This window comes from Arachis stenosperma, chromosome 8 (genome assembly GCF_014773155.1).
Source record: "Arachis stenosperma cultivar V10309 chromosome 8, arast.V10309.gnm1.PFL2, whole genome shotgun sequence".
Taxonomy (NCBI): Eukaryota; Viridiplantae; Streptophyta; class Magnoliopsida; order Fabales; family Fabaceae; genus Arachis; species Arachis stenosperma.
In genome coordinates, this window is record NC_080384.1 from 5,565,279 (window position 1) to 5,637,367 (window position 72,089).

General features: G+C 35.4%; 6 protein-coding genes across 10 annotated transcripts; 2 read left to right on the top strand and 4 right to left on the bottom strand.

The window, feature by feature from the left end:
* The first annotated feature begins 15,978 nt into the window (after positions 1-15,978).
* Positions 15,979-17,025, top strand: LOC130945278 (uncharacterized). The gene has a single exon (XM_057874010.1). The coding sequence runs from the start codon at positions 15,979-15,981 to the stop codon at positions 17,023-17,025; it is 1,047 nt and encodes a 348-aa protein (XP_057729993.1).
* Positions 17,026-23,035: 6,010 nt separating this feature from the next.
* On the bottom strand, positions 23,036-26,526 carry LOC130946376 (probable serine/threonine-protein kinase PBL21). The gene is made up of 6 exons (XM_057875103.1): positions 26,128-26,526; positions 26,004-26,036; positions 25,665-25,858; positions 25,333-25,522; positions 23,989-24,380; positions 23,036-23,650 (listed from the first exon to the last, which is right to left on the bottom strand). The coding sequence occupies exons 1-6, from the start codon at positions 26,210-26,212 to the stop codon at positions 23,402-23,404; spliced, it is 1,143 nt and encodes a 380-aa protein (XP_057731086.1). The 5' UTR covers positions 26,213-26,526; the 3' UTR covers positions 23,036-23,401.
* Positions 26,527-29,412: 2,886 nt separating this feature from the next.
* LOC130944775 (uncharacterized) lies at positions 29,413-34,708 on the bottom strand. Of its 4 annotated transcripts, XM_057873299.1 has the most exons (9): positions 34,255-34,708; positions 33,458-33,585; positions 32,730-33,007; positions 32,447-32,538; positions 31,553-31,640; positions 30,839-30,924; positions 30,690-30,752; positions 30,542-30,607; positions 29,413-30,373 (listed from the first exon to the last, which is right to left on the bottom strand). In XM_057873299.1, the coding sequence occupies exons 3-9, from the start codon at positions 32,827-32,829 to the stop codon at positions 29,432-29,434; spliced, it is 1,437 nt and encodes a 478-aa protein (XP_057729282.1). In that variant the 5' UTR covers positions 32,830-33,007; positions 33,458-33,585; positions 34,255-34,708; the 3' UTR covers positions 29,413-29,431. The 4 variants fall into 4 exon arrangements, with proteins under 4 accessions (XP_057729282.1, XP_057729280.1, XP_057729279.1 ...); XM_057873297.1 differs by lacking the exon at positions 33,458-33,585; XM_057873296.1 differs by having other exon boundaries at positions 32,730-33,585.
* Positions 34,709-37,328: 2,620 nt separating this feature from the next.
* LOC130945279 (glycosyltransferase family 92 protein Os08g0121900) lies at positions 37,329-39,123 on the top strand. The gene has a single exon (XM_057874011.1). The coding sequence runs from the start codon at positions 37,329-37,331 to the stop codon at positions 39,093-39,095; it is 1,767 nt and encodes a 588-aa protein (XP_057729994.1). The 3' UTR covers positions 39,096-39,123.
* Positions 39,124-42,632: 3,509 nt separating this feature from the next.
* LOC130946277 (uncharacterized) lies at positions 42,633-47,289 on the bottom strand. Of its 2 annotated transcripts, XM_057874954.1 has the most exons (10): positions 46,868-47,289; positions 46,134-46,170; positions 45,935-46,013; positions 45,769-45,814; positions 45,571-45,669; positions 44,712-44,780; positions 44,289-44,628; positions 44,046-44,194; positions 43,691-43,919; positions 43,426-43,611 (listed from the first exon to the last, which is right to left on the bottom strand). In XM_057874954.1, the coding sequence occupies exons 1-10, from the start codon at positions 47,228-47,230 to the stop codon at positions 43,604-43,606; spliced, it is 1,419 nt and encodes a 472-aa protein (XP_057730937.1). In that variant the 5' UTR covers positions 47,231-47,289; the 3' UTR covers positions 43,426-43,603. The 2 variants fall into 2 exon arrangements, with proteins under 2 accessions (XP_057730936.1, XP_057730937.1); XM_057874953.1 differs by having other exon boundaries at positions 42,633-43,919.
* A 4,867-nt stretch (positions 47,290-52,156) lies between these two features.
* On the bottom strand, positions 52,157-54,789 carry LOC130945280 (uncharacterized). The gene is made up of 3 exons (XM_057874012.1): positions 53,413-54,789; positions 52,358-52,372; positions 52,157-52,273 (listed from the first exon to the last, which is right to left on the bottom strand). Exons 1-3 carry the CDS (start codon positions 54,787-54,789, stop codon positions 52,157-52,159), a joined length of 1,509 nt encoding a protein of 502 aa, XP_057729995.1.
* Positions 54,790-72,089: the final 17,300 nt, after the last annotated feature.

Sequence of the window (72,089 nt, forward strand, 5' to 3'; positions counted from 1 at the left end):
ATGGCAGTGCCATAGGATCCTTTGTGCTTCGTCTCTGGGTACACATCTGCGGATCATTCCGTCTGCAATCTCTTAAAGAGATATGGCTCATCCCATAGGTAGTACTTGGCATCTGAAATTAATTTCTTTCTTTGCACTCTGCTGTACTCCTGGGGTATGAACCTTACAGCTTTATAGTTTGCAATATCTGCAAACCATGGAGCTTCCTGAATGGCAAAGAGTTGCTCATCTGGGAAAGTCTCAGAGATCTCAGTAGAAGGGAGGGACGCCCCAGCTACTGGTTCTATTCGGGACAGATGATCAGCTACCTGGTTCTCTGTCCCTTTTCTGTCTCTTATTTCTATATCAAACTCTTGCAGAAGCAACACCGATCTTATTAGCCTGGGTTTTGAATCCTGCTTTGTGAGTAAGTATTTAAGAGCAGCATGGTCAGTGTACACAACCACTTTGGATCCCACTAGATAGGATCTAAACTTGTCAATGGCATAGACCACTGCAAGTAACTCTTTTTCTGTGGTTGTGTAATTCTTCTGTGCATCATTTAGAACACGGCTAGCATAATAAATGACGTGCAGAAGCTTGTTATGCCTCTGTCCCAACACTGCACCAATGACATGGTCACTGACATCACACATTAGTTCAAATGGCAATGTCCAATCTGGTGCAGAGATGACTGATGCTGTGACCAGCTTAGCTTTCAGGGTCTCAAATGCCTGCAGACACTGTGTGTCAAACACAAATGGTGTGTCAGCAGCTAGCAGGTTACTCAAAGGTTTTGCAATTTTCAAAAAATCCTTTATAAACCTTCTGTAGAATCCTGCATGCCCCAGAAAGCTTCTGATTGCCTTAACATTGGCAGGTGGTGGTAATTTTTCGATTACCTCTACCTTTGCCTTATCCACCTCTATTCCCCTGCTTGAAATTTTGTGTCCAAGGACAATTCCTTCAGTCACCATAAAGTGACATTTCTCCCAGTTTAAAACCAGGTTAGTCTCTTGGCACCTTTTCAGGACAAGTGATAGGTGGTTAAGACAGGAGCTGAATGAGTCTCCATATACTGAGAAGTCATCCATGAAGACTTCAAGAAATTTCTCCACCATATCAGAGAAGATGGATAGCATGCATCTCTGAAAGGTTGCAGGAGCATTACACAGACCAAAAGGCATCCTTCTGTAGGCAAACACGCCAGAAGGGCAAGTAAATGCTGTTTTCTCTTGGTCCTGAGGATCTACTGCAATTTGGTTGTAACCTGAATAGCCATCCAAAAAGCAGTAATAGTCATGACCAGCTAGTCTTTCTAGTATTTGGTCTATGAATGGTAAAGGAAAATGATCCTTTCTAGTGGCTGTATTGAGCCTTCTGTAGTCAATACACATACGCCACCCTGTGACTGTTCTTGTAGGAACCAGTTCATTTTTTTCATTATGAACCACTGTCATGCCTCCTTTTTTGGGGACAACTTGGACAGGGCTCACCCAGGGGCTATCAGAAATGGGATAAATGATCCCAGCCTCTAGTAATTTAGTGACCTCTTTCTGCACCACCTCCTTCATGGCTGGATTTAGCCTCCTTTGTGGTTGGACCACTGGTTTGGCATTATCCTCCAACAGGATCTTGTGCATGCATCTAGCTGGGCTAATGCCCTTAAGATCACTTATGGACCACCCAAGAGCTGTCTTGTGTGTCCTTAGCACTTGAATCAGTGCTTCCTCTTCCTGTGGATTTAAAGCAGAGCTTATAATCACTGGAAAAGTGTCACCCTCTCCCAGAAATGCATACTTCAGGGATGGTGGCAGTGGTTTGAGTTCAGGTTTGGGAGGCTTATCCTCCTCCTGAGGAATTTTCGAAAATTCCTTTGTTTCCTCTGGCCCTGCTTGATCAGGTTGAGCATCTTTGAAGATGTCCTCAAGCTCTGATTCTAGGCTTTCAGTCATATTGATCTCTTCTACCAGAGAGTCAATAATGTCAGCGCCCATGCAGTCATTTGTTGTGTCTGGATGCTGCATAGCTTTTACAGCATTCAACTTGAACTCATCCTCATTGACTCTCAGGGTTACTTCCCCTTTTTGTACATCAATGAGAGTTCGTCCAGTTGCTAGGAAAGGTCTTCCTAGAATGAGAGTTGCACTCTTGTGCTCCTCCATTTCCAGCACCACAAAGTCAGTTGGAAAGGCGAATGGCCCAACCTTGACAATCATATCCTCTATTATGCCTGATGGATATTTAATGGAGCCATCAGCAAGTTGGAGGCATATCCGGGTTGGTTTGACTTCTCCAGTCAACCCAAGCTTTCTGATCGTGGATGCAGGTATTAGATTGATGCTTGCTCCAAGATCACATAGGGCTGTCTTGGTGCAAGCACCTTCTAATGTGCATGGTATCATAAAGCTCCCTGGATCTTGAAGCTTTTCTGGTAAGCTTTTCAGAATGATTGCACTATATTCTTCAGTGAGAAACACTTTTTCAGTTTCTCTCCAATCCTTCTTATGACTTAAGATCTCTTTCATGAACTTAGCATAAGAGGGTATTTGCTCAAGTGCCTCTGCAAACGGAATCTTTATTTCAAGAGTCCTTAGATAATCTGCAAAGCGGGCAAATTGCTTATCCTGCTCCGCTTGGCGGAGTTTCTGAGGATAAGGCATCTTGGCTTTATATTCTTCAACCTTAGTTGCTGCAGGCTTATTCCTTACAGAAGTGGTTGAAGAAGCCTTTTTAGAGGGATTACTGTCAGCACTCTCAGGTGTCTGATCCTCCCTTGGCGTCTGAACGCCAGGAATGGGTGAAGATTGGGCGTTAAACGCCAACTTCTCTCCCTTTTCTGGCGTTTGAACGCCAGAACTGGTCAAGGAATGGGCGTTTAACGCCAGCTTTCCTTCCCTTTCTGGCGTTTGAACGCCAGAAGTATTCCTCTCTGGGCTCTTACTGTCCTCAGAGGGATTTTGGGTAGTGGCTTGGTTATCCTCTGTCAATTGTTCCTTATTTGACTTTTTGCTCTTTTGAGTGGTGTTGTTCAGTGTCTTCCCACTCCTCAGTTGAACTGCTTGACACTCTTCTGTTATCTGTTTAGATATCTGCTGTTTTGCTTGATTCAACTGCAGTTCTATGCTCTTGTTAGCAACTTTAGTTTCATGGAGCATCTCTTTAAATTCTGCTAACTGTTCTGTCATCAGGAGCAATTGTTGATTAAGCTCGATCATCTGTTCTTGAGGATTAGGATCAGTGACTACTGCCATGACTTCCTCTTTTGGAGAGAACTCATTGCTAGAGTACAAGTATTGGTTTCTAGCAACAGTATCTATAAGCTCTTGAGCCTCTTCAATTGTCTTCCTCATGTGTATAGATCCACCAGCCGAGTGGTCTAAAGACATCTGAGCTTTTTCTGTAAGCCCATAGTAGAAGATGTCTAACTGTACCCACTCTGAAAATATTTCAGAGGGGCATTTTCTTAGCATACCTCTATACCTCTCCCATGCATTATAAAGGGATTCATTATCCTCTTGTTTAAAGCCTTGGATGTCCAGCCTTAGCTGTGTGATCCTCTTTGGAGGGTAAAAATGATTCAAGAATTTGTCTGATAACTGTTTCCATGTCTTTATGCTTGCTGTAGGTTGGTTATTCAACCACCTTTTAGCTTGATCTTTTATAGCAAATGGAAACTGTAATAGTCTGTAGACATCCTGATCCACCTCTTTATCATGTACTGTGTCAGCAATTTGTAAGAACTGTGCCAGAAACTCAGTAGGTTCTTCCTGTGGAAGACCGGAATACTGGCAATTTTGCTGCACTATGATAATGAGTTGAGGATTTAGCTCAAAGCTGCTTGCTTTGATGGGAGGTGTACAAATGCTACTCCCATATGCAGCTGTAATGGGGTTAGCATATGACCCCAGAGTCCTTCTGGACTGATCAATCCCACTTAGGTCCATAGTGGATAAAAGGAACTGATATGGATTGCAAATAGATAATTTTTGTTTTTTTTTTTGTTTTGAATTAACCGAAAAATAAAATAAAAACAAAAGGAAAATAAAATAAAATAAAATAAAAAAATTCGAAAATTAAAAGAAAATAAGATCAAAGCAAATTGAAAACTGAATCAATTAGTTAATTAAAAAGATTTTGAGATTAGCAATTAGAAAGATATGATTGAAAATTTTTTATGAAAAAGATTTGATTTTTGAAAAGAGGAAAGAGAAAAACAACAAAATGACACCAAACTTAAAATTTTTAGAAAATCAAACACTAATTTTCGAAAATTTTTAAGGGAAAAACACAAAGAGGACACCAAACTTAGAATTTTTACGGATCAAAAAGGGACTAAGGACATGCAAAATCGAAAATTAAAAGAAAAGCAAAAGCATGCAATTGACACTAAACTTAAAATATGAAACTAGACTCAACCAAAAGACTCTAAACCAACAAAAATAAAACAGTCCTAATCTAAGCAACAAGATAAGCCGTCAGTTGTCCAAACTCGAACAATCCCCGGCAACGGCGCCAAAAACTTGGTGCACAAAATTGCAATCACACTTTTGCAATTCCGCACAACTAACCAGCAAGTGCACTGGGTCGTCCAAGTAATACCTTACGTGAGTAAGGGTCGATCCCACGGAGATTGTCGGCTTGAAGCAAGCTATGGTTATCTTGTAAATCTTAGTCAGGATATCAATAATTATCAGGGTTGATTGTGAAAAGTAAAAGAACATGAAATAAGTACTTGTTTTGCAGTAATGGGGAACAGGTTGAGGTTTTGGAGATGCTCTGTCTTCTGAACCTCTGCTTTCCTACTGTCTTCTTCTTCACGCACGCAAGGCTCCTTCCATGGCAAGCTGTATGCAAGGGTTTCACCGTTGTCAGTGGCTACCTCCCATCCTCTCAGTGGAAATGTTCAACGCACCCTGTCACGGCACGGCTATCCATCTGTCGGTTCTCAATCAGGCCGGAATAGAATCCAGTGATTCTTTTGCGTCTGTCACTAACGCCCCGCCTTCAGGAGTTTGAAGCTCGTCACAGTCATTCAATCATTGAATCCTACTCAGAATACCACAGACAAGGTTTAGACCTTCCGTATTCTCTTGAATGCCGCCATCAGTTCTAGCTTATACCACAAAGATTCTGATTAAGGAATCCAAGAGATATCTACTCAATCTAAAGTAGAACGGAGGTGGTTGTCAGGCACGCGTTCATAGTTGAGAATATGATGAGTGTCACGGGTCATCACATTCATCCGGGTTAAGAACAAGTGATATCTTAGAACGGAAGCAAGCATGATTGAATAAGAAACAGTAGTAATTGCATTAATCCATCAAGACACAGCAGAGCTCCTCACCCCCAACCATGGGGTTTAGAGACTCATGCCGTGGAAGGTACACAAAGAAACGTGTAAAGTGTCATGAGGTACAGATACAATGTCAAAATATCCTATTAATAGTGAACTAGTAACCTAGGGTATACAGAAATGAGTAAATGACGTAAAAATCCACTTCTGGGTCCACTTAGTGTGTGCTTGGGCTGAGCATTGAAGCTTTTATGTGTAGAGACCTTTTCTGGAGTTAAACGCCAGCTTTCATGCCAGTTTGGGCGTTTAACTCCAATTTTTATGCCAGTTCCAGCGTTAAACGCTGGAAATTCTGAGGCTGATTTGCAACGCCGGTTTGGGCCATCAAATCTCGGGCAAAGTATGGACTATTATACATTGCTGGAAAGCCCAGGATGTCTACTTTCCAATGCCGTTGAGAGGTCAGAATCCAACAGCATTTGCAGTCCTTTTCAGTCTCTGAATCAGATTTTTGCTCAGGACCCTCAATTTCAGCCAGAAAATACCTGAAATCACAGAAAAACACACAAACTCATAGTAAAGTCCAGAAAGGTGAATTTTAATTAAAAACTAATAAAAATATACTAAAAACTAACTAAATCATACTAAAAACATACTAAAAACAATGCCAAAAAGTGTATAAATTATCCGCTCATCACTTACAATCGATATAACCCGTATCTTCTAAAAGAAAAAGAGTATATTTTCGTTGGCATAAGGAGATGCCGTGGTACGATCTCGCCAACTCCAAACCCAAGAAAATTTGAGGTCACCCAAGATCTTTAACTTGAAGATAGCTTGAAGACTGTCCTTCACAACATTCATGGATGCTTGTGTTGGCCCAGCTATGATGATATCATCAATATACACAATTAAAAATGTAGTTGAATCACCACTACCAATAGAAAAAAGGGAGTAGTCTTGTTTACATTGCTTGAGGTCGTGATCAGTCAGGGTTGTACAAAATTTCGTAAACTATTTTCTCGAAGCCTATCTTAAACCATAGAGGGACCTAGTTAGTTTGCAAACCAAACTTTGATTGCGCTGTGGATGGCTGAGAGGCAAGTCCATATATACCTCCTCATTCAATTCCCCATTGAGAAATGCATTATTAATGTCCAACTGAAGGATGCTCCAACTCTTTACGGTAGCAATGGTAAGTAGAACTCTTACTATTGTTATTTTGGCCACGGGATTGAAATTATCTCTGAAATCTACCCCAACTTGTTGGGTATACCCCTTTGCAACCAACCGTGCCTTGTACCTCTCAAGAGAGCCATCAGCTTTCATTTTAGCCTTGTAAACCTATCAACAACCAATTGCACATTTACCTTCAGGTAATGGTAGCAGTTCCCAGGTGTTGTTAGCCTCAAATGTATCTAATTCATCTTGCATAGCTCGTCTCCATTCGAGAAAGTGTACTGCCCAATGATAAAATTATGGTTCGGATATGGTATTAGCTCGGGTAAGAAAGTGGTGATAATTTGAACTAAGTCTATGGTTGCTGATATAGTTGGAAAGAGGATAGGGTGTGTTGGTAAAGCATACATAGACAGTGAGGTATGGTGGAGGGTGATGGGTTCTGGAGGATTTTCGAAGCAGCGGTGGGGTTGAAGGAATGTTAGAAGTAGTAGCTAGTGTTATAGAAGGTTGGGTAGGCATTGGAATTGGAGAGGAATCTTTGGGTTTAGGATCTTATGCTAGGGTAGGTAAGACAAAATCTGCAAACAAGTCTTTATGGAGTTGGAGGTGTGGGGAATTGCTGAAGGGCATGACATGTTCATGAAAAATCACATCTTTGGAGACAAAAAATTGTTTGGTCTCAAGGTTGTATAGTTTGTAACCCTTGTATCCAAGGGGATAGCCAAGGAAGACTGATGGAACTGCCCTGGGACAGAACTTGGTTCTGGAACTCAAATTAGTTGCTGCATAGGCTAAATAGCCAAAATATCTTAAACCATCATAGTTGAGAACTTTGTTGAATAGTAGTTTGAATGGAGACTTTAGGTTTAGTAAGGGACTTGGGGTTCTATTGATGAGAAAGGCAGCAGTGGTGATGCACTCTCCCCAAAAAGACACAGGCATTTTAGCTTGAAAGTAGAGAGCTCGAGCCACATTAAGAAGGTGTTGGTGTTTCTGTTCTACCATGGCATTTTGTTGTGGTCTGTATGGACAAGAGAATTAGTGGAGAGCTCCCTTTTGTTGCAAAAAATCTGTGAGTGCAAGTTCTTTTGCGTTGTCTGACCTAGAACACTTAATCTTAATGCTAAATTGAGTTTCTATTATGGAATAGAAATTCTTTAAACAAGGTGTAGCATCTGATTTATTAGTCAGTAGATAAATCCAACAAAATATCGTGCCATCATCAACAATAGTCAAGAAAAATCTCTTTCCATTATAAGTTGAAACTTGGTAAGGTCCTCATACATCACAATGAACAAGGTCAAAGGAATTTGAAGACAAATTATTGCGGGAATCAAAAGAAAGTTTTCGAAATTTTGCAAGTGAACATATCTCACAACCATTGCAATCAGCTTTATTTTGTAAATGAAGAGTATTATATAAATGATGCAGAATTTTAGATGAAACATGACCTAAACAAGTGTGCCACAATTGTGAGTTGCACAAATTTATTGAAACAAGATTAGAATCAGAAGATTTGGTGATATCGGCGGCTTTGAGCAATCGGTTGGGGATGATGCCTTTAGTATGTATAGTCCTTGATGCAAATCACCCTTCCTAATCCTTTTCTATGTAGAGTTGTCCTGAATAGCGAAGTATATTGAGCCAATAGTTACAGTGAGAGTAGTGTTGGATAAGAAAGCAGAAACTGACAGTAAATTTATACAAAAGGTTGGTACATATAGAACATTATGGAGAGAAATGTACTGGTTTAGAACAATTGTCCCTATGAAATTTGGAAAGAAATGTTCACCAGTTGGTAAAGAGACGAAAAATCTTCTAGAAGTGTGAATTGAAGAAAAAAGTGACAGGTCACATGCAATGTGAATGGTTGCTCTACTGTCTAAAATCCAAGAATTTTTGAATAAATTTGACATTGACATTGAGGTGTTAAGAACAATACCTGATGGAGTCTTGATCTCTGTAGAGGCATTTAATGGAATATCTTGAATATTCGGATTATTCAACAAACTAAGGAGTTGTTGGATTTGTGTAGGAGAAAGTTGTGTAGCTGAATTGATATCTTGATCTTGATTCTGAGGTGTTGAAACATGATGGACAGAGGGTTTCACTCTTCTTCTTTTGCCATAGTTCGGTGAAAATCCATAAATTTTATAACATTTATCCACTAAATACCCATAAAGGTCACAATGAGAGAAAAGAGGTTTATCTTTTCATATTAAACTCCTGCTTCCACCTTGAGTTTGAGGAGGTTGTGGGTTTCTGGCAAAGAAAGCTACCTGATTTTGAGAGGAAGAAGCCCCAATAGCCCAATGATTTTTTTTTTCTTGAGACACCAAGGACAGAACCTTGTGATTTGTAGGTAGAGGATCCATGAGAAAGATCTGGCCACGAATTTGAGAGTAGGATTTATCTAATCTTATAAAAAAACAGTGCAAATACTCAGGTTGGAGGAACTCTTGCATGGCACGAGCATCTATCTCCGTAGTTACACTGGACAGGTCGATATGAGTTCAGTTCTTCTCAAAGAACTTTAATCTTGGTGAAGTATTGAGAAATTGACAACGCTCCTTGACGAACATTCATTAATTCGCGCTTCAACTCAAACACACGTGGGTCATTGCCATGTTGAAAGCGATCTTTGAGGTCATTCCACAGTTATTGAGCAGAATCTGTGTAAACTAGAGATATAGCAATCTTTTTGGAAACTGAATTGAGGATCCATGTGCTTATCACGTCGTTGACACATTGCCAATTCTCAAACTTCTCTGGCTCAGCATCTGGACCTGGTTGCGGGATCGAGCTGGTGATAAAACTAAGTTTTCACTTGGCGTTTGAGCCTTTCGCATTGCACGACTCCACGAATGGTAATTGTCTTCAGCAAGTTGCTGAGTGACGAGTATCAAACCAGGTTGATCAGAGAAAGAGAGGAAAAATGGATCTGAAATTGTGAAAGAGGCGGATGAAGAAACTAAGTTTGCCATGGATCGTTGAAGCCGAAAAACGATTTTGGACAGCTTCTCAAAGCTTGTGATCGGAATCGCTTGCTTCTAATGAGAACAAAGGAGAAGAACTAAGAACGAAATTGCGGAAGAGAACTATGAAAAAATAAAGACAGAGACGGGGAAAAATTGTGAAAGGTGCCAGAAGAGAGAGAAAATATCTTCTAATACTATGTTAGATGAACACAAAATAATCTAAAAAATAATTCTAATTTCTAAAAGATGGTAATTATAAAGTCATATATAAATTAATTGACTAATTTAACTTAGTTAATCTGTCACTTATACATAATGCCTAATAAAAATTTTACTTCAATATAAACCGTTTATATATATATATATATATATATATATATATATATATATATGAAATAAATAAAGATTAAAAAAAAAGAAATCCAAAAAAGGTGCACCATAATGTCAAATATAATAGTGAAGTGATATATACATATATACAAGAGTTTTGGTATTATTAAAGCTAAAATTTGTATTAGTATAATAAAAAAGCAGTATTATATATTCATCTATATATCATCGTGGTTCATGGATCCGATCATTGAATATCTCAACATGTAAAGCAATAAAGGATTAGGTCAATTAGATTATTGACCTCTATATAAATAAAATTAAAATACCAGACCAACAGCAGAATTAAATCCAGCAGCTGCTTAAATAATCTACTTAAATTCTATCCACATTGTTTATTTATTTTTGAAATCTTATTTCCCCCTATTCTAAACTAGCTAGTTCAATTCTCATATAATCGTTTATATAACAATGTGAAGGTACTACTCAACTTTCTCTCTCAATTATATAAGAGATCATTCCTAATACTATGAATATAATGCTATTTTTCTAATAACGTATAATAGTCTTACTAAACATTATTCTTATATGTTAAACATGTATCATGCATTTTTTTCCCGTGACTTTGAATCATCTACTAACTAGCATTCAATTTTAGATACAAGTTGCTACAAATATAATTATTTATGTTGGTGTTTTTTGATCGTTCTATCAACTTAAATGTTTTTAAAAAATAATTTTATAATATATATAATATCAAAGTTTTTATCATATAAAAGTTTAGAATTCAAATTTTGTTGATTACAATTTTTTTTTAATATAAGACATAAAAAATGTGTTAAAAATATATAACCTTTCACATGTGCTTCCACATTTAAGAAAAGTGATTTCATAATACAAGTGTTATAAATTAAATTAAATAATGAAACACTATATATGTACAAATAGATGATTCTAAGCCATAAATAAACAGACAATATGAATTCTCTTAAATATTATAAGCTGGATACCGGAAAAATATTAAAAATAAATAAAAATTGTGAGCTGTTAAAATTTTTTAATTCCTTACAAAATAAATATAAACAAATAATATATCTCATGCTATATATATTAAAGTAACTGATATCCGGAAATGTAAACGAATGAAATCATGCCACATATATATAAGTAGGGTTGTATTGAGAAAATAAAAAAGTTAATAATAATCAATAAAAAATAAATTACATATAAAAGTTAAAATATACATTCAAAATTTAAAAATATTTATATTAATCAATTATCAGTTATTATTTTATTATTTGTTCGTATTTTTTTCTTATACATGAACATCATATGATATCTATGAAAGAAATAGAAAAATTAAAGCAAACGTCATATATATGATTTTGTCATCATCACGTGTGAGTGCGCGCAGCATGTGGCGGGTTTAAGAAGACATTGATGGAAATTTTGACTAACTAAATATAAACTCAACCTTGCAACGAATTTGGGTCTTGACCCCACCCACATTCATACCAAGCTGATCACCGGTATTATATTTTATAACTTCTAGATATACAATTAGGTAAATTTTAGTATGATTATTGGTCTATATATGTTGTTTTTTTATCAGTTTAATTTGTTGGAATAAGTAATTTTATGATATATTATTAGAATTTTATGTCTGAAAAGTTTAAAATTTTATTTTTAGAAAATTTCAAAAGTATAAAAAATAGCATAAAGTAAATAAAAAAAATCTATACAAAAATCAAGTAAATTTAAGAAGAGAATTTTATTTAAAAAAGAGTGTTAGAGATATAACTATTTATATTATTTTTTTCTATTAATTTAAATTTTTGAGATGAATAATAATTTTATAATAATTATACTATAATGGTTATAGTGATTATGCAAATATTATTAAAATTAAAGTTATATTTTTTATATTTTGATAATATTCTTTTTAATTAACACTTTTTAAAAAATAAAAAATATTACTTTAATTTTAACCATATTTTTTAAAATATTATAATTATAATAGTTACCATAATATAGTCATAATAAAATGATGCATATAATTAATTATATATTTTTTGTTTACTTAAATCTTTGGAATGTATCATTTAGTTTATAATTTGTACATGATATTAAATGTTTTACGAAAACAATTTAGCATAATAAGACAAACTAAAAAAAATCTTAGCATATAAAATCGAATGTCTTTGAGATTCATAGAATTATTTAATTTGATTCTTGAAATTTTAATTTTACCATAATAATCTTTAGATTGAACTCCCAACATCATAATAATTTCTGAATATCTTTTTTATGATGACTAAATTGTTTTAGTACTAACGTAATCAATGACAAATCCAAAAATTTTAAGTCATGAGGATAAATATATGGCACATAAAAATAACAAAAAAAATTTATATAAATATATTGAAGTATATAAAAATAAATAATATAAAAATATTAAATATTAAATAATTTTTTATTTATGAGTAAAGTATTGTTTTGTTCCAACGTTTGGAGTAAGTTCTATTTGTGTCCTTAACATTTAAATTGTCTTATTTGTATCCCTAACGTTTATAAAAGTGATTCAATGTTATCCTACTATCAATTATACTAACAAATCAGATTATATTTTTCAATTATTCTCACTTGGATGTATTTATTCTCAATTAGGTCTCACTTGGATGTGTTCGATTTTAATATTATACCTACTATTTGTGTTTAGATTCAATTATGTCCCTAAAAAGGTAAATTATGTAAATGTTGTAGAAATTAGTTTCAACTTTTGATGAGTTATTTTTCGGAGTGGATCATCGATTCTATCCTAGATATTTATATTCTAACTTCAAGAAGAGATTTTTAAAACTCAAACTAAAGCATTCATGATGTGTAATTGATAGCAGGATAACATTGAATCACTTTTACAAACGTTAAGGATACAAATAAGACGATTTAAACGTTAGGGACACAAATAAAATTTATCCTAAACGTTGAGGACAAAAATGATACTTACTCTTTATTTATTCATTATGAATATTGATATTAATAAATAATAGTTATTAATTCAACTTTTTATGAATTATGTATGTATGTATGTATGTATGTATGTATGTATGTATATAATAATAATACAAAAAAATTGAATAAAAAACCTCAAGGATATAAACTTTGACTAAATAAATTTATTAATTTATAATGCTACAGTAGTGTTTTGTTTTTTTATTAAATTGATTTAATATATATTTTTATCTTGTATTTTTAGATATAGATTAGAGTTTAATATTAATGTATTAACGGTGTCAATTATTCAATTATGTATGTTCTTTTGAAAGATCATTCACACAATCAATGTAAAAGGTAGATCTTTTATGACATGACATTACATAATCAGATATATGTGTAAATTTATTTTACACTGATAATATATCAAAATTTAATTCTAAAAATTAAAAAATATATATATAATAAAGGAGTTAGCTAACTTATATCCTAAGAGAACATATTAAAAGTACAAAAATTTTTAAATTTTTAATATATTTAATATGTTAAAAAAATAAAAAAAATCTATAATTTTTGATAAAAAAAAATTTATGGTATTTTTAAAATGTGCCCTTATGGTATAGGTTAGCAAAATCTTTAAAATATTTTGACACAATTTAATACGTAATTTTTTTAATGTGGGGCAAATATAATTTTTTAATGGGCACATATATATATATATTTGTACATATACTTTCATATGTTTTTTTAGAATGTTAATAGGGGCACTTATCCTTGTAACCTACAAGGTAGACCCGTCTCTGGACGTGGCTATCCTATGCCATATTAAAGTGTGCAACGACTAGCTTAGCTGGCAAGATTACAATTTAGACCCAATTTGATCCTTCGCTTTCTATTTAACACTAACATTCTTTGGTCCCTCTCGAATCTTATGAACGTTACCCATTTCTATATCAACGATTAATATTATATTTGATTCTCTAATCTCAACCAGCCACCTTTGTCTCTAGTTTTTTCTACCTTACAAATATTCGACAAACCACCTTTTAGTATTATTTTATCATTAAGCAGTGCTAATTTTCATAATTAGCATCAAGCATATACAACACAATTATTAGCCATCAAACAAAAAATATAATAATTAGCAGAGATGCATCTCCATTTATTTTTTGTCATCACCATCACCAATCTTACCACTGAAAAGAGTTGGTGTCTCCGTCAAATTTCTCTACTATTATTATTGTTGCGAGTAAAATCAAAGACTCATTGAAGTGACACAGTTTTTGAAAGATTTTAAGAATAGAATTCACCCAAGTTCTGTGATTCTCGGCTCCTGCTTAAGTTCATGGGACTTCATCTCGACCCGTGCGATAATCTCTTCACTCAGAAATTCACATGCGGCTTCAAGTGCAACTCCAACATTTCCAAATTCAGCTGAGTCACCAAACTCGCTCTTGACTAGGTCGGCTACTCCAACTTGGAATCTTCTTCCCTACCTTCAAACTCTGAATCTCTCCAACAACTTTTTCTTTGGCAACATTCCCAATTCCCTATCCAACTTGACTCGTTTGTACCGATTCACCTTCTTTGGTAACTCCTTCTCTGATGCCATACTACCTTCCTCCATTGGCTCACTCTCCACTCTCGAAGAGCTTCGCTTCAATCACAACCACTTCATCGAAGCTATCCATCCACCTTCAACGGCCTCAAGAACTTGAAGAGGTTGGAGCTTCAATCCAACAAGCTCCAGGGTTCAGTTCCCAAATACTTGGGTCTCCTAAACAGCCTTAATTACTTCGACGCTAGTGACAATTTTCTAATCAAATAATTTTCAACCTGGTTGTCAACTTTTTTGGTTCGTATTTCGATGAGAAACAATAAGTTGAGTAGCGTACTAAAACTAGTAGTGTTGAAAAATCGACCAATTGCATTTGACTTCGAATAAGCTGAGTGGGACAATTTTTTTCGCTCTTTTCGAGCTTCCATTGTTGCAGCAATTAACGTTGTTTTTTAACGAGTTTTTTTAATAGAAAATTTTTTTGCAGGATTTGAAAAGAGTGGATTGATCGCGATAGATATAAGCAACAACAAACTTAAGGGTACTTTGCTATGGTTTATGGTGTGGATGCCTCAACTTTTGGCATTGTCATGAGAGAACAATATGTTAGGTGGCATGATACCAAGGGAGTATTAATCATTGATATGAAGAAGAAAAAGAAAAAGCATCACAAGAAAAGGAGGAGGAGGAGGAGGAGGAGGAGGAGGAGGTAACATTCATAAGATTTGGGAGGAATCAAAGAATGTTAAGATTCAATAGAAAGGGAAGGACCAAATTGGATCCAAATTGCAATCGCTAGCTAAACTAGCCGTTGCACACTCCAAACGTGGCATGACGTTAGTACTGAACAATTGAGTCACTACCAGAAAGATGCCCAAAAATCATTATAGTTCTCGAAGCTCAATTTGAGGGACTACTATAATGACATTGGAATCTCAAAGACTAAATTAGATAATCTCGTGAATTTCAAGAACTATTATAAAAGTTTACTCATATAAAATCATATTTTAATTTTAAAAGAAACTCTTGTATGATGTGATATATTAAAAATATAATTATTTACCTATTTTTTATTAATTTAAGCTAAAACCTAAAAAAAATCAAAATACTAAAAATATATACTAATCTTAATTTCTTAATTGATATCATTTTTTTGGAAAACTCTTAATTAACATATTAAAATAATATTCTTAAAATAATATTAACCTATATATGCACATACACACTGACACACAGAATATATCTTATGAGAATGAAAAGATATATTTATCGTTATTAAATTTATTTAAATGGGCAAAAAATATATATAAGCCAAAGATAGATAGATATTACGTGAATATGCCAAGTTGAAAATTGATTCATCAATCAACCAAAGCACTTCTCTATACAATTCGAATTGCATTTGTATATAAATCGAACCAAATCAGCTCGAATTACTCAGCAAAATTCACAATAATTCGTACCAGGTTGGTTCGAACTCAAAACATACATAATTCGAACTAGATGAGTTCGAATTATATAGTGTAAGATTTCCAAAGTAATTCGAACCAAATTGGTTCGAATTAGTAATTAATAATTCGTAGCAGCTTGGTTCAAATTAGTTAGGACCAGACATGTATATATATGGTGTGAACGAAAGTTGCTCTCATTAGAGGGGTAAGATGACTACTGAGGAGAGTTTCGTAATGTTGGTTCACCACAGAGGATCCATTAAAAGGAAAACTCGTTCCAGTGTGAAGTTCACTGATAAGGATCCTCTGTGTATGATCGTCAGGCCTACGACGAGGTATGAGGACCTTGTTAGCTCTGTACTGCTGAAACTTGGTCTAGAAGGTATGAAACGGGTTAAGAAGTTTTTCTATCGCATTCCAATCACGATGCTCCAGGAAACCATTAAGTATGATTGTTTCACGATCGGGAGTGATGAGGACTTGCAGGTCATGTTTCATTGTCGCCGGCAGTTTCCAGAGGTGAGAACACCAGAACTGTTGGCAAAGTTGGTTGACGTGGTATCCAGCTCGGGGGGTTCGAACCGGCATAGCACCACTTTAGCCACGGTAGCCGGTTCTAGCTCCAGACCTGCTGTTGCTTCTTCCTCCGTCCCTGCGTACGAGCCACCCGTCCAACCTGTTGCCTCCCCTTCGTTCGCTGTTGATCTCAACGGCAGTGTAGGCGACGAGGTCAGAACAAGAGAATTTCCGCAAACCTCTTTACAGTGTGCTGCACCGGCTGGGGTTGGAGATGGATTTTTGGATGACCCAGATGACGATGATGTCGAGCCGGATATGATTGCTGATGACAGTGGCGATGATGTCGGAGCAAGTGAGCCTGCTGGGGCGGGCGGTGGTTCTAGCTCTGGCACACAGCAGTACCCTCCACATTTTTTCTCTTTGGACTTGGATGCCATGAGGCAGGAGGGGGTTCCTGGGCAGCCGGCTGGATTTGGCGCTAGAGATGGCGAAGGGTCTGCAGGTCTGAAAGAGTTTCAGATTGGTCAGCAATTTCGGGATAAAGATGAGGCCCTGTTAAGTGTGAAGACTTACAGCATCCGTCGAGGGGTACAGTACAAGGTCGTGGAGTCTGACTATCGCCGGTATGTGGGCAAGTGTTCTGAGTTCGGGAATGGGTGCACCTGGTTGATTCGCCTGAGTCTCCGACAGCGCAAGGGCCCTTGGGAAGTCAAACGCTACAACGGACCGCATACGTGACTCGCCACCTCCATCTCCAGCGACCACAGGAGTTTGGATTACCATGTGATATCGGCGTTCATTATGCCAATAGTTAGGGCTGATGCATCCGTCAGCATCAAGGTACTCCTAAATGCCACCGCCGCACACTTTGGGTTTAGGCCGACGTATAGGAGGGTCTAGTTGGCCAAGCAGAAGGTTGCTGCCCTCATCTATGGTGACTGGGATGAGTCGTACAACGAGCTCCCAAGGTGGGTGTTAGGAGTCCAGTTGACGATGCCCGGTACTGTTGCAGTCCTTAGGACGAGTCCTGTTCGTGTTGGTGCACAGCTGGACGAGTCTCAAGCTTATTTTCACAGACTATTCTGGACGTTTCCACCGTGTATCGAGGCATTCCGTCATTGCAAGCCCCTAGTTAGTATTGACGACACCCATCTCTATGGCAAGTATGGGGAAACGTTGCTTGTCGCGATTGCACAAGACGAGAACTCCAACATACTCCCTGTGGCATTCGCATTAGTCAAGGGTGAGAATGCTGAGTCGTGGGCCTTCTTTCTCTCCCACCTGCGTGAGCATGTGACACCGCAGCCGGGTCTGCTGGTTATATCGGACAGGCATAACGGCATCAACGCCGCGCTTGAGGCTCCTGACGGAGGATGGTTACCTCCGTCTGCATACTGGACATTCTGCATTCGACATGTAGCGGCAAATTTTGCCCTAACCTTCAAGGCAAAGACGCAAGGAGGCTACTTGTGAATGCAGCGTACGCTAAGATCGAGGTCGAGTTCCATTACTGATTTGATATTCTGATGTCTGAAGACCCGGCGATGTGTGAATGGGCGAACCGGATTGAGTATTCATTGTGCACACAGCATTGTGATGAGGGGCGTAGATTCGGACACATGACGACGAATATCTCTGAGTGTATGAACTCAATCCTTAAGGGTGTTAGAAACCTTCCTGTGTGCTCGCTAGTGAAGGCAACATACGGAAGGTTGGCCGAATTATTTGTTCGCAAAGGGAGAGAGGCTGAGGCGCAGCAGGGAACCAGACAACAATTTAGTCAGCACTTGGTGAAGTGTATAGAGACCAACTTGAAGACGGCTAGGTGCTTCACGGTGACTTTGTATGACAGGAATAACTCCGAGTTCACCATCGCAGAGACGACTCATACTGGTTCTTTCTCACTGGGTAGCTACAGAGTCTCGCTTGCATCTCAGACATGTAACTGCGGTTACTTCCAGACACTTCATTTCCCGTGTCCACACGCAGTGGCATGCTGTGCCTACTCACGGCTTACATGGGAGCCTTACGTCTACCAGGTGTATTGTCTTAGTTCGGTCTTCAGTGTGTATCGGATGGGTTTCACACCTCCCATTCCGGAGGATTTAGATGTAGTTTTTAGAGAAAGGTTTTCTCCTTTCTCTTAGGATTTAGGATTAGGATTTTTATTAGGATTAGGATTGTTTCTTCATACCAGGTTCAATAATTTATGTTTCTCTTCTATTTTTGTTTATTCTGAAGCTGTTATTTATTAATGATTTATGTTGCCAAATTGGCTTATGAACCATTCATGCTATGATTTTCTTAACTAATACACATTGAGGTATTTCAGACTTATATGTTATGGATGCTTTAGCTTTATCCAAATTATTTTCATTCGAGTAGATTTTCTTCCCTTTTGTCTTTGGTTGATTAATTGGTAACTCTTGAGTTATCAAACTCATTGTTGACTGAAAATTGGAATTTTTCAAGAATTAATTCGAGTTTCAATAACTCTAGCCTTTCCCAATGAAAGACTAGAACCTGAGGAATCAAAATTAATTCATCCACTTGACTTACCTTCATAGTTAGAGGTTGACTTAGTGGGAGAAAAATCTAATTCTCATCACAATCGATAAGGATAACCGGGATAGGACTTCCAGTTCTCATACCTTGCCAAGAGCTTTATTAGTTATTATTTTAACGACTTGTTATTTTACATTACTTGTTCAACCCTTTTGAAAACCCCAAAAATATACTTTTTCATAACCAATAATAAGAACATACCTCCCTGAAATTCCTTGAGAAGACGACCCGAGATTTGAATACTTCGGTTATCAATTTATTTAGGGGTTTGTTACTTGTGATAACCAAAACGTTTGTAAGAAAGGACTTTTGTTGATTTAGAAACTATACTTGCAACGGAAATTTATTCTAAATTCTAGACCACACAAAAATTCTCTCTTCACACACCATTCCTTGGAGTGGCACGCCAGCTTCCTGTATTTTCTTAAAAGTACTTAGAAACATATTAGCAATAGAAAATACTTCAAATCAATCAATTTAGATGAAAAAAACTGTAATTTGCTTAATGAAAATGTAAAAAGAATGCAAAAAAAACTACTAAAAATACAAACACATCAACCGTCTAGGGCGCTGCCTCAGCAGTCCCACCAGCGGGACGACGACGACGATGATGACGACTATCAAGATCTTTAGTGACTAGGGTTTTCTTTATACACTGTTTGATTGTATCATATTCTCTATTATTTGACTTTTTATTTTATTTGTACACTTGATAATTTAACATTTTGACTTCTATTATTTAGAATTCGACTACTAATTGTGCAAAAATTGAATTGAAATAAAAAATTTAGAATTTGACCACTAATTTTGTCAAAAAATCTAAAAACAAAAAGAACTTATTGTCGGATTGACCGGGAAAAAATCCGACGGTAATCATGCGGGAACAAAATAGTTTGGCGCCAAAGTTACTATAAAAAAAAAACCGCCAGTAATTAACGTTAGATATTCGTAACTTAAAAAATAATTCTGACGCTAAATCCACTGCAAGTTAACGGCGGACAACAAAATCCAATAATTAACAGTTATCGATGAGATTTATATTATCAGATTGGATCTCACAATAAATTTATTACTGACGAATTATTTTTATTTTTTCACCGATAAATTCAATGATACTCAACATTTTTTTTATAATGTCACAAGAATTTGAATTCCCCAAACCACAAATTAAACTCTAAATTTTCTATTCCCATCCACACAAAATCGAGGCTCTAATTTATTCATCAACAGAATTTAAATTCACCAAGCCACAAATTAAACCTTAAATTTTCTATCCCCATTAAATCTGAGCATTCGATTTATATTTTGTAATTTTAAAAATAAATCATCGTTATATCTATAAAAAAAACACCCAATTAATCCATAACCATAATAATACATACTGAGAATTCATTACCAAAAAAATTAGCCTTATAATTGATCATAGTGATCTGATAAGCTGCTCGAATAATATAGTGATCTTTATGGCCTTCTCCGATCTTTTCTAAGATTTACTTTATTCAAAAGCGTCAATAGTCATAATTTGTTCTCCATGTGTTATCGCAACAGTATTAATTATTATCTTAGCAAATGGATATGGTGTGTGTGAATGTATGACATATGGATGGAGAAAAAGCAACGCTCAGTTCAATTATTAAAATATTAATATATACCGTACCAAATTTTTTAATGGATACTTTTAATTTTCTTCTAAATTCTAATAGCTAGTATATAGCAATGGAAGACATAAAGACAAATGAAGGAAGAATTCCATCAACTAACCAACATTCAACCAGCTAACTAACAGTCATTTTATCGTTAATTAATAATTATTTAAATTATATTTTTTAAAAAATATAAAATCAATAAATATTAATTGCAGTTATTTAAAATTAACTAATTAAAAATTATTTACCTATATTTTTTCATGAAGAAAACCTAACCAAGCTAAGTCAACCAATTAAATTGTACTGCATGCAAATTATACTCATTATGTGACCAAGCCTGTCTTGCATGTCCAAGGTATGTGTACTCAACATTCATGTTTGTACATTTCCATTTATTTCTATATATAAATAACAGCTAATTAAGTAAACGATTTTGTGAATAATAAATTTTCATGTATAATTGAATATTAATATATTATTTGAACTATTAAGTGTTATCTATAATTGGGAATGGAATTAATTAGAACCCTTCGGGAGAATCTTCTAATAAACCTGATTCAAAGAAATGAGGGCCCGGAAAAGAAAAAAGGAGAATACATGCATGGAACATGCGCAAATACGCGGTGGTCGGAACACTTTGTATTCATGTATGGAAATTAGTTTAACTTTATAGCTGACTTTGGTGTCTCATAATATCTAACTTTATAGCTGACATTCGTATTCAATTTGCAATTTTTTTTACGACAATACTAGAAAGATAAAAAAAAAAACATTTATAGCTTATTTTATTTAGCATTCATCAGTTCTAACTATTTTTTATTAATTCTTTTTTATTACCAAACATTTCTTCTATTTTTCTTATTTGGGTACAATTAGCAGTATTTGACATTTGCTCATACATATGCTCCTGGTCTTTATTGTTATTACGAATCTTATACATGTTCCTTCATTTTCTTTATATTATTTTCTATCCAAACGACCCAAATGCTAATAATAAACTAGTTTAAGGTTAGGTTAGCTTATTTGATTTAATGAAAAAACACGTGAGTAACAAATCTATTTGTTAACATACAGGGGCGGAGCTAGGTACAAGCAAAGGGGGGCAATGGCCCCCCCTAATTTTAATTTTTTACATGTAAATTATATGTAAATTTCAGTTTAGCCCCCCTTAAAATTTTATTTTAGTCTTATTTTATTGTGTAAATATTTTTTGCCCCCCTCCAATATTTTATCTAGCTCCGCCCCTGTTAACATACATTTTGTACAACTAAAATATATAACGAAATTTTGGGGCCAAGGATTTTTTTTGTTTGTTTTTATTTGTTAACAAACTGAGTATTTTCTCTTTCATTAAATCTGACAGGTTAAGGGTCTGCCGCTGGCCAATGGGTTGTTGCATGCACAAGGCGAGGTTTGAACTCCCGACACTTGCTTAAGCGGACGAGTGAGCTGACCACTCGACCAATCCAAGTTGGTTTGCATATTACATATTTGAAACTATAGATTTCAAATTTAATAAAATAACTTTAGATTGTTGTCTCTTTAGCATTATTCATAGATAGTACAATTCATTCTTATTATTTATAAATTAAATTATTTTTTCTTGCTTTCACATTATTTTTTTCTCTCTCAACAAGCTATACCCTGAATTGCGCAAGCGTAACCTGGTTTCACGTTCACACAAGTAGCACCACATTCTAAGCTCCTAAGAAAACCAACAATGAAGGAAGTTTCTTAGCTCTAATTGATAATTGGATATGACACAGACACACACACAGCTACAGAAATGCAAGGAAGAAAAACAAACTTGACCTTTTCTTGGTCTCTTCAATCAAGAGGAATTCACTCCATCTCCAATAGTATTCTAGATTATCATTATTACGGTCGGTGGAACCAGGGTCAACCTTAGCTTCATGTACCATATATATTGCTATAACAATTTTGTCTTCCTCTTATTATTTGCAAAACTGTCACTATTGTATTATTTCGGCCAAATGGCGATGTTTCAGCATGTGGAGTATTTGGTTTCTTTGTAATAATATGGCTCCACATAAACTAGATTAGGTGACGAGAAATCTAGAATGAGAGAAAATAAAAAATGATAGATTCGCACTGAAGAATTTATTAATGAATGAAATCCTGGTAGCGATATCACGCTTTTGCATCATTGAGTAGCCACATTAATCAATAATCATCAGAGTTAACGAACCTAATATGAGTGTTTGGCACATGGTGGGGTCCTATGACCCAACAAGAAAACTAGTTAATGGCGTTATGCGAGAAGATTTTACAGAAAAAAAAATACAAAAATTTAAATTTTTGTTCTTAATTAACTACAGGTATAACAATTCCTTCAGCATGTTAAGAATTATTTAATGTAGAAAACGTAATAGGCCAAACGGCCCAAGAAACTAAGACAGAACTTGTAGATGGGGGCTAACTCCTGTCCTAAAAAAAAACAAGATGGGGGCAAACTCACATGCTTCTCCCTAATCCATCATCTTAAAACACAAGAATAAGGTTACAGACTTGCAGAGTTACCAAAATAAATAAATAAATAAATAAAGATTACAGACTTACAGTATGTTTCCTTTCTAATAACATATCTTTCCCTCTGATCCCTTCTTCCTTAATTGTTTGAAATGATAAGAATATTGCTAGATTCGCTAAGTTTAATTAGTCATAAAAATTCACGTCCATTGCAATTAAATCAAATCGACATTCAACAGGACTAACTTTCACAGTTTCACTTCTGCAATGGCAATAAGTTTAACTAAAGAAATAATGCTTGACTTTCAAAATAGGTACAAGTTTGTAGCATACACCAACCAAACCAGTAAGTAAATCTGTACTAAACATTTAACAGAAATCGAACTCAATCTACCTTCTGATACCAACCGAAATTAACTTCTGTCGATTTCTGAATATTGCAATGGTGGGTTCTGTCTATGATGTTCAGGGATACTCTGAGAGGCTAGGTACTCCAATGCAACAACAATATCACCGATTAGCGGCCGGACTTTTGGTTGCTCCTGTAGACACATTGCAGTAATGGCAATTGCCTGATGTAAACAGCGCAAGGGGAAGTTCCCTTGCAAAAGGGGATCAACCAATTGTATGAACTTTCTCCGGTCCCCAAAACATGGGCGAGCCTGGAAACCAAAACAAAAGAGAAGTGTTAAGAAGTAATTTCACATATGAATCGGAAGAATACAGATACATCCATCTATTAAGCTAAAGACGAATTTGCATGTTAAAGGCAGGAATCAACCTAAATCACCATGTCAGTTCCTTTATGCTGAAGCATACTCTATTTTTTTTCAAGGCTTTTTTCACTTTTTGCCATATAGAAACTACATATATAGGGGGTAAGCTATACGGCAATGGAAATAATACACTAAAAGGAGTTACATATGAGCAAAACTATGACAAATAATTTACTCAAAAGGGGAAAAATTCATTTTGGGAAACAAACAAGCTAAACATTTACCCATGAAATTAAGTTTTGCTCCCCTGGTCTTCTGCTACTATCTATTGCCCTACGCCCAGTGATCAACTCCAACAAAACCACGCCAAAGCTGTATATATCAGATTTAAGTGTTAATTTGCCACTCATGGCATATTCTGGTGCACAGTAGCCATATGTTCCCATCACCCTTGTTGAAACATGGGTATTGTCTCCAACAGGTCCAAGTTTAGCAAGCCCAAAATCTGACAGTTTGGGATTGAATTCATTGTCTAATAAGATATTTGCAGACTTCAAGTCTCGATAAATAACTGGCGGATCAGCTCTACAATGGAGATACTCAAGGCCTCGGGCAGCCCCAACAGCAATCTTCATCCGTGTACTCCAACTTAGTGGTTCTTTGTCTTGGGGAGGATCTGAAATAGAGTAAGTTACAACAGAATCAGTTAATTAATTATATAACCGAGAAACTAACGTTGGGATGTATTTAAAGAGGAGTAGAGGATTTTTGAATAAACAAACATAATAAGAACAAGTTTGTTCTTCCAATAAATTATACATTATACATCTAAGCTGGAAAAAATTGCTCTTTAATTTTAACAAAGATCCACACAGACGAACATCGAAGAACAACTGCAGTTTACTTTTAGGTAATTCTAGTTCACAAAATCAAATTTCAAAACCATCCTTACTGAAAAACTAGAAGCTGTTTTGGTTGTCTACAGCACAATAGTGTAAACCTAACAGAAAATAGATAAACAGAATTTATGATTTTATCCACTTGAAGCATATACTCATATGCCGCATACTTATTGACGAATCATGGATGGGTGTCACAGAAGAAAAATCAGAAAGCAAAGACTAAGACCATTTTTTCTCCACATGTCACGAAGTTTATGACACTCCTTACACAGTTGGACACATAGGCCATAAACCAGTTTACAGTAGTCACTATGCAATCACAAGGAACACCGCAACGCATATCAAAGTAGACAAAATCTGTTCATTCTATATACATAAACTCCTTCTGTGGTTAATGGGAACAAAATATAAACAATACAAACAAAATATACAAAATTATGAAAATATACTTGCAAGAGCAACACAAGCAACAAAAGTTTTCCTGTAAGTAGCAGGTGTTGCAATGTGCTCTGTTGCATCAACTTCATTATAAATAATGATCAATACGGAGATATGAAGAAACTAAAGATACCTATTCCAGTCACAAATTTACATTGACTGTTGACTAATGACTATAAAACCACAAAGTTGTCTGGAAAAGTCCAATCAGAGCTTCTACAGCATTGCAACAGTCAAGCACTTGCAAATTAAGTGTAAGTGCGAGAAACATAAACAATAAATAGTTACCAAAGAGATGATCTTCAAGGCAACCCATAGGCATATACTCATAAACTAAAAGCCTTTGATCTCCATCGGTGCAATAACCTATGAGCCTGACAAGGTTAGAATGGTGAAGAAGGCTTAACATAAGAACCTCCATCACAAATTCCTGAAAGCCCTGATGACCATCATGACTTAACTGCTTTATGGCAACAACCTACACAAGAGGACAATTCAAATTTGAAAAACATATCCAAATAACCACAATAAATTGATTATTCTGTTGTTAATTGCTAAATTGTTAGTCATGTCATGTGATCTGAAACTCTGAATTGAAAAGAAAAGAGGTAGTTAGTTGCCTGGCCAGTAGAGAGGCGACCCTTGTAAACGCGTCCGAAACCGCCCTCACCGATCAAATTGACTTGGTTGAAACCCCGTGTTGCCGCCGCCAGCTCTCGGAATCCAAAGCTCGCCGCCGCCGTGCTGCTTTTCCCATTACTCGTACTCTTCCCCTTCCCCTCCGAATACGATTCCTTCTTCCTCCTTTCACTCTCTAACCACCCAAAACTAACTTAAATAATCTGACACTTGTTTTAAGATTTTGATAAAAAAAAAAAAAAAAATCTACTCTGAATTTAAGTACATTAAAATAATAATAAATAATCATAATTACAAGGCAGAAGAATCGCAAGGCATACCAGTAGCAGCAGTGTATTTCCCTCCACCAGAGCCTGTAAAATCCACACAGAACCCTCGTAATTCAATAAAATAAACGAGCAAAAATAAAATAAAAGAGAAAAAAGAGAAGAAGGAGGAATGGACCTGAGGAAGCAGATCGAGAACCAGTGTCAATTTCGACTCTGCTGGCATCTTTGGCGCGAGAAACAAAGCACGAGAAGCAGCTCATGTCGCTTTTCTAACCCAATTTCACTTCAATTTAAAAGATCCAAATCCCTATTCTGCGGTGTGGAAGGGGATCGTTGCATAATTCATTCTCTCAGTCTCTCTCTCTCTCACTCACTCACTTGAAATAAAGCTGGTCTTCTTTTTCGCCTAAATACTACAATGCAATGCGTATATTCAAACAAAAATGGCTATTGTTTCCAAAGCGGTTTCATTAGATTCGCGACACACTCCTCCGATGTTTTCCCTTTTAATTCGTTTGCGTGTGTGTTTTGTTTAGCAGAAATGAACTGACGCTAGTTATGGTAGCTACAATTAATTAAGCATCTATTATTTATTCACGATTTATAAAGAGGGTTTTTGCCTTTTCTTGCTTTTTCTTTTTGGTATGTGTATTTTTTTTTTTCCTGTTTTTGTCATTTTATAATTTAGTGGTATTTTTGTTTAGTATTAATTTTGGATTTCCACTTTGGTTGCATTAATCTCTTTGATTTGCAGGGCGGGTCGCTCTCTATCCTCTCTGTTAGGGTCTTGTGCGCATTTATAAACGTTGCAGTCCCAGACATCATCGCTTTCCCTTTTCCCCCTTCTTTCGCCTTTTTATCTTTTTACCCTCTTTATTCATTTCCTCCATGCTCCAACACTCCGAATCCCGCATTGCCCATCCGACCGTTTTCCACACAAAAGTCATTTCGTCCTTCCACATCAGCTAGTCATTGGATGAAAAGCCTCTTTTATTTCTTTGGTGTGAAAGGTATTGCATCAAGAGACCGTTGGCCATTTTCTAGATTTGGCTTATTGGGCTCTCTAGTATTTTTAGTCCACTAGATATGTTGGACCCATTTTAGCCCAGACTTGAGAGCCTACAATGTTCATAAGAAAAATAAAAATGAACGAGTTAATATTCATGGTTCATTTTTTTATATATGAAAAAAATTTAAGGTATTTTTGCTGAAAATGAATTTATTTGGTGTAATTATAAATGGGTAGATGTTATAGGGAGAGTAGGCCCAACACGTAGGTGGCGTGCTAAGCTAGCATGCAGAATGCGTGTTGGACACGAGATAAGCTTCTAACCAGCACGCAAGAGGCGCATTGGACATGTGGTGAGTCCTCATCCAACATGCAAGAGGCGTGTTACATCACGATGGTTGCATGTTAGACACATGTCACATATTGATTCGATGTGATTCGTATGTGACCTGCATATTGAGTGCTTTGTCTATAAAAGTGAAGTTCGTTACCGTTAAATGTTATTGTGAGGAGAGTTGTTTTAGTGTGTTGGTGATATGATGAACAAATATAAGTATATAATGATATATATTCGTTTGTGGTTTCATGCACTATAACGTTTGCAGAACTACTGCTACGTACTTCAAATGTTCGTGGTATGAAGAGTTTAAGTGTTATTTAAAAGATATTAGTTTATATTTTTAGAATGTTTTATTTTAATTTAATTTTATTTTTATTTTATTTATTTATTTATTAAATTTTTAGAAAAAAATCGTAGGAAAAGATCTTTTATAACTATTGAAAATTTATCATACCATATCTAATTTAGAGTGTAAACATCATAACTTCTCGTTTATCTCATTTATATACACATACACATTATTATTTTATTGACACGTACCAAACAAGTAATAGAGTATAAATTCGCAAAACGTTACATATTATATATATTTGTAAATAAAAAATTTATTTTATTTTTCTTTTTAAAATCCCGAGCTTGATAGAGGCACTGGCTTTGAACTGGCCGTCGATGATGATGTCGTGGTTGCCCATAGTGTCTATATTTCTTAAATCAAATTCACCTCGGTTCACAATTCTAGGATCTGTTAAACACAAATTTTTACAAAGTTACTTAATTAATTTACCGATGAAATTTTATAGATAATAATAGCCAAAACTTGCACACTTGCTAGCAAGGTTATCGTCAAAGATTTATTTTAATTAAATTACATAATGTTTCATTAGGGGTGCCAGTTTCAGAGTGACACCACATGATGTCATTGTATTGTTAGAAAAGTAGAAAACACAAATAGTATTCTTCAACAAGCTTGGGCTATAATCGACTGTGTGCACGAACACATTCAAAAACTGAGCATATGAAGGACAATCACAGTTTGCTGGAGGTGAGGAGAGTTGGATGAGGAAGGATTTGGATGGTGGTGGTTGCGGTGGTGAAAAATTGGGGAGCCAGGATAGGTTAGGTTAGATTAAGAGGATTAATTTAAAAATTAAAAAAAAAAATTAGGATTGTAGTTTTGTAAACTAAAATTAATCTTTTATGGGTACAATTTTTTTTTTAGGTAAATTTATCAGCATTATGAATATTCGATAAAAAAATAGTAACTTACTCTTTATTAACTTTGAATATTATATAGAGATGTTTTAAATGGTTACTCATACATAATATAACCATAAAAAATTTCAAGAAGATAGAAGTATAAAAATTGTCATAATTTTTATAAAAAGTATGAAAGAGTGGCGCTAAACTTGTCTGGATGAAAGACATGGTATACATGGACTTAGTAAAGATTTTAGAAATTAGTGGCATACAAAAAATAACGAAAATGATAGAAGTGAATCAAGCTAAGTGATTTCAACAATTATATTGTTGAAAATAATGATAAAGATGACAATGCTTTATAAATATGATATTTGGATATTATATTAGTTTTTTTTTTAATATTATGTTGTCTGTTTTACACTTTTAGTATAAAGTCAGCCTATTTAATCAGGTTTTCGACTTTAATACTTATTAAATTTGTCTATTTTAATTTTAGTCTATTGACAAAATTCTTCTGACATTATTTTACTTATTTATTTAGTTGAATATGATCCTCGTGCTTCTTTTAAATTTTAGCAAGTGTACATAGATTTATCAAATTAATCATGATAAATAAAAAAGAAACTACCTACAAATTAATCTATACTTTGACATTGCCTTTTTTATCAATAAAAATAAAAGTTCTAAAAATTGAATGAATTATCGAACCAGTAAAACAAGAAATTTATAAATTCAATTATGTCGAGTTAAACCAAATATAATAAATAATATATTCATATATAAAATTTTTTTATTTTTGAACTGATCAACTTCAACTTTTTCATGCCCAACGAGGGAAAGAGAACCCAAAGGCTATAATATAAACTGAGAGATTCATCAAAAGCAATGTAAATAGTAAATACACAATGCAATTGTTGTTAATTTTTTTCTCTATACTTGAATATCACAAGCATTACACCAGAGAGGAGATTTTTTCAAGGGTGTTGAGGAATTTACACATAGATCTAACCTATTTTGAAAGCTCATTTCGGTCATCTTTAACAACACAGGGAGAGGGAAACACACCCCCATTTCTACGCAGCGTTTATGCCTCGGCTTAATTCTGTTCTCTAAGCTAAATGAGAAATACTGTGGAAACTCCTTCAGCTCCTTCAAATCTCTCCCCATCTCCACCACAAAGTAATTGTATTTCGGCTCCAGATTATTCTTAATACTGTAACAAAACAGTGGAGGAAATCTTCGGAACATGGTAGTTGCATCGCGTCGAGAAAACCCGATATTCTCGAAGTAATCTATTCGGGGTATAAGCTTTTCTTGGACACTACATGATAGCAAATCAGTGTGCCTACTTACCTCTTCTATGCCAATACTTTGGAGGTAGTAAAGTGTAGGACGGAGTTGGTTATTGACACTGCAAACAAGCAACCTCGGGCGGCGATGTATGACCCTTTTAATATCTGAGCCTTTTACATGAGCCTCGCGGAGAAGGAAGGTAAAGACGGGTATGATGTCCGAGACGTGGGTGGTCAGAACATCTGGGCACATGCCAACTATGCGTCGAAACTCGATCGTGGTGAAGTCCATGGACATAATGTATTCCACTGTAGATTTAATGTCATCGAGGGAGGCAGTGATCAACTTCGGATGATTTTCGATAACTGAGAAAGAGTCTAGACCTATAGACTCTAAATAAAGGACCATTTTCTGGAAACTAGTATCAGGGTTAGGAGGAAGGCTTTTCTTGGGAGGTATGGTTTTCTTTGGAAATCCAAAACCGGCATCAGCATTGGGAGCTAGGCTTTTCTTTGGACAACCAAATCCGGGCTCGGGGTTGGGAGATAGGCTTTGCTTTGGACATCGCCACTTTACAACCTGCAGAAGGAAAAGAACAAGAAAATTCAAGCTCATGCTAACAAACCCAAGGGGCTATGTTGTTATTTCTTAACACACCAACCTCAACCCAAGACTCCTTTTTTTAATTAAAAAAAAAAGATTTGGGTTGAGAACAATAAACATTTAAGAAGATCAAGCAGTACCTACCCATACGTCTAATAGACCTGCCAAGCCAAGACCTCCTAGTAGCAGCACCCATATTTGAGTGATAACCTGCGGAATTTCGAGTGAGAAAAGAAATATGTGCTTATCAAATGGCAAGTGAAAAACACAAAATATAAAACATCAGTCTCACCTCGTTCTCAGATATAACCCCAGAAGGAATTCGGATTTCTCGGTCATACCAATCATTTATAGTCTAAAAAGGAAAACAACAGCAAAATCAAGGTTATTTGCTCCGAGCAGGCTAGTAAAGTGTAAAACTCAGATAACAAAAGTTATTACCTGAGTATATCCTGTTAGAAACGGGCCAGACATCAACATGCCCGCAATTGATTTAGCAACATCCTCAATAGTCCAATGGAAATTTCCTGCTCAGACACAAGATTGATGCAGAAACCTCATTAGATCAGAAACATTCATGTGCCACAGTGTAGTGCTAGCTTGTTTTACTAAGCCAGTAACTTTTACCTAAGTTGGATACAGTCTTCCAACCACCTAAATTATGCTTGGCATGCACACTTAAATTTCATTGAATCTTGTCTTTAATAGCTATATCCTAATTTTGGCAATTATGTTAATCAGCAATGTGTTGTTACATGTTAAATGTTAAGTTAGAACACATTTTAATTATTAATGCATACAATTCAACAATAGATATACGAAGAAAGAAAGAAAAAGAGAAAGAAAAGAAAAAGTGAGAAACAAACTCATGGATATTCTTGATTGTTTTAGTTAATATATCACCTCTAGAATACTACCAACAAATTATAATTCTACTGATGTTTTTCCTTTTCTATTGTTATACGGAGATGATCAATAATGGAAGCATTCCCTGTTGTTGTCACTTAACATTTTCAGATTAACTTAGTAATAACAATGTAAACATACTCGTTACTGTCATCATACCTAGGGATGAAGAAACTCAACAATAAGAAAAATGTTGAGAACAATACTAGCAACATTTCAACAGAATACTATTAAACTGAAATGTAATACCAGAAGCAGCGGCACCACAAACTACACCCCAAACCAACGGAGGCCAAGTGACAAATTTTGTAAATTGAACTTGAATCTTCCATTTATTCTGCACAACATAAATAGAAAGGATAAGTACAAAAGCAGTTTCATAATGTTAACTACCAAGTACACCTAAATAAAGCAATAAATTTTCAGCGGCCAAAAACTTTCGAGTTAGAACTTTATAAACACATTCAAAACTTAAATTCGTTTTCAACATGTTCAACTACATTTTCAAGGATGTATGAATGGCAGCCTAATACATGAGGCTCCCATCAGACTATGACCTCAAGATTACAAGACCACCGCACGGAGGCAACAACCTTATTGTTGCATCATAGTTCACCATCCACATGAGGATCCAGCCACAAAAGTAGAAAAAGTTTCAAATAGCTTTCAAGATTGTTAAAAATCATATATACCTTTGGGTAAAGAGTTTTTCACAGTCATCCAATAAAATTCATGCGTTTTAGATGACTTTTTAAGCAGTGTGTTTGAAAATAGTTACTTTTGATGGTGTGGCAATAGACAAATACAAAATTCGATATTATATAAAACTATTTTGAGTTGTAGGTGCATGAAAATTAAATTCTTGGTGAAATACATGTGGTATTGTGGTCAGATTTGGAAGATTTTGTCAACAACAGCATCAAGAATCAGAAATTTTGTCTAGAACAACTATACTATACTTGCCTTTCATTCATTCTTGAACTCCTTGTTCTCAAATTTCAGTAAGTGAATGAAATTGTGGTGCTAATCATTCTTTATTATTTAAATCAAATTGAGATAATTGTGTGCATCCATAATGAAAATTTAACCCAAATTTCCAACCATCACAACTCTACAAAGAAGACACAAAATTGGTTAACTCACTGAATCTTGAGCAGCTCCTTTAATACCAAGAAGCTGATTGATGCTTGAACCATCTTTCAATGGAGCCTTATCCAGTGCCTGAAACCATGAAGCTACAAGCACAAAAAGAAAACATTAAAAAAAAACAAAATTGAACATCATTTGATTCATAAAAAACTAAGCCTAAGCAAATTACCACATTTTACATAAGAACACTAAAAAGAGTACTTTGAAATTTGAAAACCCAATGTTTTGCTCTTTCAACAACCAAGAAAACCAGAAAGTGTGTGGTGAGTCAACCTACTAGTGAATGAGAAAGGAAGTGAAGGAACCCTTGTTCTTGTGCATGAGATTGTTGTTGTTCTTGGTGGAACTGAAACCATGTTGAGAGAAAGCGAAGCCATTTTTTTTAGGAAGATAGGAGCTTGTAACTCTGAAACTGAGGAAGAAGCTTGAAGGTTCGACACCCAGAACACTATAGATTCAAGTGGTGTGTTCTATGCTGTAAGCAAGGTTCTGAAAACCGGACCGGTCATCAAACCGCTCTAGTCACTGGTTCACTGGTTTACTGGTCCAACCGGTCTAACCGTGGTTCAACCGGAAAAACCGTTCCATGATAAAATAATAAATAAATTATAAATAAACATCATAAAATATCTTTCAAATTTAAAACCCTACACAAACTATCAGTCTATCACCAACTAAATGAAATTAATTAATCATCAAAATATGCAAAATTAACATCATTATACTTCCATTAAAAATAATGGGATTGAATTGCAGTGCACAAGTTAAAGATAGACAATATTGCCTTAAAGTAATTGAGTCAAAAAGTAAAACAAAACAGGCCCTTTTAATTCTTTTATGCTTGTAGGCTTCAATACAATCATTACCATACAGAGGAATTTTCTTGAAGGAATTTATGGCAACCAAAATAGGCCCTGCTTTTGTCTGAATTGTACAAGATATGATTAACAAGGTTAAATATTGTAGTTAATCAGACCAAAAAAGAACATTTCCCAGTTGTCTTACTGAGTCCAGCCAAATGGAACAAACATCACTGTGTACTAGCATAATTCTAGATCAGACTCAGTTCCAGAAGATGTTATTATCTTCACCAGCTCCCAATTCCCATTTGAAACTTGAAGCCAACACTGAACCTTTTGAAATAACGAACTTCAGAAGTAAGGGAAAGAAATAGAAAATTCTAAACTATCCATGTCTTACTAATAATGAGAACAGAAAAACTCAATCTCTTGAACTCAATAATTACATCAGTTATCCAACTAAATAATTGCATCACAGTTATCATAAACTGATTTCAAAGCCTAGAAGCAGAGTGAAATTAAAAACATGAAGCATATAATAAATCAAAAGATCACCAATTGCAATTTTTTAATAAGAACAGAAGTTAAGAACAATGAAAAATGAAGAAAGATTAACACTTTTCAACCCAATTTTAACAAAGCTCATCACAATAATTAACAACAACAAAAAACACAGAAGGAACAGTGAATCATTAACATGGGCAGTGCAAATTTAAAATTTAAAAGTTATCAATTTAAAATCTATCATCAAATACAATCAGTGAGCAAAGCCAATCAACCAAGCACTGACTGAGCATTCTGTTATGATTCTGTTACTGGAAAGCAACAAATTCAAGTTACAGCAACATAATTAACAAATCTTAGTAAAGTCCCGATTTACAGCAACATTTAGATCAGCAACAAGGCAAATTTATTGATTAGCAATTCAGCAACATGCAAAAATACAGGGAGAAGGGAAATTTGGAAAAGGGAGAACAGGGAAGCGATGGTTCAGGGACTCACCAACGGTTGAAGGCGAGTCGGCAACCACCCCACAGAAGGCGACGAAGCAAGAGACAACCCCACGAGTTGCTTCTGCCGCCGGCGACGAGACAGACGAACCACGAGATGCCAGTGACCGAGACGAGACTCGAGTGACACTGGGAGGCAGAATCGAGCAGAGACAACCACGGACAACGAGCAGCAACCAACGCGCACAGCTCGAGCACTCACTGGCGGAGTGAGGCGCGAGCAGCCGAGCACAGAGGAGAGAGGGGAGATGCGAGCACACGAAGCGGAGGATCCGGCGAGAGGCCCGAGACCACGAAGACGGTAGTTCTTGAGTGCGACGGACGGCGGCAGCAGTCTCTCACTCCGACAGACGGCGACAAAGATTGGTGGAGGCTGCTAGGGTTTGCTTTCTTTGGTGGAGGCTAGGGCATTTGCTGAAGGAAGGAGTTGGAGAAGGAGGGATAAGTGGATAACGCCTGCAATCTTTTCCCTTTCAAGAAAGGAAACGACGTCGTTTTTTGTAAACCGGCCGGCTTCTGATTTAATCCGACCGGCTGGTTTAGTGGTTCTTAAACGGTTTTAAATTTTACGGTTTTACATATTAGACCGAACCCTTTTTTTGTCGATTCCAGTTGAATCGGTTCGACCGATCGATCAGTCCAATTTTTAAAACATTGACTGTAAGTGATAAAGTTTTTGTTTTTTTTTTTCTTTATTTATTTATTTTAGGTAGACATTAAACAAAGCTTTAATGAAAGGGTAAGGTACTTTGAAGTTTACAAGATTTGTGATGTTCATGCTTCCGTGGCATCATTTGATTGCTTTGTTTGCATTATTTTGATCAAAGTTTTCGCATATACCAGCACATTATAATCAAGTTTAATTATTTCTTTAAGTTTTTATAATTTTATTAAAATTGTAATTAAGTTTCTGTAATTTTTTTTAATTATGTTTTTATATTATATCAAATTTTGTAATATTCTGTTAAAAATAGAATATTTTATTAATTTCAATATTTTTGTCACAACAGAAACTTAATTATAAAATCTGATATGACATAGAAATTCAATTGAAAAGATAAAAAAATATAAGGACTTGATAAAATTTTTGATAGAACTATAATGAATTAGGAACTAACACAATAATTAAACCTTATAATTAAAGTAATGTTCATTTTGGTTCTTGAAATTTTCGACAATCATCAAAATAGTTATTGACTTTTGGAAATGATGAACTTGGTCCTTGAATTTACAAATCTTAAATCTCTATTCGACTCTAATTCAATAGTACTAACTTAGAGTATTATAGTGCCATGGCAATCCAATGAATTCTTTTTAATGTTTTTGTTTTGATATTTTTGAAGTCAATTTGAATATTCTCTTGGAATATAAATACAAAAATAGAGAGAAAGAGTTAAAAATATTGAGGCAAAGACATAAATTATTTTGTATCTATTTAGTACTAATATTAGATACACTATAAAAACTTGTAAAATATCTACTTTTATCTTTTTTTTCATCACTATCTCTTTCCGTCACAATTATTTAATCTTCACTAAAAAAAAAATCATAAATTCCAAATGAAAATAGTAGAACCAATAATTTCAGTCATGCCTAATACTATACCGATGAACCGAATAACCAAAAACCAATGAACCGATAAAAAAATCAAACTCGGTGAAAATCGATCCGACCGAACTGTTTAAAATTTAAAATTTTCTCATAATACTTAAGGTGGGTTTAAATCCCTTTCTTCAATGAAAAAGATGCCATTCATAGCCACCAAACTGTTATGCTTCTTATTAATATATTTACAAATTATAAAATAGATAGATATATTTTATCAAATATTTTACTTTTATTTAATTATTTTAATTTTAGTCATAAATTCACTCATTCTTAAATTAATTATATTTTTATTTAACAATAATTATTAACTCACTTGTTTTTTCTTTTCATAATTATATAATATCTATTAATATTATCTTTTAATAAATATTTGTAGTATATAATAATATAATAGATATAAATTAATTAATAAACTATTAAAATTTAAAAATAATAGTTATTTTAATATAAAAATAAAATAAAATATTTATGGTAGAATAAAATTAACAAAATACTTATTTTTCTTGTTCTATATTGTTTTAGAATAACTAGATATTATTAAAATATTAATAAAAATATATTTTTTAAATTTTAATTTTAAATTTTTGACTTTTTTTTATTTACATAGAATTGGGTCAACTGATTCAACTAGTGATTCACCGGTTAAACTTGAACCAATGACCTAGTAATATGATAAGTTTGATTCAATTCTAACAACTATGCTCCGTTTAGTATTTACAATTGAAAGACCAAAATGCCCCCAACAATTTCAGAAAAGCTAGTTACGATATTGAGCCATGTTTGGAAAAAAATTTGTTTTCTCACACCCATATTAAAATTCATATGAAGACATCTTCCTTAAAATATCTATCTAAAATTAATGTTCGAACTATATAATTTAATATTATTTTAAATATTTTATTAGTATGTTATATAATGCTCATAAAGATTTATTTGTCACATCCAAATAATCCCACTTAGCATTAGAATAAATTTGAATTTGTGATTAGAAACAACGTGACAAAGCATTTGAAAAGAAAGATACTTTGCCAGAAGGCAGCATATGCATGCCCACGGAAGAAGAAACAAAGATGTTGCCTTGGGTGCAAGGCCGCAACTTAAGCTTACCCACTCATCACTCCTCGAATCACTTTTGAACTGTGTTGAATACAAATTTCTTGTGTCTTCTCTCATCCCTCTACTTACGTGTGTGTTCTGTTTGACATTTTCACTTCACCCCTTTCACAGAGAAAATAAAACAATGACAACACTCACCTAATGCTATAGTAGTCATGTATCACCTTTCAATGCCTAGCTAGCTTTCTAATTATAAGATGTCCGCCAACCTATTAATCATTCTTCCATAATCTTCATTCATTTTTCCTTTATTTCATCCTTCTTCTCCGCCTTCACCAGCTTCCATTCATTAATCCAATAACAACCGCCCGCTCGCGCGTGTGTCTCTTCTCCATTCAAACCATGCGGAGAAGATCAACACGCGCCACCGGCACATTTCTTCTCTGCCTCCTCTTCATTCTCCTCTTCTCCATATTCTCCCTTCACCTTTCCCGCAATGCCATCTCTTCCTCCTCCCTCCATCTCAATCTCAACCTCGACAACCGCCACCACCTCCTCCACCACTCCAACAAGCGCGCCCTCCTTAACAACTTCGACAACGATGGCCTCCTCCCTCATCCAATAGCACATCGTGTCTCCTCCATCAACGTCTCCTCCCTTTCCTTCTCCGTCTCCGTCTCCGACTCCGTTCTCCTCCCCGATTGGGAGATCCTTCTCATCGTCTCCCCAAACACACCCTTACCTCCTCTTCCTCTTGATCGCGATGACAACTACCATTGCCTTTTCCGCAACAACCAAAGGTCTCCGGCCAAGTTCTTCGCCGTTTTGCCCTTCACCAACCGCACCACCTTCAGGTGCGTCATGCCGGAATCAGTTCGTCGCCGTCGTATATTCTCTCAGCCGAACTTGGTGGCGTCATCCTCATACAACGAGTCACCGGACTTGTCGTCTTCGCCGGCGCCGGAACTCCTGAGATGGAACTTCTTCGTTTACGAGTCATTCTCCACTGACGACGACGTCGTTTTGTTCGCAAAAGGCGTCAACAGTCGCCAGGGCAACGACCGTTCCCCAAACGAGCTACGTTGCGTCTTCAGTTTCGGAGACGGAATTCGTAACACCGTCAAAACGACCGTCACTAGCTCCGTCCAGGAGGTGTTCCGTTGCCCGCACCCGGATCCATTGGAATTGGGCCTTGGACAAGGACCCGAGAGAATCACCGTTTCACTCGAGATCATTGCCGGAAACCTCCTTGTCCCTTCTGTGGCTTATTACACTCCTAGGCCCAATAAGAAGCCCAATTCTCTTCACGCCCGGCCCAAATATCAGATATGCGCATGCACCATGGTTTACAACGTAGCGAAATTCTTACGAGAGTGGGTGATGTACCATTCCAAGGTTGGCATTGACAATTTTATATTGTACGACAACGGAAGCGATGATGACTTGAAAAAAGTGATCAACGAGCTTCGTGGAGAGGGTTACAACATCTCAGTGTTGCTTTGGATCTGGCCCAAGACTCAAGAAGCTGGGTTTTCTCACAGTGTTCTATACTCCAAGTCCCAAGGAATGTGCAAATGGATCATGTACGTGGACGTTGACGAATTTGTTTTCTCTCCTTCTTGGGGTAATATTGGAAAGGGCCATGAAAAGTTTCCTTCGCTGAAATCGATGGTGCCACGAGAAAAACATGTAGGGCAGGTTTCGGTGAATTGTTTGGAGTTTGGGCCATCGAGTCAGAAGGTACACCCCTTGGAAGGTGTGACGCAAGGGTACACGTGTCGTCGAAAGGTGGAGCAGAGGCACAAGTCTATGGTGTTGGTGGATGCAGTGGATCCCAGCTTGTGGAACGTGATTCATCACTTTATGGTGAACGACAAGGCTGGGTTCGTGTCGATTCAATTAGGGTTGGACAAATGGGTGGTGAACCACTACAAGTACCAAGCGTGGGATGAGTTCAAGAACAAGTTTCGGAGAAGGGTCTCTGCTTATGTTGTAGATTGGAGGCAAAATGTTAATCTAAATTCTAAGGATAGGACTCCTGGGCTGGGCCATGAGGCCATTGAGCCTGAGGACTGGGCCACCAAGTTCTGTGAGGTTAGGGATGAGAGGCTTAAATCATTTACCCAAAAGTGGTTCGGCTCCTTTAGGCCCAACCATACCCACGCATAGCTGACCAGACCAGTTCTTGATTCTTTTATTCTTTTCCCAACATTTGTATAGGAAAATTACGAAAGAATGTGGGTTGGAATTGGTTCATTGTGGTGGTGACGTGGTGTTTTGTTGTAGATTGACTTTTTGTTTTTGACGAGCTAAGTAGAGCTGATGTTCCATCTGTTCTTGTGGGTTGAATGAGATTTTTTTTTATTTCCATCCTTTGAAACACATACACTTGATGAATTAGTGTGGTTAGGATAAATTTTAGATACAATATTCATTAATCTTACACACATATTTATTGTGTTTAATTCTATTTTAATAAAAAATAAATTTTTTTAAATATATTTAAATACACATAATACTATTACATATTAGCATGTTCATATTTATTTTTATCATATATTTTTGACTTTACTTACTTATATTTGTCACACTTTTTAATTTTCACACTCTTAAAATCGCAAAAAACAAAGTTTACAAGGGAATGGATCATCTTCAGTGAAAAAAAAATTAGATGATGTCAATTGTAATTTTTTATATTTTATTATTTTTTTTCATATTTAATTTTAGCTCTACTTATAAAATTAATAATAAAAAATCACACTGTATTTTTTTAAATATTAAAAAAATTAGAAAGACTCCATTTTCAATTTACAGGACCTTTGCCAAAGTAACTCATCCAGAGCATCTCTCTTTCTTTCTTTTCGAATATCTTATTTAATGATATAAGTTTTAAGGAAGCTTTTAGCCTGGGGAAAATATTTTAAAGTTCTGAATGAATTAGGATAAATTAAGAATATATGAAAAATATGGGGTCATTTTAAAATATGAAAAAACAATAATTAACTTCTACATGACTACCACATTCATATGACCATCACGTGTACATTTAAAGAGACTTCGAAACTCATATTTTTAAAGACTCTATAGTACTACTCTCTATACGTGCCAACATCATTAATAAGAGAAACACTGCAAATATAAATCACTTGCTCATTTCTAAAAACAATTTCATTAAAAAATTTAAAACATTTTTGTTAAAAATGTGTTAGTCATAAAAAGTAACAACAACAACAATAACAACAACAACAATAATAATAATAATAAAATTTATTATAATTATAACAAAATTTTTTATCACTTAAAAATTAATGTTAAGAAAAGTTTTTATTCTCTTCAAATGAACTCTATATAAATTTTAGTCTTTTTATAATGAAATTTAAATATTAATTTCTAATACAAAAATAAAAAATGATATTTTAGTATTTTTCAAAATTAATACTAAAAATTTATTTTTATTTGAATTTTAAAAAGAGTATCTTAGTCATTTAAAATGAGTATATATTTTAGTCTTGTTAAAATCAAATTCGAATTTTTCATTTCTAATACGATCAAACAATATGAATTTAATCTATAATGGTATTTTAATTTTTTTAGATTAACCTTAAATATTATTTTGTTATTTTAAAAATTAATTATATGATATTTTAACTGTTTCGAATTTAAATTTACAATTTCTAATACAATTAAGTAATTTTTATTCTAAAATGGTATTTTAGTTCTTTAAGGTTAATGGTTAAAAAAGTTGTTTTGGTATTTTAAAATTAACTATAAAATGTTCTAAACTTTTTAATATTAAATTAAAATTTATAATTGCTATTAAATCAAATAATATTAATTATTCATATAAAATGTGTTATAGTAATTTTAAAATTATTACATAAAGAATATTTTGGTATTTTAAATTTAATGGTAATTAACAAATATTTTAGTTTTTTTAATATGAATTCTATAGATATTTTAATATTTTAAAATAGAAATTAAATTTTAAGTTGTAATACAATTAAAAAACTTTAAAAATAAAGAGCTTTTTTATCTTTTAATACTGATACCAAAATACAATTTTTTTCATAATATTAAAAAAATTGTTTAATATTTTCAAAAAATTAATCAAAAGGATATAATTATTCTTCAACTGATACTTCATCAATTTTTTACTTAATCTGACAGGCCCTTTTGTAATTAGTACAACTTTAAAGTAGAATTTTACAAATTTACACACTTTTTATAAGACACTAATATAGGCCACTAAATTAAAATGTCCTTCCCTAATCCTTTTAAGAATCAGTTTCAAGTTTCCATATTAGTTTTGATTAGGGGTGGCAAACGGGCCTAAATCTGTCGGGTCGGCCCGCGTAACCCGCTAAAAAAGACGGGTTGGGCTGGAAAATCAGGACTGCCAAATAGCAAAAGCCCGCCTAATCCGCACCGCTTAAATTGCGGGTTTTGGCAGGCTTTGGCGGGGCGGGGCGGGCTTCCCCGCCGGGCTAAGGTTTTTATTAGTGAGGGGGTATTTTTGTAATTTTTTTGCCAAAACCTAACTTCCCCCAACCTAACTTACAAGAGTATGAAAATAAAAATTAAGTGTTTTGAATTATGTTTATGTTATTTTGGAGACAATAATAATAATTATGTTTTGGATTATGTTTATTTTGCTTTGGAGAGAATTTATAATTATATTTATTAGATATTTATAATTACAAAGACTTTAATGTTTGTGAATATAAAAAATATAATTTTTATGCCATTAGAAATTATAAATTTATTAATATGGTTGTGAAATTATATATATTACTTAGTAGTTAATAGTAAAAAAAAAAAAAAGAAGAGTTTTGGCGGGCTTAGCCCGCCCGCCCGCCAGCCCGCAGTTAGGCGGGGCAGGCTAGGATTCTAGGACCGCTTCACTAGGTGGGGCGGGGCAGGCCAACCCGCCAAAGGACGGGCTTCTGGCAGGGCGGAGCGGGGCGGGGCGGGGCGGGCTTCCCCGCTTGCCACCCCTAGTTTTGATGGGTAAACAAACATCTTAAGTTAATTGGTAGTTATTATACTTGTGAAAATGTTTCTATATAGAATTCTATTATCACTAACTACAATGCTAATGAATACTGTTTGAGTGAATTATTTATACACCTCCACAGAGATTATTTTCGGCTAACAGTACACCTCAATATAGACGTGACGTTAAACGCAAAGCAAATCAAATCAATAAATTTTCTCTTTTAACAATTTTAAGAGATAACCTCAAGTGACCACACTCAAAATGTGACAAATATTACACGGCTTTTTATCCTCTGCATCTCTTTAAGTCCTCTCCTTTTTATCGTGCTAAATAGACATTCGATGTTGCATGTTCGTTTTCGTTACCAGAATGAAGCTAGGCTCCCTCTTTTGCTTAGCGCAGTAACAGCTTGTTGAACATCAGTGAGAGTGAAAACATATATTTTGCTTCTGCGTTTTCAATCAGGAACCTTATGACATGCCTTCAAATAATTTCGCATCATGATCAAAATGCAAAAAAAAATTCGCAAAGAAAAAACACATAGCACATGTAAGTTACAACATGATAAGGATACACACCTAAAGTCATATTATACGGTCTCTTATGATAAGCTAGACAAGGATTTATGCCTTCTTGATTGTGACACTAAAAGTTTACTAGATTTATATGTTATAGCTAGAGTCGTAAAACATGAAAAAGGTTCAAACAAATTTCAACAGAAAAGAAACCATCATCCACTTAAAAAGGGAAAGGAAAAAATTGTCTCAATCACTCAGGGTCTTACAATTACCATTTTGATTATAATGAATTTGCGTTAGAAACAAAATAATCAGAGTCAAGTGTGCAGATTGTCGAAAAAAGAAAAAAGAACTTTACAAATGTGTAGGGGACTAATATTGAAATACAAGAGCAAGTTTTTGAGTCACTGGCTGTAGCAAGTCTCCATTATTTCCTTTAGCTACATTGAATATGAAAGGACGGCAGTAACTCGGTTGAAGAATTAATCATTAATCATTTAACATCACCCAAGTCTAAGAGACTAAGACCTAGGCCGGTGTTAATCGCACTATAACTCTAAGCTTGTTTGCATAGAAAGCTGAAATATCAAGTCAAAAAACTAAAATGATTAAGGGTGAAAAAAATGGAGCCATCATATAGGAGAAAATAGTATATAATCAGAGCTGCAATGCCAAATTTGGATGCAGCTGAGAACCGGTCTCCATATTGGAACTAGATGAATTTGATGTTCCGAGCGAAATAGAATTGTGTCGAATGGGAACTTCCATTCCCGGCCATGAAGCTTTTCCAGCATATCCTTGCGATGAACTTTGTGGCTCGAATCCAGATTCCCGAGCCATCAAATTACTGGAATCTAATTGACTAAACTTGTTTAAAACCTGAGCCTTAAGAGGCTGATTAATAATTGTCGGTGCCGTGTGGCTAGGAAGGCTGTTTATGTGATCCGTGTCTAACATCTGGGGAGCATTTCCAACACTGGAGGACGAACCAGTTAAGTCAGCAAGTCTTACCATCTTCATTTGAGATGATACATTTGAACATAACCGGCCAGCTGAACCAAAATCATCAGAGTGCGCCATCAGTTCCTGCTGAATCCTCATAGGAACCATGGATTCCATACCACCACTAGCCCTGCTGAGTGGATTCAACTCACTTTGGTAATTCAATTCTCTGTTAATTACCATTTCACCACCTTGTAAGCATGATCTATTTGAAACAAGGAATGATCCAGATGAAGAAGAAAAATTACTTCTATGATCCTCTGGTAAACAAGGGTCTGAAGTTCTCTCTTCATCACAAACTGGGAGATTTTGCCTCTCTGACACTTCATCTTCACTTACCCATCCAGGACCAAACTCGTGTCCTTTTGGTAAAACACTGCTGATTTTCTGGGAAGCAATCTTCCAAACAACAGGACCAAGATCTGCAGCAAAATGGGCTAGGCTCCTTGCATAGCTATGCTTTGCATGTAAACCAACCTGATGTTGAAAAAAAACTAAGTAAGAAGCAAAAGATGACTTTATACTTAATATATGCTTCCAATTTTGTTTTATCTAGTTCAGGAAAACAAGAAAAAGAGAAAAAGCAATAAGAAAAGTTCATACCGCAAGTAGTTGCTTGAATTCATCTTCAACTGTAGTCAATACTGGTGGTTCATTGCGTGAAGGCACTGGACAATTGTAAGTATCACGCCTGGTCTCATCAACCGCAAACTGCTTCTTTCCGTACCTTAACACAGCTTTTAGAACAGAAGCTGCAAGAAAAATATAATAGTGGGAATTTGTTTAACCAGGGTCAAAAAGATGGAACTGAAAAAGCACCAGGAAGATGTTGATCCACATGCTAACCTGGAAATTCATTCTCCCATTCAGATGTCCAGCTTGTACCTCCACTGTTAAAATTGTTGTGGGAGGCCCTAGTTGATGAATCCGCAGGCTGAAATTTACTAAGCACTTTTCTTAGATTATAACCATTGGAGCCACTGGCAATATCCCCAACAGAAGCAAGGGTTGCATCGGATGAAGATTCAGGAGCAATGCGCTCTGCGGGAGACATGGCCAGTGACTTTCTATTGTGCTTGCCTGGTGGCCTTCCTCTCTGCACAATTTTAGGTTGTGGTTCACTATCATCACTATCTTGTCTGAGATTCTCAAAGTCCTTCCTTGCAATTTCTTGCATGGCCCGAGCCTAAGAAAAAGGTTCGGTCTTTAGAATATAACAAACAAATAATAAAAAATCAAAATTAATATAGTTTCAAGACTTCACCAAACCTGTCGATAGTAAATAGTATCTGGTGAATTATATTGCATTGCATTTGAGCATATCAGAAGCACATCACTCTGCAAGAATGAAGCAGTGTCACAAAATTTTATCAGACTATTAAGAAATACTAACTCAAAGATCAATTGTAGTACGAAAAATCCAAACCATCTGAATGGCCTAAGCTACCAGAAAGGTATATAAGTATAAAAAAATGCAAAATCTGCTATGATGAGCAAGGTAATTTACCAAAATTTAGCAATCAGTGTGTCTAAATAGGTAAGAAGGCAAATGACAGTCAAGGCTTGGGTTTATAATGATGTCAAGCCAAACAATAGAAAAAGAATTACAGATCAATAATGACAACACATCAGGACTTAATTCAGCACTATTTGACAATAAACCTTTAATACAAAAGGCTGAAGTTTCTAGATAAATGATGGGAGTAGTATTCAAAACTCCGTAAAAAAAATCATGAAATCCAAGTGGAAATATTATCCAACACCAAAAATAACAGTTCTTTTGGTTTACCAATCTTTTTCAGTCTTTGGACAAAAACAACTTCCAATTTCCTACATAACAACCAGCATCCAAAACGAAAACAACAACAGCTGGCTGAGTGAATGGATTGGAATTCATAAAAGGATGAGAAGAGAAGAGAAAGTAGTGCTGGACTAAGCCTTGGAGGTCACTGAAAAACTGATACAAATTTGGTGAAAAGTGGGAGGAGGAAACACAGAGGGGGAGGGTTCATCCATCATGAAGTGGACCACACAACCTCCTTAAACGAGCTAAAATCCACGGGACTTTGATCTCAGAAGCAAGTCCCATATATTTTCTACAAAAGCGGGTAAAAACTACAGCACAAACCTCAAATTGATCCAAGTTGGTGTAAAGTCCACCATCCAACTTCTTCCTCACAGTTCCAAAATCCATAGGGTGTCTAATGATATCATGATAATCAGGAAGCTGCATCAACAGTGTTTCTTTATGTCAACTCAAGTTACGGGAATTCAGATTTCCAGAACCGAAATATCATATATATGCAAGCATCAGAAAAACAAGCACCTCTTCTGGATCCACAGGCTCAGAGAATACCCCATGAGTGTCCTTTCTGCAAAATGGATGAACAGTAGAAAACACAATCTGTCAAATTCTCAAGTAAAAGAACAAAACCCGGGATGAAAAAAGGAGGGGAAAAAAAAGAAAAGGGAGAAAGAAACAATAGTCATACTTTTGAAGCCTATCAAGGATAAACAGCAAGAGCTTTTTGTCTGGCAAAGGTGTAGTGGGACCGGATTCACCCTGCGAACCTGTCAAACACATAATATATTTATAAAAAATCGCCATTAATATTCCCCCACTACGCACCTTGCACCAAGGGAATGAGATTTTTCGAGGGCAAAAAAAATCATTTCCTTATAGCTTCATACCATGTTTACTGTCAGTCGCTTTCGGAAGCTTTCCATCCTGCAAAAATCATCCCATCATCAAATCCCAAAAAGCCATGTGCTACTCATTTTATACTAACCCCCTTTTTTTAACACACTCTGGTTTATCCTTAACAGGATCGAAAACTAAGAAAGCACATCAAATTTAAGGAAAGTGTCACAAACCCACATGCAGTAACCAGGTAGTGAGTGGTTGGTTGGGTGGAAGCAAGAAAAATACAAAAACGAGAAGAAAAAAAAGTTGAACAGATCAGAGACAGGATTTAAAAAATTGAAAAAACAAAAAAAAAGAAACAGAGAATACTGAGAGATAAGACAAATTGAAGCTTTTAGGCATATCCGTGCACTTTGTGCGGATAAATAATGAAGGGATTTAAATTAAGAGGGAAAAAGAAAGAAGAAGCGGCAGCACCAGTGCGACTACCCCACCCCCCTCCCCTCGCCCAAAAAAAAATTAGGAATAAAATTAATATCAAAACCTAAACGGTCAAACTCAAGCACACGCATCTACTGGTTCACAATTCAACGAGTTCAACTCATAAAAAAATTAAAAAATAAAAAAGGAAATAATACGCGCGAAATCCCAAAAGGGAATAAATTTCGGTTTTTTTTTTGCCCCAATTGTAAGACCCCACAACAACAACAAACAAAATCTAACTGTATATATGAGAGGGGAAAATCAATAATTGAAGAGATGAATAATGTGAGGCACTCACGGCTTCGTCTGATCCGTGGAAGGAAGCGTCAATTCTGCGCCTCTTGCGCGTGGCGGCGTCATCGGGATCGCCGCTGGGGAGAGAATTGGAAGGGGATAATGCGGCGGTGGCGTGGTGGCTGTGGTGTTGGAGGTGGGGATTGAGTCCGACGAGGAGTTTGTGCTTCTTCTGCTTGCGCTCGTCATCGTCGTCGTCGACGATGGTGCCGTTTTTGGCGTTTCTCGAAACGGCGTGTCGTTGATTCTGTTGTTGCTGCTGTTGCTGTTGCTGTTGTTGCTTCTTGAGGGATCGCTTTTGAAGATCCAAAAGGGATGGGCGTCCCTTCTTCTTCTTCTTCGTCATCGTTTCAGATACCTCGCCCATTGTTTCCTCCTCTTTTCTCGCTCCCTAAACAAACACCTACTAATTTCTCTTTATTTTCTTTTTTTACTCTCTCTCTCTCTCTCTCTTCCTTTAATATTTTAAAATAAAAATAAAATAGTGTATTAGTATGTTGTATGTGTCTACTTCTATTCGGATACTATACGGTGATGTATGCGTGCCACTCACGTGACTACTCTTTGCCTCTGTGTCATTGCCTCATTGCTCGGCCGCTTAACGCTTATGCTTAACAATTTTTGATTGTTTTATTATTCCTTCAAGTCAGTCCCTTTCTTTTTTATTTCCACTTCCCACACAAGGAAACCATGCTTCCAATTTCGGCTGTTTTTTTTTTTCAATATGATAACGGAATGTGAGTAACGCAGCGTTATGGAGGTTGTGGATATTATACAAGGTTATGACGGCAGAAAGCTGAAGTTAGATGGGGGATGAAATCAGACCGTCTGATTTATTTTTGAGAAAAAGGGAGTCTAATTGGACTGACCGATTTTGGGTTGGTTTGTATATGTTTTATAAAATCGGACGCACTGATTTGTTGCTACTCGAATCCAGGAGACCACAAATCGGTTCCAGGAATTTGTGGATCAGCAAAAAACTACAAATCGGTCCCAGGAATTTGTGGGTCAGCAAAAAATTTTGATCCTTAGGAGACTAAATCGGACCCACCGATTTGCTGCAAGGTAAATCAGCTGCTGAGAAATCGGTGGCAGCGATTTCTAGTGCGTGAAAATTTGTGAATGAACCGGTCGATCCATCCGATTAAGCGACTCATGCGTACATAAACGAAGATTGTACGCAGAACCCCAATTCTTCTTCTTCTTCTTCAGTCCGTGAGTGTCTGCAATCCGGTGATGTTCTTCCTCTTCTTTCATTTTTCTTTATTTTTGTATATTAGATTTTATTGAGAGTGAGACTGTTTAAAGTAGTTTGATATTATGGATGATAAAGTTATATTAAAAATTTATTGTTATGGACAGATTTTGTTAGAAACATATGAGGGAGTTCAATTTGTATGTCAAAATCCAGTAGATGTTGTTATTCCGTTCACATTGTCATTGGATGAATTGAAAGGTGTGATTTGTGAGAAGATACATTCAGAAAGATCAGAAAGAATATCGTGTATTTTGTACAGGTATCATTTACCTGTGTTTGGTGGATTCGTCCATTTTCAGACGAAATACGTGACAGATGAAGCGAGTATGTAGGAAATATTTTCAATGTATATTGAGAATCGCCGGCGAATATCGTGCATCGAGTTGTATATTGAGTTCGAGCAATTTGAAGTGGACCGAAATATTGAAGTCGAAGATTATGATAGTGGTAGCGATGAGGATTTTGAAAGTAACTATGAGATCGTTGGTCCAGGTGAAAACGAAGATGGAGCTTACGGCCCCATGAACCCAGATGTGGCGGAGGTTGATAATGCACTAGCAAACTCGCTTCCGTTTCAGGAGCCTTCTTTCATGCGGTCGTTGGATTTGGAAGCGATGAATGCAGCTGAGTTTCCGCAATATATGAATGCAGGTATGCCGTTTGTTACCATACCATTTGATTAATATATTAATTACTAGTTCTCTATGTAGATAGAATAGGGAATGTAAAGACTATTATAGGAGGATTTTATTTGTTAAGATATATATATATATATATATATATATATAATATATATATATATATATATATATATATATGTATGTAATGATTATTTATGAATATATATTTCCTGCGGTGTGATTGTGGCAGAGCTTTCTGTTGTGGCCGACGGTGAATTTACGGTGGGGATGGAATTCAGTTCAAGGGAGGAAGTAATCAAGGCAATGAAAGACTATACCATCCGTAGAGGGGTAGACTATCGGGTTTATGAGTCGGAACCGACGACATTCTATGTTAAATGTACACAATATGGCAAAGGTTGTGATTGGCTGATCAGGGTTACGAAAATGCAGAAGAAGTACTGCTGGGAGATAAGGAGGTACAATGGTAGTCACACTTGTACCCGGTCGACAATTTCTCAAGACCATTCGAAACTGGACTCCAAGACAGTTGTAGAAGCAATTAAGCCGTTGGTAGAGGTTGACCCATCTTTGAAGGTGAAATCAGTCATTGTGGAAGTCCAGTCGAAGTTTAACTACACCATCAGCAATAGGAAAGCTTGGTTAGCAGAAGGCGGTTGAGTCAATTTTCGGAGGTTGGGAGGCATCGTATGAAGCTTTACCCATATGGTTTGAGGCCATGTGTCACAAGGAGTCGTCAGCAGTGGTTCACTTTGAAACAATGGATGCGTACCAGGGGGATGACTTGGTTCACAAAGCAAATTATTGAAAATTAAAATAATAGTTATTTAAATATAAAAAATAAAATAAAGATATCTATAATAGTTTGAATAAAAATATCGATCATTACAACCTAATTAAAATAGCAAAGTAACATCAATCACAGTAACAACAATGTAAGTAATAGAACCAATCCAAAAATAGCAATACTAAATACTAACAGCAAACTAACTAAACTAAGTAATACAATGTCCCTAATTTTATACACAGTCAACATTAAATAGTAACAACATCCTAAGTAATACAACCAACCCATAAACCTTAATTAACAACATGAAACACATCATTTTTTCGCTGTCCACTTTAAACCTGTGCATAACTTTTTGCACTTCTTGGCAAGCTTGTTAAATGGGGAGGGGGTATACCGACTAGCACTCCGACGTGGCGGATCTTCTCTAAGATTGTAGCCTTTTCCTTTTTCACTTGTGGCTGTACCTATCAAAATACAATACATACAATGAGTGGAACTAATCAAATATAAATTCAGCATCAATGTATAACCCATGGAGACTGGAACTAATAAAATATAAGAATATATAATCAAAATTTTATGTTACCTGCACTAGCCGTTGGATTGTCAGCGCGGTCTTCATCAGCTTGGTCGGCCGGATCATCAGCGACGTCATCGTCCTCATCGTCATCCTCGGAATCATCCTCATCATCATTCTCATCCTCATCCTCATCATCATCATCATGGTTTCCATCACTCTCCGGATGGTCTACTAGATAGTCATCAGTGTCATCATCAACTCCCATATTACTCTCCTGAATTAGACTCATCGGAATACTCCCCTGGTTTCGACTCTGTATAATTCCTCCCGCGGCTTCAGCACTCCTACTCGAATCAACAGACATTCTGGCTCCAGAATTATTAGAGGAAGTGCGATCCCGAGGTCTCAAATCCAATGACCTCCTAGGTTGAGTAACACCACCCGAACGTGCCCAGTGGTCGGCGGGGATGTCCGCATAGTTACCTGAATATGAGTGACCTACTCCTGAACTACCCATGAAACCAAGCAGCTGGGAGAACGATCCTTGCTCCCCTGTCTCAAACTGTGGACCATCCCAATACTGCTGATGTATAGGTACTGACGGTGAAAGATAATCAGATGGTTGCGTGTGAGGAACATATGGAGCAAAATACTCAACATCCTGCTGTGCCTGTGGCAGTGGAGGTGACAGAGGGGGGTGAAGGTGGATGTGGCTGTGGCGCTGGTTGTTCCTGTTGATTCTCTTGAATATCAACCGGGGGCCCTTCTGGATTCTCTTGTGCTACAAGGTCAAACAATTGCAAGTGATCACCGAAAGCTCCTCGGTACCAATGCATGTAAGTGTCCAAGGAATAATGTGGAGGAACGATTTCATCAACTAGAACGTGACTGTACCGGTTGGTCCACTGCATCACCCAGACAGAGTGCGTATTTGCCCAATCTTGATTTTTAGGCCCAGTTAGTACTTCACCATGTGATGCACTTAGATCCCGCGGCTGATTAGGGACACCCTGATTCAAGCCAAATTGCCTCCTAATTCTATCAGTTGCATGCCACTCGACGCATTCGAATGATATAAGCAGCACCCTAGCACTCCAAATAACAGAATTATGACGGATGTCTAAGGGAATCAGGTCTGGACCAACGTGTCCAATGCCATAAGCCTGCCAAACAAACTGGACACACCGACAGTATCAGATGATTAAACAACTATAAATTCATTGACAAAACAAATGCATGAAATATTTTTTAATGACATACATGTCCTTCTTGCATATCATCTAACAACCTCCTATAGTGGGGAACGGAATGATACCGGTAACCATAGTTTTCACGCTCCCAGTTTTGCCACCTGCATTAAGACAAATTCTTAATTAACTTGTTTTCGTCAATTCATACATCAATTCATACCGCTTCTGTCAACTCATACAGCAATTCATTAACTATTCTAGTGCTTGTGTCAATTCATACATCAATTCATTTTACCTATTTGCAATCGGAAATAATCGGGGGTTGCCAGGAATCGGCGCAAGAAATGGTAACCGGATCCAAGCCCATGTAAGCAAAAGTGTCAAAGGACCGTCCATCTCCTTGCAGTCGACGCGAGTTGCCCTACACAATGATCTATACAAGTGCGCAAGGCATGCCGAACCCCAACTAAACTGTATGATCCCCGAGAAGTTACGGAGCAACGGCAGAAATTTCCAGTGCACCGCTGCACCAGACTTATCTCCAAACAAAATAGTACCAAACAACAACATTATGTGACACTTTACATACATCTGAATGTGAAAATCATCAGTCAACACTATGCATTCTTTCAAACGCCTAAACCAAGTCAACTTTATAAAACTTCCTCTACATTCTTTTATCGTCGGCGCAACTCCAAAATGGTGCAAGCACTCAGCTTCCATCGCCTCAAAAGAACTCATGGTTGGTCCTGTAACCGGAAGACCATTTGTCGGGAGACCGAGAATCATTGCCACATCCTCCAATGTCACCGCACACTCACCAACTGGAAAATGAAATGTGTGCGTCTCAGGACGCCATCTCTCAATCAGAGCATTAATCATTGCTGACTGACACTAAATTACCCCAATTTGAGAAACATAATAGAAACCTGTCTCCCGTAAGTGAGCCTCAACAATTTGGTTGTACGAATCGGGCGGCTTCAAATGATCACATACCAACAAGCGTGAACCCTACAAAATCACAGTTCCTTTACGAATTCCAGCATAATAAGTATAGTAATAATAATATAATTTCTCTTACATGTCCCTACTTACAATAATATAATCTGCCTATCAAACATACATACATTTGTAAACATACAAATTAATAAATATGCCTAATTATTTGTCTAAATTATACTCAGTTAATAATAATAATAATAATAATTAACATTACCTATGGACAATATCGATAATAATAATAGTAATATCGTTAATAATAATAATAATCATGCTAATAATTAATTACAATTATTCACGGATAATAATAATAATAATAATAACAATTATAGTAAAAACAATAATAATAATAATAATAATAATAATAATAATAATAATAATAATAATAAAATTTTTTATTAACCTCCACGGATAATAATAATAATAATAATAATAATAATAATAATAATAATAATAATAAAAACAATAATAATAATAATATAAAAATAATAAAATTTTTCATTATTGTTACTCAGTGACGGACCCAAAAAATTTATGGTGGGGGGCAAAAATAATACACATTATTATCAAAATATATATTAATTTAAATTTAAAAATATAAAAGTGCACATTAATTATTTGAATACAAAAAAAAACCAAAAATTACATTAGCTGCTAACTTTTCGCTTCAAATCTTGAAGGTACTCTTCTTGTTTTCATATTTTGAAAATGTTGAATAATTGTTTCATTATCAACTTGATTGAATGTCTCTCTTTCTATATTGTAACTAAACAATCATTCAACCACATCATCATTCGATTACGAAGTCGACTCTTTATGATATTCATAGCAGAAAATCTCTCAACTGATGCTGTTGCCACAGGTAGAATCAAAGCTAATTTCAACAAAAGAAATACCAATGGATAAACAATATGCTTTTTTGTCTCAACTAACTTTTGAGATAGTCCACTGATTCCATTTATTTGAGAATTGATCATCAAGACGCATATCCAATATAAAATTCTCAAGTTGACTATCAAGTGCCAAAAGTTGAGTAGAAGAGAATTCATGTGGATAAATTCAGCTAAACGAAGCAACTTCTCCTTATCAAATGCAAAAAATGAGTCACTTGGATTCAAACAAGCTATACAAAGAAGTAGCTCGGTATTTACCTCTATAAAACGATTGTTAAGCTCTTGAAGTTGTCTATCAATCACTTGATAAAATAATTCAACTTGAAAATGATGCAAGTTTGAGACCTTTTGGATTTTGCGCCTTGATCTTCCTTGTGTTACAAATATATCATTCATATTTGGAGCAAGAATATTGTGACTATCACAAAATAGTAAAACTTCGTTGAGCAAAGAGGACCAACCATCGTCTCTTATACTTTGCAATCGTTGCTTGGACACTTTAACCAATGTCATAGCATTTATAATGTCTTGATCACTTCTTTGTAGAGCTTGAGACAACTCATCAGTAACTCCTAATATACTTTTCATCAAATGTAAATTGAATACAAATTCAAAAGATTGAATATGATTCAATAATTGGCATGCTTCAGCTCTTTGTTCAGGATTATTTCTATCTTCCTCAATAACTTCAAGAACTTCTACCACGGAAGAAAAAATAGAAATCAAGCTAAGTATTGTACCATAATGTGAGCCCCATCGAGTATCACCTGCCCTTTTCAATGTTGTTTCTTGATGTAAGCCACGCCCACTGGAAACATCTCCATTTTGTAATGCAACAATTGTCTTTTGCATTTGACTTTCACGAAGCATGTCTTTACGTTTACAAGAAGCTCCAACAATATTGCACAAACTAGCAAGCAAATTAAAAAGTAGTGCAATTTCAACCTGTTTCTTTGCAACAACCACAAGTGCTAATTGAAGTTGGTGAGCAAAACAATGAACATAAAAAGCACAAGCATGTTCTTTCAAGATCAAACTTTTTAAGCCATTAAATTCTCCCTGCATATTAGTAGCTCCATCGTAACCTTGTCCACGTATTCTTGCTAAACTTAAATTATGCTTTGTTAATAAAGATTCCAAAGCTACTTTTAACGACAACGCATTTGTGCTAGAAACATGGACAAGGCCAAGAAATCGCTCCATTACAATCCCTTCTTTGTTCACATACCGCAAACAAATAGCCATTTGCTCTTTAACAGAAATGTCTCGAGCTTCATCAACTAAAACAGCAAATAAATCATCTCCAAGATCATCAATAATAACTTTAGTAGTTTCACTTGCAGCAACTCTAACAATATCTTTTTGAATTTTAGGTGCTACTAGCTTAAGGTTTCCACGAGCATTTTTGAAAACACGATCAATCTCTGTATTATGTTGAGCAAGAAAGTCAAGAAGCTCCAAAAAATTACCTTGATTATTTGAATTGTGCGATTCATCATCACCACGAAAGGCCAATCCTTGTCGCAATAAGAACCTAATGCACTCAATTGTTGCTGTTAAGTGAGTTCGGTAATCTCTTTTAGCTTGGTCTAAATGCTTTTGAAAAACAACTTCAATATGTTGTTTTTGCTTCATGAGTGCTTCGCATTTTCTTCAAGCTTGATTATAAGCACTATCATGATTTCCAACATGTGTTTGTAATCGCTCCTTCTTTTTCCAATTTGAAAAGCCCTCTTTTACAAAAGCATCACCACTCGCACCATCAGGTTTCATAAGATAGCAACAGAGACAAAATACAGCATCTTTTGAAATACTATATTCCAACCAATTGCCAAATTCATCAAACCAATCATCATTAAATCTACGGAGAGAAGTTCCAAAATATATTTGTGGAAAATCATGTTCTCTTGGTTGGCAAGGACCTTTTTGCAAATAAGCTAACTTCATCTCTGACATTTGGATCATAATTTGAAATTTTGGGTCGTTGTCCAGGATCAGCTACCAGACTTTCCACATTAAATTCTAAGAACTTCTTTTTATTAGAAAAGACTAATGGAGTGATTTCAGATTCTAGTGGTAGCTTTCTTTTGAAATATTCTCCATTACTATTTCTAAAAATAAAAATATATTCTAAATTGATCAATTCACTTTAAAAATTTATATGCAATCTAATTACATATAATAGAATAGAACGAAAGATAAACAAATAAATAATAAGGATCACTAAATTGAGAATAAAATAAAATATATAAATTCATGAAAAGAATAAAAAATAGATTAATACCTAAACTATAATTGTTTGAATTAAAATTTGTAATTGAAAATATCAAAAAGAGAAACAATGAAATTGAAAGATACATAGAGTCATAGAGAGCTATATAAAATAAAATAGAGAATTTAAAATTTACCTTTTGATGAAGAGAAGATGACCACTAGACAAGGAATAGAAAAAGAAGATTAAAAATATGAAACTAAGAAAAGGGTTTAAGAGAATAAATGAGTGACGGTTAGGATTTAAAAACAGAAGAAGACTAAATTTAATTAGGTTAACTAATAGTCAAAATCATAAAAAAATAAAATGGACTTAGACTTTTAATAATTGGGCTTAGTTTATTTGTAGTAGAGTCATTTAAAATTTAAAGTAGGAGCATATTATATATATATATATATATTGGGTTTAAAAATATCAAATGTCACTTGGGGCAAGTGCCCGGGTCCGTGCCTGCTGTTACTCCACGGATAATAATAATAATAATAATAATAATAATAATAATAATAATAATAATAAAAGAAATTAAATTTTAAATTTTAAATTTATATACAGATCTTCATTTCATTTCAACATATTATTCAATAAATTCAAATCAAATAAAAAACCTAACATTTATTATCTATTGTGAAAGCTTTAAAGGGATAAACACTAACTAACTAATTAACTCAAGTTCAATTTCTATGTCTAATATCTAACAGTAATCATAACCATATCATACATATATATCATTAACAGTAACCATATACATATATATATTATTAATCTCTACTTAGTGCTATAATAATATATATTGTTATTAAAAATAGTAAAATTTTATCACTATTATTATTTAATTATTAAATTAAAATATTAAAAAATAGAAACTTACATAATTAGGATGTCCAAGATAATTAGCAATATGAAGCTCTGGTTGATTTACATCTTTGATTTTTCTTCTTTTGGGCATTTTTCCAAATTTTTCTGGTGTTTCTAGTGGTCCAACAATGGTGGTGGGGTTGGGGAACACAGAGGAAAAGAGATGAGAGTGATGGAGAACAAAGAGAAAGAAGAAGAGATGAGGGTGAAAGGGAAAGGTGAAGTTATGAAGTTGGGATATTAACTTGCTTCCTTTCAACCAAACCGACGGAGGAATGGCTTGCATGCACGCCACCTGGCATGGTGCAGCAAATCAGACCCACCGATTTGCTTTCCTCCGATTACTAGAAATCGGTCCGTCCAATTTCAGACTCCTAAATCGGTCCGTCCGATTTCAGTTATGCCGACATCACAACTCAGTGATACATCCAATTCCCCCATAAGCCTGTTATACACAATCGTTACTTCCATATCAAAATTAAAAAACTCTCCAATTTCAGTTCCATCTATCTATCTATTTATTAAACTATTTTTTTTTAAATAATCCATCTATCAATCTAAATTATTTCCTCCTTCAATCATAAATGAAAACTTATCTTGATAGCAATCCTATTTTTAAAATTCAAAAACAACTAATATTGCTGATTTAGAGGTGAAAGATAGAAAAAAATCCAATTTAATTTGTAAAACAAAAATAGTCAACAATAACAATCGGTTTTATTAGTGCATTGTGCAACTGTGCAATCCATTTGATATAAATTTTGATCTTACCAAAATTTAAATTTGAGTTATATATAGAAGAAGAGATGAATGATAGTGGAAAACTGGAAATTAAACACTTGAAATTAAACTGTGCAATCTTCAGATATTTTTATCAATTTAACCATTATATTATAACTATATATTATGTAGGCAAAATATTATAAAATGTGATAAATATATTTTAAAAATATTTTAAAATATAATAAAAACAATAAAAATATATTTTTTATAAGTGATAGATAATGTTTGTATTTAGCAAATTGTTTATTTAGTTAATCTAAAATTTTGTAAAAATATTTGAATAATTATTTAAAGATACATATAAAAATAAAAAATATTTCTAAAATTTTTTATTTTTTTTAAAATTCTTGCTCATTGGCAAAAGAAATTTACTTAGCATAAATCTTTTGATAATTCACCTCTAAAGCTTTTGGTAAAAAAAATGATAATAGTAAAAATGACAATAGTAAAAATTTACCTCTATAAATTCATGTTTTTTTAGTAATTTTGAGTAATATAAATTCATGTAAGATAATTTATAAGAAAATAATACTCTCCGTGATGATTACATCACTTAATATCTTTTGGTTACTAGTTTAATCTTATGTAGTAACTTCTCAAATGTTTAAGTAAATAGCATTTTTGTCAACAAGTCAGTTAATTTGTCATTGAAATGGATTTACTGAATGTCTATATCAGGACTTTGTTAAAAAACATGGATATAGAACAACTTTAATGAAATATATTTTCTCCTATAACCTCTAATGTATCCCTCTTTTACTTGACACATGCAACTAAATTTATCTTCTTAATTGTTGGTTTCTTCTTTATGGATAAGTGATGCGTGAGCATCATTAGAGTCTTTTTTATGTAATTTATATAGTATTCTGTTGATTTATTAAAAAGTTTTAATGGATTATGCCCCATTAGATGAGTTTCTGTGGCTTTTGATTGATTTCAAGTAGCATTCGGATGAAAAAATGGTAAAAAATACATGAAGAAGCAAAAGAGGCTCATGCGTACGTATAAGTTGTGCGTACATACGACTGCAAAGAGTGTAACAAGCCAATTTCTTCTCTAGACAGTGGGCGCTAAACGCCACGATTTGACGTTTTCATAACTCGTGTCCAGCTTTCTGGATAGTTGGCGCTAAATGCACACTCACCGGCGTTTAGCATCTAGGCCTTGATTTCATGTGCAAGCCGTTTTGTGGTGGCGCTAAACGCCCAGTTACCGGCGTTTAGCACTGGTAGCGTGATTGAGAATGGAGACCACACGTTTGAAATACATCAACGAAAGCATATCTTTTGATTTCAAATCAAATAATTATTAGAAAAGATTTGTTAGGGTTTTATTTAAGTTTTAAATCAATTTTAATTAGGACTATAAATAGGATTGAGATTCGTCATCGCGGAGAATTTTCTTCTCCTAATTTTTATTATGCATTTTACACTTTTCTCTATTAGGATTTTCTACACACTATGAGTAACTAAACCTCTATTGTTAAGGTTAGGAGCTCTGTTTACTTTGATGGATTAATAATTATTTGTTCTTCTACTTTTGATTAATGCATTGATTCTTGTTTAAGAATTGGTTTCGTTCTTCATCCAACGGATTAGTGATTATTGGAAAATAACTCTAATCTAAATTGAATTCTATTAAATTTTGGAAAAACTATATCATTAGAATTATATTTTGAAACTACTTTTTCACAACTCCTTAATTATCTGGGTTTAATGTAGTACGTGATATACAACTACATTATTTTTGGGTTCTTAGGGTTTGTGTGGTTTATAAATCAGAAATTGAACTTAAACTTCTAATACAATTGGTTGATCAAGGAATTGACAGTTAGTTGGATTAAAGGAAATCGGATTGCCTCGTAATATGAATTCAAGCACTTAGGGTTTGCTATAAACTTAATCATTGCATGATCAAGGTAGTTGACATTGAATATTAATCTTGACATTTAAATATCTCCAAAGCCTTAACTCTATTCCCATACCATTTTCTCAACCACTATTTGTTTTTTTTAGTTTACTGCTTTTTACGCTATTTAATCTTCACAACCCTCATTTCAACTTGTCTAACTAGAACAATCAATCATTACTTGCTTAGTCCATTAATTCTCGTTGGATCGACACTCACTCATCTAAATTTATTTCTTATTACGACCCGGTACACTTGTTAGTAAGTTGTGGTTAGAAATTTTGCACCAATAAGCTACATGAGTAGTGTGTGTTTAGATTAACATTTGCAAACAGACATTAATACAAATGTGTTTTTACAAAATTAATTTTGATTAAAATTGGATTGGTGTTAATGTAATTTATATTTGGATATTCTTTTGTTAAATGTGATCTCGAAAAAACGAATTATGTTTGGATTATATTGACCAAAATCACATTAGAATGTAAAATTACTAAAAAAGACATAATTTATATCATTTTTTATATTACTTATGCAAAAGATAAATATTATTATATAAATATAATATATTAATTAAAATGTATTTAAATAATAAATATTATTATATGATTTAAAAAACAAAAAAAATTGAATATATGTAACTATGAGAAAATATAAAATAAATATGACATTATGTATTATACAAATTGGCAGGTATAATAAGGTGATTAGGAGATTAGTTTTTTTGTTTTTTTTTTTGCATAGTGTAATAGTTTAAACATGTGTATAAAATGATGTGTAAATATAAGTATATGAATGAAATTAAGATAAAACTTACTCATTCTTTTTTGAAAGATAAATTTAAAAATTGTTGTGGTTGAATAAACCAAAACACTGTTTAAATTGATAGATAATAAAAAAATTATGAAAAAAAGGAAAGTGTTCACTTACATATGGTTGTTATTGAATTAACTAGTCTTGTAATTTTAAAGTCAATTTTTTTTGTATTTGAGATTTCATGGACGAGCTCTTTTAAAAGGGAGAAAAGGATATGAAAAAGGGTATGCTTGGTAGAAAATAAATTAGTTTATCATAAATTTTCAATGGGAACTCTCAATTGAATGTTGAACTAAGTCCAATGTTGCGTTTGAAAAACGTATTTTTGGAGAATGTTAAACATTGATGAAAAAGAAGAAAAAAGAAATCAAACAAAAAGAACGACATTTAAAAAAATAAAGTGTACGTTTGTTGGATGAAACATTAAATTAAACACACAATGTGTATTTGAATTGTCGTTTGTCAAACTAGAATGGGAATGAACGTAATTTTATAAAATTGATTTTGGATAAAAGTAGGTTTGTGTTACTAGATTTATGTTTGGCAACTCTATTCCAAAATTGATTTTGATAAAATAAATATTATTTAGATAATATTAGTTAAAATCATTTTTAAATAATAATTGTTAAAAAGAATGTGACATTAAATTATAATGTTATTTTTTTAACTATGTTTTATTTTTTATACTTTTTTCTGGTATGTTTTTTTTATAATATTTTTTTTAGTACACTTGATACTCTTTTTTTGTATGCTATGATTTTTATTATTATTATTATTATTATTATTATTATTATTATTATTATTATTATTATTATTATTATTATTATTATTATTATTTATGATTAATTTTTTGTTTAATTTACTTTATTTAATGGATCAATAAATCATATTATAAAACGATAATAATAAATATAATACACAAAAATCACAATTATAAAAGTGTACAATGTCAAACCAAATAAGAATTAACAAAATATAGAAATAACAAAAGATGAAAAAAGAGAATTCATATAAAGAAAAATAATAAAAATTTCATAAATAAAAGATGTATGAAGGGTAGGGTTGGTAAGAGGGAATTAAAGGTTTAGAGGTAATGGTTGAACACTAGTTAGTGAATGCCAAAGCTAAGATTTTTTGCTTCCTGTAAACATGAGTGTTGAATTTGAAAAAACAAAAACAATAATTTGATGATAACTAAACATTATAATCTTGCTCAATTGTGTGTATAATTTGTTTGGCTATTGTACAGGCCAAAAATTAAATTAAATTGCAACAAATAAGGTCCAATAACAAACATTTCATTCTCATGTGGCACATGATAATTGTTGCTGATCACAAACCAAGAAATAAAGCAACACTCTCTCCTCTGACCCATAACCAATCAACTGAACTCTTTCTTCTGTCTCAAGTACTATAACCAATGTAATTAACCTTAAATCAAGGTTGAAAGGTTTTTAAAAGAAAGCTCAGTTTAGAGTTTAATAAAAAAAGGTGATTAATAAATCCAAGTAACAAAGAGAAAAAAAAAGAATAAAAGTTAGAGGTTAGGGCACAAAAGTAAAAATCAAATTAAAGGTTGAATTATAACAACATTTTTACCTTTGTGTTTTCATAGTAGCTTGTTGAACTTGCCTTTCTCCTACATGCATCATTTGAATAAGATGAAGAAAATAGAGGTAGTGTGTATCACTGCTACAAATCAAAGGTAAAAAATAAAATTTGGAGCCAAAAAATGGATGAATGGTTCAAATCCTTGAAGCCAAAAGAAAAAGGAAGAAGGAGAAGTGATAAACCCATATTTTATGATGAATTTTGGATTAAAATGGGTGAATTTTATCAACTTATCTTGCATTTATTTATTGAAATTGTATAGTTCTGTGAATTCCTCATAATTATGCTTAATTGTAAAAATACATGCTTTTTATTCTTTAAAATTATTCAATTTAATTCATTGTTGTCCCATTCGATGCCTTGATGTATTTGCTTGAGTGAATTCAAGATTTAAAAGACAAGAATGACTTGAAGAAATGGATAAAAAGCATGCAAAAATGGAGGAATAATGATGAAATGAAGATTGGAGATTTTCATGGTTGTGCGTACACATGGGTCATGCATACGCATCATTCGCAATTCGCGTATACGCATGGGTCATGCGTATGCATTACCCCAATCTCGCGCCTCACTTAAAATGGCACGTGACTCGCGATTTCTGACCCAATTTTGGCCCAATTCAACTCATTTTTGAAGCATTTGAAGGCAAGACTCAAGGGGGATCAACCAAGTAGGGTAGAGAGTAGTGTAGAAGTAGTTTAGAATAATGTTTTAGGGTAGAATTTTAGAGAGAGAAGCTTCAACTTCTCCCTAAAATTTAGGATTTCTTAGGTTAAATTCTCCTTAGATTTAGGTTTTAATCTTGTTCTAATTTAGTTTTCTTTGTATTTTCTTGTTCTAGTATCTTAATTCCCTTAATTTTACTTTTTAGCTTCTCAATTTTAGTTTATGAACACTTGTTGAATTCTTGTTTACTTTTAATACAATTTGATATTTTTATGTTTATTAATTTTTTTTTGAGTTGCTATTATTGTTTTCTTGTTTTGGTAGTTATAGATTTTATAATTCATGCAATTTACCATGCTTTTTCTTTTATGCATTCCAAATATTTGTTAAAATACCTTTCTTAGTTTTAGAGTAGATTTTTACACTCTTGGCTTAGAATTGAGGACTTAAGTGACCTTAAGTCATTGATGTTCAATATTGTTTAGTAATTTAGAGTTGTTAGTTAGTTTTATTTTCACTGACGCTAGTCTTTCACTAAGTCTAATTAGTGAATCGGCTAGGGCTTGTGGATTAAGATCAGTTATGCTTATTTGACTTTCTCTCAATGTTTGGGGATGACGAAGTAGGATTAACTCTTCTTAATTTCTATGCTTGTGGTCAATGACTTGGATAGGAACCATTGACTCTCAATCCTTGCCAAGATGCCCTTTTAGCACTTGAATTTTCTTGTTTGCTCTTTACTTTCTTGCAATTTAATTTCTTGTCTTTTGCTTTCAAACCCTTTTTTCTTATAACCATTGATGCGCACACCTCACTGCAATTTCTTTGAGAGATGACCTAGAATTTAAACTCCCGATTTTTATTGTTTTGGATTCGTAACAAACATATTAAACTTTGATACAAGTTATTTGTTGGTTTAGAACTATACTTGCGATGAGATTCTTTTTGAGACAAAGTCTAAATCGACATTTGGACCGCCCGTGAAGTTTTTGGCTTTTGGAGGTTTTGCACGGTCCTTCTCAACATCAATTTCACATCCAATGGAAGAAGACTCAATAAGATCATTAATATCACTAGTTGATGTGGAAGTGCCCCGAATAATGGAGCTTGTCCCTTGCTCAACTTCTCTTAACTGTTCAATCACTCCTTCCGATTCATTTATCTCAACTTCCTTCACTTGTTACAAGTCATGCTTCAAATCCTCTTCTTTTTCTTGAGGTTCCAAACTCTATTCCACTTCACATTTTTCAATTAAAGTTGATTCTTTGCATTCATCTGTGGATGTGCTTGGATTGTTGCAAGAGCTTATTGAGGCCAATCAGGTTAAAGCTTTGGCTAAGGTAGTTATGCTAGCATTTTGATGCTCGATTGATTTTTGCTGTTCCTTTCTTGCCTCACTTTGTTTTTGAAGGAATGAGCAAAGAATATCATCTATCAACTCTTCTTTCTTCAATTGGGACTCCAATCTCTCTTTCACACTATGCTCTTTGGTTGAAACTAATTCTTCACATATATTAATGGGAGTACTTTGATTACTGTGTGAGCTTTGTGAGGTTAAGGAAGCCATGATATCATCGTGCCTCTTTTGGGAGTCTTCTTATTTTTGGAGAAAACTTGATGAACTTCGAAAAGCTTCTTCTATAGATAGTTGTGGTGGAAAAGATGGTTGATTATGTTGGAAGTGGTCATTATATATGGGAGGTAGTTCATAAGAATGAGAGTGTTGAGGTTGTGTATATGGAGGTAATTGGTCAATGGGGTTTGAAAGTATTGGTATTAGAATGGTGGTAGTTCTAAGTGTGGTTTATATAGCTCATATGGTTGGTGGTATGGTGGTGTATATGGATTAGGATCATATGAAGGTGTTTGGTGGTAAGATAGGGCTTGTGAGTATGGTGGTTGAGGATAATGTTGAGGAGGTGGTTGATAGGCATATGGTGGTTGAGGTTAATAACCATAAGGAGACTGGTGCACGAATTTGCAATCCGCACAACTAACCAGCAAGTGCACTGGGTCGTCCAAGTAATACCTTACGTGAGTAAGGGTCGATCCGACGGAGATTATTGGTTTGAAGCAAGCTATGTTTATTTTATTATTCTTAGTCAGGATATTAATTAAAATTATCAGTTGGAATTATTAGAATGGAAAAATAAAAGAGAATAAAATCGTTACTTGTTGTGCAGTAATGAGAAATATGTTGGAGTTTTGGAGATGCTTTGTCCTCTGAATTTCTGCAATGTAATATTCAACTCAATTGTTTGTAAAGCACATCTACGTCAAGCTGTATGTAGGGTGTCACCATTGTCAGTGGCTACCTCCCATCCTCTCAGTGAAAACGGTCCAGATGCTCTGTCACAGCACGGCTAATCAGCTGTTAGTTCTCGATCATGTTGGAATAGGATCCATTGATCCTTTTGCGTTTGTCATCACGCCCAGCAATCGCGAGTTTGAAGCGCGTCACAGCCATTCAATCCTTGAATCCTACTTGGAATACCACAGACAAGGTTTAGACCTTCCGGATTCTCAAGAGTGGCCGCCATCAATTCTAGCTTATACCGCGGAGATTCTGATTAAGGAATCTAAGAGAAGCTCATTCAATCTGATGTAGAATGGAGGTGTTTGTCAGGCACACGTTCATAGATTGAGGGAGGTGATGAGTGTCACAGATCATCACCTCCTTCATAATTAAGCGCGAATAAATATCTTAGATCGGACCATACACACGTTTGAGTGAAATAGAAACAATTGCATTAATTCATCGAGACGCTGCAGAGCTCCTCACCCCCAACAATGGAGTTTAGAGACTCATGCCGTCAAAGTGTATAAAATTCAGATCTGAAAAATGTCATGAGGTCCAAAGTAAATCTCTAAAAGTTGTTTAAATAGTAAACTAGTAACCTAGGTTTACAGAAAATGAGTAAACTATGATAGATAGTGCAGAAATCCACTTCTGGGGCCCACTTGGTGTGTGCTGGGGCTGAGAATTAAGCTTCTCACGTGCCTGGGACTGTTTTGGGCGTTCAATGCCAGGTTGTAACCTGTTTCTGGCGTTGAACTCCAGCTTGTAACCTGTTTCTGGCACTGGACGCCAGACAGCAGCATGATACTGGCGTTGAACGCCAGTTTACGTCGTCTATCTTCGCGTAAAGTATGGACTATTATATATTGCTGGAAATCCCTAGACGTCTACTTTCCAACGCCATTGAGAGTGCGCCAATTGGACTTCTGTAGCTCCAAAAAATCCATTTCGAGTGCAGGGAGGTCAGAATCCAACAGCATCAGCAGTCCTTTTTCAGCCTAACTCAGATTTTTGCTCAGCTCCCTCAATTTCAGCCAGAAAATACCTGAAATCACAAAAAAATACACAAACTCATAGTAAACTCCAGAAATATGATTTTTGCTCAGAGTTTTAAGTGAAGATCAGATTCTAATAGATGACGGGGTAGTAGCTTTTTGCTTCCAAACAGTTTTGGCATCTCACTTTATGCTTTGAAATTCGAATGATTGGCATCCATAGGAACTCAGAATTCAATAGATTATTGATTTTCCTAGTTAAGTATGTTGATTCTTGAACATAGCTACTTTTATGAGTCTTGGCCGTGGCCTAAGCACTTTGTTTTCCAGTATTACCACCGGATACACACAATGCCACAGACACATGACTGGGTGAACCCTTTTCAGATTGTGACTCAGCTTTGCTAGAGTCCCCAGTTAGAGGTGTCCAGAGCTCTTAAGCACACTCTTTTTGCTTTGGATCACGACTTTAACCACTCAGTCTCAAGCTTTTCACTTGGGCCTCATGACACAAGCACATGGTTAGGGACAACTTGATTTAGCCGCTTAGGGGATTATTTCCTTGGGCCCTCTATCCATTGATGCTCAAAGCCTTGGATCCTTTTTACCCTTGCCTTTTGGTTTTAAGGGCTATTGGCTTTTTCTGCTTGCTTTTTCTTTTTCTTTCTTTTTTTTATATTATTTTTTTGCCACTTTTTTTTTGCAAGCTTGTTTTTCACTGCTTTTTCTTGCTTCAAGAATCAATTTCATGATTTTTTAGATCATCAATAACATTTCTCTTGTTCATCATTCTTTCAGGAGCCAACAATTTTAACATTCATAAAATTCAATATAAAAAATATGCACTGTTCAGGCATTCATTCAGAAGACAAAAAGTATTGCCACCACATATAAATAATTAGAATTTTCCTTATTAAGAACTCGAAAAAATATTGCCTCTTTATTCTAAAAAATCTACTACTTTATTCATGTTTGATGATGATGAGAAAAATAAATTATAGCTTAATTGGAGATAAAATCAAAATAGAGATACTAATTACTACTACTCCTATATAACTTCTAAGGTAAATTTCTAAAAATACTATCACAGAGTTAAGCTTAAAATTAGAACTTAACAACCTGTATTTTGGGAAGTGGATGTTCCTCTAGTCTGTGGGGTGCTTGGTCCTTCAAGGAATAGCTTCTGACGCCTTAGTTCCTTCAGTTCACATCCTTGCTCTTCCTGTTCCCTTAGGTGCCATGATCTTGATGAGTTTTAGCTTAGTGATCATGGCAAATCACACCAAACTTAGAGGTTTGCTTGTCCTCAAGAAAAAGAAAGGAAAGGAGAGGAATAGAGGGAGAGGCAATTTCGAAATCCAAAAGATATGATGAGTTGAAAAAGATTTGAAAAAGATTTGGATTGGAAAAAGATTTGTGTTTATGAATTAAGATACATTTGACATTTTTGAAAAAGGGATTTTAGAAATTAGGATTAAAATTTTTGGAATGAAGGATGATATTTTAAAACATGTTTATGCAAGAAATTATGAATTGAAACATAAAAATTAGAAAATTTGTGAAGAAAAACGAATTTTACCTCCTCCCCACCATTCTGGCGTTAAACGCCCAAATGCTGCTTGTTTTGGGCGTTTAACGCCCAATTGCTGCTTCTCCTGGGCGTTCAACGCCCACCTGTTGCTTCTTTCTGGCGTTGAACGCCAGGAAGTCCTTTGTCACTGGGCGTTTTTCTGAACGCCCAGGAGGCTGTCAATCTGGTGTTAAACGCCCAGAAGGTGCTTCTTTCTGGCGTTCAACGCCCAAAAGATGCTCCTTTCTGGCATTTAACGCCCAGATAGCTACCCTTACTGGCGTTGAACGCCCAGTGGGTGCTTCTTTTGGGCGTTCAACGCCCAAAATGTTTTTTACTGGCTTTTTTACACCAGTGAGCTTCCAAATTCCCTTGTAACTCTGTGAATTCAATCAATTGCTATTTTACCTTTTGAAGATACTTTGACATATACCTGTAAAAATCAATTAATTAGCAAAAACAAATAAAATTAAATTTTGTGAATGGCTGGGTTGCCTCCCAGCAAGCGCTTCTTTAATGTCGTTAGCTGGACTATTACTGAGCTTTTAATCAAGTCTCAGTTTTGAGCATTCTTGCTCAAAATTACTTTCAAGATAATGTTTAACTCTCTGTCCATTAACAATGAACTTTTTGTTAGATTCATTATCCTGAAGCTCTATGTATCCATATGGTGATACACTTGTAATCTCATATGGACCTCTCCACCGGGATTTTAATTTCCCGGGGAATAATTTGAGCCTAGAATTAAATAGCAGAACTTTCTGCCCCGGCTCAAAGACTCTGGATGACAATTTCTTATCATGCCATCTTTTTGCTTTCTCTTTGTAAATTTTTGCATTCTCGAAAGCATTGAGTCTAAATTCCTCTAGCTCATTTAACTGGAGCAATCGTTTTTCTCCAGCTAACTTGGCATCAAGGTTTAGGAATCTGGTTGCCCAGTAGGCCTTGTGTTCCAGTTCCACTGGCAAGTGACATGCCTTTCCATACACAAGCTGGTATGGAGAGGTCCCTATAGGGGTCTTGAATGCTGTTCTGTATGCCCACAGAGCATCATCCAAGCTTCTTGCCCAATCCCTTCTACGGTTAATTACAGTCCGTTCCAGGATTCTTTTGAGTTCTCTATTTGAGACTTCAGCTTGCCCATTAGTCTGTGGGTGATATGGAGTAGCTACCCTGTGGCTAACTCCATAACGAACCAAAGCAGAGTAAAGCTGTTTTTTGCAGAAATGAGTGCCCCCATCACTGATTAATACTCTAAGGGTACCAAATCTGCTGAAGATGTGTTTCTGGAGGAATTTTAACACTGTTTTAGTGTCATTAGTGGGTGTTGCAATAGCCTCCACCCATTTGGATACATAATCCACTGCCACCAGAATATAAGTGTTTGAGTATGATGGTGGAAAAGGTCCCATGAAGTCAATACCCCATACATCAAACAACTCAATCTCCAAGATTCCTTGTTGAGGCATGGCATAACTGTGAGGCAGATTGCCAGATCTTTGGCAACTGTCACAATTAAGTACAAACACTCGGGAATCTTTATAGAGAGTAGGCCAGTAGAAGCCACATTGGAGGACTCTTGTGGCTGTTCGCTCACTTCCAAAATGTCCTCCATACTGTGATCCATGGCAGTGCCATAGGATCTTCTGCGCTTCTTCCTTAGGCACACATCTACGGATTACTCCGTCTGCACATCTCTTGAAGAGATATGGTTCATCCCAAAGATAGTACTTTGCATCTGTGATCAATTTCTTTGATTGCTGCCTACTGTACTCTTTGGGTATGAACCTCACTGCCTTGTAGTTTGCAATATCTGCAAACCATGGCACTTCCTGGATGGCAAAGAGTTGCTCATCCGGAAAGGTTTCAGAGATCTCAGTAAGAGAGAGGGACGCCCCTTCTACTGGTTCTAATCGGGACAGGTGATCTGCTACCTGATTCTCTGTCCCTTTTTTGTCTCTTATTTCTATATCAAACTCTTGCAGAAGCAACACCTATCTTATAAGTCTGGGTTTTGAATCCTGCTTTGTGAGTAGATATTTAAGAGCAGCATGATCAGTGTACACAATCACTTTTGATCCTACTAAATAGGATCTGAATTTGTCAATGGCGTAAACCACTGCAAGTAGCTCTTTTTCTGTGGTTGTGTAGTTCTTCTGTGCGTCATTTAGAACACGGCTGGCATAGTAAATGACGTGCAGAAGCTTGTCATGCCTTTGTCCCAACACTGCACCAATGGCATGGTCACTGGCATCACACATTAGTTCAAATGGCAATGTCCAGTTTGGTGCAGAAATGATTGGTGCTGTGACCAATTTAGCTTTCAAAGTCTCAAATGCCTGCAGACACTCCTTATCAAAGACGAATGGCGTGTTAGCAGCTAGCAGGTTGCTCAGAGGTTTGGCGATTTTTGAAAAATCCTTTATAAACCTCCTATAGAATCCTGCATGCCCCAGAAAGCTTCTGATTGCCTTAACATTGGCAGGTGGTGGTAATTTTTCAATTACCTCTACCTTAGCTTGATCCACCTCTATTCCCTTGTTCGAAATTTTGTGCCCAAGGACGATTCCTTCAGTCACCATAAAGTGACATTTTTCCCAGTTTAAAACCAGGTTAGTCTCTTGGCATCTCTTTAGAACAAGTGCTAGATGGTCAAGACAGGAGCTGAATGAGTCTCCAAATACTGAAAGTCATCCATGAAGACGTCCAGAAATTTTTCCACCATATCAGAGAAAATTGAGAGCATGCACTTCTGAAAGGTTGCAGGTGCATTGCACAGGCCAAATGGCATCCTTCTGTATGCAAATACTCCAGATGGGCATGTGAATGCCGTTTTCTCTTGATCCTGGGGATCTACTGCAATTTGATTATAACCTGAATATCCATCCAGGAAGCAGTAGTATTCATGACCTGCTAGTCTTTCTAGCATCTGATCTATGAATGGTAAAGGAAAATGATCCTTTCTGGTGGCTGTATTGAGCCTTCTATAATCAATACACATACGCCACCCTGTAACTGTTCTTGTAGGAACCAGTTCATTTTTTTCATTGTGAACCACTGTCATGCCACCTTTCTTAGGGACAACTTGGACAGGACTTACCCAGGGGCTGTCAGAAATAGGATAAATAATCCCAGCCTCTAGTAATTTAGTGACCTCCTTCTGCACCACTTCCTTCATGGCTGGATTCAGCCGCCTTTGTGGTTGAACCACTGGCTTGGCGTCACCCTCCAATAGGATCTTGTGCATGCATCTGGCTGGGCTAATGCCCTTAAGATCACTGATGGACCACCCAAGAGCTGTCTTGTGTGTCCTTAGCACTTGAATTAGTGCTTCCTCTTCCTGTGGCTCTAAGGTAGAGCTTATGATTACAGGAAAGGTATCACCTTCTCCCAGAAATGCATATTTCAGGGATGGTGGTAATGGTTTGAGCTCGGGTTTAGGAGGTTTCTCCTCTTCCTGAGGGATTTTCAGAGGTTCTGTTATTCTCTCTGATTCCTCCAAATCAGGCTGAACATCTTTAAAGATGTCCTCTAGCTCTGATTCGAGACTCTCAGCCATATTGACCTCTCTTACCAGAGAGTCAATGATATCAACACTCATGCAGTCATTTGGGGTGTCTGGATGTTGCATAGCTTTGACAACATTCAACTTGAACTCCTCCTCATTGACTCTCAGGGTTACTTCCCCTTTTTGGACGTCAATGAGGGTTTGGCCAGTTGCTAGGAAAGGTCTTCCTAGAATGAGAGTTGCACTCTTGTGCTCCTCCATTTCCAGCACCACAAAGTTAGTAGGAAAGGCAAATGGCCCAACCTTGACAATCATGTCTTCAATCACGCCTGATGGGTATTTAATGGAGCCATCAGCAAGTTGAAGATATATCCGGGTTGGTTTGACTTCTTCAGTCAAACTAAGCTTTGTGATAATAGATGCAGGTATTAGGTTGATACTTGCCCCAAGATCACATAAAGCTTGCTTGGTACAATTACCCTCTAATGTACATGGTATCATAAAGCTCCCGGGGTCTTTAAGCTTCTAAGGTAAGCTTTTCAGAATGACTGCACTGCATTCTTCAGTGAGGTAAACTTTTTCAGTCTCCCTCCAATCCTTCTTATGACTTAAGATCTCTTTCATGAACTTAGCATAAGAGGGTATTTACTCAAATGCTTCTGCAAACGGAATCTTTATTTCAAGAGTCCTGAGATAGTCTGCGAAGTGGACAAATTGCTTATCCTGTTCCGCTTGGCGGAGTTTTTGAGGATAAGTCATTTTGGCTTTATATTCCTCAACCTTAGTTGCTGCAGGTTTATTACCTACAGAAGTGGGTTGGGAAGCCTTTTTAGAAGGGTTGTCATCAGCACTTGTATGTGACTGATCCCCCACTGGCGTTTGAATGCCAGGGGTGGAAGCTGGAGTGGCGTTAAACACCAACTCCTTATCTGTTACTGGCGTCTGAACGCCAGAACTGTGCTCCCTTTGGGCGTTCAACGCCAGATTCATGCTTGTTTCTGGCGTTGAACGCCAGGAATGAGCATGGTCTGGGCGTTTAGCGCCAGCATTATTCCTCTCTGGGCTCTGATTGTCCTCAGAGGGATTTTGAGTAGCCATTTGTTTATTTCTTGGCTTCCTGCTGCTTTGAAGTGGGGTATTTAATGTTTTCCCACTTCTTAATTAAACTGCTTGGCATTCTTCTGCTATTTATTTTGACAGTTGTTTTTCTGTTTGCTTTAACTGTACTTCCATATTCCTGTTAGTCATTATTGTTTCCTGTAGTATTTCCTTGAATTCGGCTAGCTGCTGAGTTAGAAAGTCTAATTGTTGATTGAATTCATTAGCCTGATCTACAGGACTGAGTTCAGCAGTTACTGCTTTAGCTTCTTCTTTCATGGAAGATTCACTGCTTAGGTACAGATGCTGATTTCTGGCAACTGTATCAATGAGTTCTTGGGCTTCTTCAATTGTTTTTCTCATATGTATAGATCCACTAGCTGAGTGATCTAGAGAGATCTGAGCTTTTTCTGTAAGCCCATAGTAGAAGATGTCTAATTGCACCCATTCTGAAAACATCTCAGAGGGGCATTTTCTTAGCATCTCTCTGTATCTCTCCCAGACATCATAAAGGGATTCATTATCTCCTTGTTTGAAGCCTTGGATGCTTAGCC

Bases quoted from the DNA above. Each gene is read 5' to 3' on its own strand.
- LOC130945278 (XM_057874010.1), top strand. From the start codon at position 15,979: ATGACTACTGAGGAGAGTTTCGTAATGTTGGTTCACCACAGAGGATCC.
- LOC130946376 (XM_057875103.1), bottom strand. From the start codon at position 26,212: ATGAGCTGCTTCTCGTGCTTTGTTTCTCGCGCCAAAGATGCCAGCAGA. The intron at 25,859-26,003 runs GTATGCCTTGCG...TTGGGTGGTTAG, and splicing joins GAAATACACTGCTGCTACTG to AGAGTGAAAGGAGGAAGAAG. The intron at 25,523-25,664 runs GCAACTAACTAC...CCTCTTGTGTAG, and splicing joins GTCGCCTCTCTACTGGCCAG to GTTGTTGCCATAAAGCAGTT.
- LOC130944775 (XM_057873297.1), bottom strand. From the start codon at position 32,829: ATGGCTTCGCTTTCTCTCAACATGGTTTCAGTTCCACCAAGAACAACA. The intron at 32,539-32,729 runs GTAGGTTGACTC...TTGTGCTTGTAG, and splicing joins ACTTCCTTTCTCATTCACTA to CTTCATGGTTTCAGGCACTG. The intron at 30,925-31,552 runs GTATTACATTTC...GTGTCTGAGCAG, and splicing joins TTGTGGTGCCGCTGCTTCTG to GAAATTTCCATTGGACTATT.
- LOC130945279 (XM_057874011.1), top strand. From the start codon at position 37,329: ATGCGGAGAAGATCAACACGCGCCACCGGCACATTTCTTCTCTGCCTC.
- LOC130946277 (XM_057874953.1), bottom strand. From the start codon at position 47,230: ATGGGCGAGGTATCTGAAACGATGACGAAGAAGAAGAAGAAGGGACGC. The intron at 46,171-46,867 runs GTGAGTGCCTCA...TGATTTTTGCAG, and splicing joins TCCACGGATCAGACGAAGCC to GATGGAAAGCTTCCGAAAGC. The intron at 46,014-46,133 runs GTATGAAGCTAT...TGTGTTTGACAG, and splicing joins AGCGACTGACAGTAAACATG to GTTCGCAGGGTGAATCCGGT.
- LOC130945280 (XM_057874012.1), bottom strand. From the start codon at position 54,789: ATGAAGCAAAAACAACATATTGAAGTTGTTTTTCAAAAGCATTTAGAC.